This window comes from Aptenodytes patagonicus, chromosome 7, assembly GCF_965638725.1.
Source record: "Aptenodytes patagonicus chromosome 7, bAptPat1.pri.cur, whole genome shotgun sequence".
Taxonomy (NCBI): domain Eukaryota; kingdom Metazoa; phylum Chordata; class Aves; order Sphenisciformes; family Spheniscidae; genus Aptenodytes; species Aptenodytes patagonicus.
The window spans coordinates 55339183-55407751 of NC_134955.1; the positions used below are offsets into that span (position 1 = coordinate 55339183).

Below are 68569 nucleotides of genomic sequence, written 5' to 3' on the forward strand. Positions count from 1 at the left end.
ATTAATTTGTAATTAATACGATCTCTTAAAAAACTCTTCTCTTTCTTATTGGTTTACATGAAAATTAATTGTGCCATTGTCTGTTGAAATCTGAACAGATGGTACTGTAACACTTACAAACAATCCTGCCATATACCACAAATGCCTTTAGCTCTAGGATGTTACGATTAACTTGAGTGGTCTAGATGAGCTTCCCATCCCACGCCAGTGGCATTGGTTGTTAGGGTTTTAAACATTACATGAAGAGAAGATACCCTATATTTTTTTGGACTTCTTGTCGTGGTTTAAACCCAGTGAGCACAACACAGCCACTTGCTCACCCTCCCCCCCCACCACCCTGTGCGATGGGGGAGACAATTGGAAGAGCAAAAGTAAGAAAACTTGTGGGTTGAGATAAGCATAGTTTAATACTTGAAATAATAAGATAATAATAACAACAACAACAATAATAAATTGTAATGGAAAGTAAAACAACAAGAGAGAGGGAGAGGAACAAAACCCAGGAAGGAAGAAAAAACAAGAGGTGATGCAACCTCTCACCACCCGCCGACTGATGCCCAGCCAGTCCCTGAGCAGCAATTGCTGCCCCCCCAGCCACTCCCCTCCAGCTTATATACTGAGCATGACGTCATATGGTACGGAATATCCCTTTGGCCAGTTTGGGTCAGCTGTCCTGGCTGTGTCCCCTCCCAGCTTCTTGTGCACCTCCTCACTGGCAGACTATGGGAAGCTGAAAAGTCCTTGACTTAGTATAAACACTGCTTAGCAACAACTAAAACATCAGTGTGTTATCACATCATTCTCATGCTAAATCCAAAGCACAGCACTATACCAGCTACCAGGAGGAAAATGAACTCTATCCCAGCCGAAACCAGGTCAATTCTGTAGGGTCCTGAACTCTTTTTTTTCTTAGTGTCTGAGAAGGTGATATATTCACGTTAATTGAAATGATGACTGTGTGCAGCTGAGTCACATGATGTAGAAGTTGAAGGTTGTGAATTCATTTGGTTTATTATTTCCAATGTGTTGCTTAATCTGTCATGAGGCAGGATGGATTTTCTATTAACTCATGCCAGTACTAGCACCGTCAGTATGTTCTGAATAGGCAGCAGGGCTGATGTTTCCTCTTTGGGCTTAAGTCCTAATGAGGCCCAATGATAATTGATAATTCATATCTGTAGACAAACATTTTGGAGCCTTTGTCCTACTCAGAAGCTCTCCATGATCTTCCCAAACCTTGTGGGTTCCCCATAGGGAGAGTATTACCATGATAAGACGTAAGGAAACTTCTGTAAACCAGAGGAGGCTACTTGATAACAACATTCAGCGTACCTGTGAATTTAACCAGAGAATACTTGTAAGGTGTGATCTGACAAGATGACATGTAGAGCTCTGGGGAAATGTGGATGTAAGCCACCAACCGTGCATTCAGTATTATAATCAGAAACTCAGGAGGAGAACAGGTCCTCAACAGAGGAGGACCTGAAGTGGCAGGAGCTGTAAGTGTTGTCTTCATTCACATTCTTGCTGGTACCTCAGGCAAGAGTAGAAGTTCTCCATGGAGAAAGTATAGTGGTTAGTTGCAATATATTGGTACAGAAGATTGAGGAAACAAATAAAGGGGGAGTGTGGGAGAAAGAAGAACAACAAAACCTAACCTAATATTATGTACACTTTAACAGCTATCCTAACTAAGAATAAGCATTTACAGAAGAGAGATAACAGCCATAAAGCTTGAAAGAGTTCAAGTACTGCAGGTTTGGGACACTGAGTCACAGATGAGGAGAGGAAAAGAAGTTACAGTCACAAGTATGGGGACATCCATAGTGTGTCAGTCCCTCTAAACAATGCTCGCCAAGCGTCTTCACTCAAACACCTCATTTGAAAGAGAGTCCAAATAGTAAAATGTATATGGACAAGAACGTGAGAGGATCTTGAGCTCGCACATATCAATCTGACATCAACCACAAGGTTTTGACTTGAAACAGTGACTGAAAATTACTGAGAATACCGTCTCTAAGTCAGAGTAGACTTACTTGTTAAGAGTAAGTAAATGTGACGTTCATTTTGTCAGAGGAATTTGCTGTATTATACATTTGCTTTTAGGACTGCAGCAATTGTGAAAGAAGATCCATTCTTATTCTTTTGCATGTGACATGAGCTGTATTCCTGAAACTCTCTCTTCCAACCTTTGCCTTAGCTGACCTGTCAGATAACTGAAGTTGCGAGATAGCCTTCCACAAAAAGTTTTGGTTTTCTTCTTCTTCGCTTACCATCATGTGCTTAATATGCAAAATAGATGTCTGGGGCTCCACTTCCCCTTTCAGCTAATGAGTACAGTAACTTTGAGACAGATGAAACAATACCACAGGAGAAGTGTTCTTTTTTCTTACCCTACTATAAAAACTGTTCTGAAATTAGCTAAATGTTACTTGCTGTTTACTTCAACCCCATACACACAAAACCATAGTAAATGTCTCCTGTTTATCTGTCAGAAAAGCCAGAATCCTTCCTTCCTCCTGAATGTTCCTTTTATATAATTAATGATAAGTAATATTCATAAGTATCACTCACTGTTGGAGCAGTATTTTATTCCTTGTAGGACGTTAGTGGTTTTCATTTAACAAAAGTAATTTTTAAAGTCTTTTTTTTTTTTTTCTTTGGGTGGAGGCAAAACTTGCCCAATAGTGCAAATCTATCAAAAAAAGTGCTGAGCACGTTCTGTACGCCAAGTCCCTTGATTTCAGTGTGTGCAAGTGCTCTTTTTTTGTCATGTAAACCTCTAAATTGTGGGGCTTTGAAAAAGGAAACGGGCCACTTGAATCGGTCATCAGGAAATGGCCTCAGAAAATCCTGAGGGTTTTTGTGGAAGAGAAACTGAAGACTGAAAAAATCAGGGCTTTAGAGCTTAGATTATTTCTTTACTAGTCCCAGGATATTCTATTGTAAAGGGATGTGGGAAGCCCCTCTGTTAATATCAGCTAATGTCTCTTCTAAGACTGGTCATGATACCTTACGTGAACTTAATCTGAAAAAAAAAGTTAAGACAACCTCAGTATATTTACCTGTTACCCAAGTAAGAGTCACCTTTGCTTGCACAGCACCTTTCAAGTATTTTCAGCAGAAACAAGGTGATATTAGTGTTATCATACGGGACAAATGTATCGGAAGGATTGTTGCAACAGGGTAAGGTAGAGCCCGGACATTAAAGCTTCTGATAAAAGTTTTGTGAATCCAGGAGGTTAAAAGGACACCTTTAGCTATTTGTATTTGTTGTGCAGGGGTGTGTGTGTGTGTTTATATCTGGGGGGGTCCCATGTTCCTTGGTCTCTTACAGTTGCCCTTGAGGATCAGGTCATTCCCTTCACATCTTCCCCAAGTTGTGGAGAACAGAACGTAAATGCCCCATGTAGTTTCTTCCAGTCGAAATTCCTATAATTTATTGGCAATATCAAGGGCCAAGGTGTTTTTTTCCTGGGGGCCTGTACGATGGTCTGACATCCCAACCTGGGGAGCAGAGACAAGGAGAAGGGCTTCCCGGGCCTGGAGCAGGCCCTGTTTTAGAGTCCATCCTGTTTGGCCTGGACACCAAACGGGTCACCCGCCATTTCTGGGCAGAGGCAGCGAGGCAGTTTCTGTCAGGTCAAGCAGCCATTTATAAACCACCATCCTTAAACCCCGTGTCAAGAAAGGCAAGATCACGCTCGGCTGTTTTTAACAGCCGCGGCGAAGACCTTCCTTGACCCGTCGCACTGCGGGGCTGGAGCTCCCCCTGCCATCACAAGGCAGAAGTGCAGGAAACGTGAGCGCCGGGGACCTCTTCCCTCAGGGGGGCCGGGGACCGCCTCCCTCAGGAGCGGGCCGTTACCGGGAGGGAGGAGCAGGGCGCGCGCTTCGGCTCACCCCGCTTCCAGGCTCAGCCCCGCCCCTCCCACCGGGCGGGGGGGGAGTGGCCATAGGCCACCCACCTCCCACCGGTGGGAGGGGCGGGGCTTGTCGCGCTGTGCCACCTCACGCATCTCCCGGCGCCTCTTGCGCCTGCGCGCCGCGTCCCGGAAGGCGGCCACGTCTGCCGGAAGATGGGGCTGCGCCGAGTCCGGCCCAGGGCCTCGCAGTGACCGTCGCCGCCCGGCGCCCCCTTCCCCTCTCACGACTCCCCTCGGGTCGGGGGATCTCCCGCGCTGGGAGGAGGTGAGGCCGGGCTGTGCTGAGGCCTCCGCCGCTCCTGAGGGCCGCCGGGTGGGGGCGGGGGGGCGGGTACAGGCAGCTGTGCTAAGGGTGGGCGGGGAGGGGGGGCAGCGGCCACCCTGAACGTCGCCCTCCCGCCTGGCCTCGCCTGCCTCTGCGCTTCCCCCTTCCCGCTGTGGGTGTGCTCGGCCAAGGGAACCTCCACAAGCCTGCCCTGGGGTGAAGGAGCCGTTCCCGGGAGCTGGGATAGAGGCACACGTCGCCTGTGTAGTCTTGCAGGCCCTTGGTGCAAGTGAAGGCATGCACCTGTCCCCGCTGTTGGTGTCACAGAAGGGACAGCAGGCTGCAAAGTTTGTTGGGGAGAAGTTCCACTGTCTGACCCAGATTATGAATCTGCAGGCCAAACATCTAAGGCTTTGTTGTTATCCGTTCCTGTAATAAGCATCTGGCCACTTTTCCTTCCCCAACTGAGTTTGGTTTTGTCAGGTGCAAGTAGACTTTTATTTTCTATTATTGTTGCAAATTGGCTAGCAGGCTGGATGCTCAGTAGCAGGTGTTGATGCCAGAAACAGATATGGTCTGATAGCTAAGCCTTGGTTTTGTCTGTTCTCCTTAGAAACTGATTTGGTTTATTTCCATTAGTTACCACAACAGTGAAATACCAAGCGAGTAGGAGAAAAGTATTAAAATAATTACAGCATGAATAGGTAGACACAACAGTTGTTTAGGTACCTGTACATCTTGTTTTATCAACACCAGTCTGATTTGTAATCATTCTATGTCTTTTGCAGCATATGGTCCTGAAATTTTAATTTTATAGAGTTTATCAAGAGACATCCATCATGTCTTGGCTTGCTGATCTTGCTGGAAAGGCAGAGGATCTACTCAACAGAGTTGATCAAGGAGCTGCATCGGCTCTGAGCAAAAAAGACACGGCAAGCAGTGCAGTTTATGATAATAAGAATTTGGACTCTGCCAATGAATATTCTGAACTGCGCCAGCATACTGGAGAACTGAAATATCAGACGTCATCCAAAGCAGCCTACATCTCCTCAGCAGCTGATAATATCAAACATCAAAAGGCCACAATCCTAGCAGGAACAGCAAATGTTAAACCAGCACGTAGGACATCTTCGGAGGTTGCTTCTCCAGTAGAAAGTGTTTCCACACCCAGAGCTGCCTCACATTTTGTGAGAAGAAAAAAGTCGGAACCTGATGATGAGTTGCTATTTGATTTTCTCAACAGTTCGGAGAAAGAGCCTAATGGAAGGATGGACTCTAAAAAAGAGAAGAGCAAGGCACCTGTTCTTCAAAATCACTCTCGGACTTCAAGCATTAGTTCTGTGTCTACCAGTACACAGAGTGCAAAAACTACTGAAGATAATTCCGTCAGGAGCCAAGGCAATGGTAGTTAAATAGTATTGAACTTAGAGATATTTAAAACCCAAGTATGTCTAGGGTAAGACTAGGTAATGGATGTACTGTCACTTCATGAAACATTTAGTGGTAGTAGTATGTCAAGTGTGTGGAGTACAGCAGGGTCTTTAACATTTTTTCATCACTGGGATAATCTTAGATACCATGCTGATTTGACAAGCTGCATAATTAATACCTAAATCTTTTGTGTTCTCGATCTACTTCATTGCTACTGCTCACCTTGACCTCCCTGAGCTATGACCTAACCTTGCATCAGCCCCCATACATCCCCACTTAGAAGCACAGGTGCTGCTGCATTTGATCACTTGGGGGCCCTTACCTGTTGTTGCCACATAGGAGAGTGTGTGACTTTCACCGGCTGGTAGATGGTGTTGGCTATTGCCCAATGCACCATGTGAGTTGATGTGAGGTTTTCTCTGTTCCACCATGGAAAAGGGGTAAGCTTGTCCTGCAGAGTGGGAAGTTGGATGTGGATAGACTGTTGTAGAGCTACAGGCATGAGAGAGCTGGATAGATAAAGCCTTCGGGTTTGCCAGAAGTTGTTCATTACTGCAGTCTAAATCCAGATGCCTGAAAGAGCCTCCAGTCAAAAGTTGGGGCTATTCTCAAGTCAATGCAAAGGGGAATGTGGCTGGGAAGTGTCAGGAACTTGTGTTCTCTGCCAGACTGTCCAATCTATACTGTCCTTGCTGTTGCTCTGCTACTTTGCTGTTGTTTAGTCTATAAAATCGAAGCAAATGGTGATATTACTTCTTAATAATGTAGTTAGAATATTATTTGTCCAGTACTTCGAGCGTATAAACCATTGTAAATGCCAGTTTTTTACTTACTACATTAAGTATGCTGAAAAATTTTAGACGTGAAAAGGGATCATTTCCAAAGATGTGAATATTTTTGTATTTCTGGGTCTGTAACCTTTCAATAAGGTTTACTACTACTAATAATAATAATTCAAATATGTTAGACCTGGCTATATGGCCTTGCTGATTGGTGCTTAAGGAACGTATTTGTTTTGCTCAGTGTGGCCTGTTGAATTTTCTTCTGAGGATTTTTGAGTGGAGTTTGCATTGTGGACCTGCCAAATGAGGAAGCACACAATTACAACATAGAGTTTGAGCACACTGGTCTCAAAGTTGATTGTATAGATACCTCTGTGTCATTTAAATGTTCTGTATAGCATCTGTTGAAGTAGCTTATGATACATTAGCTATAGACAAAAACAATTAACGTTATACTTCGTACATTGACATTGATATAATCTAATATGTCCTATAAATGGTTAATTTCTTGCTGTGTTAACTTCATTAATCTATTGAGTTTTCCAGACAAAGGAATGAGGATAAATTGTCTGATAATTTGGAAATTGTGTAAATGAATCAAAAGGAAGGAAATGACACTTCTTAGAACCGTTTAAATAGGAAAGGGGTTTGAGAAAATGTGGAAGAAATCTTGCTGTCACTGCTGCTACTTGTTGGTGTGTTGTTCAGAATTAATACTCTGCCCCAGCTCCCTGGACTCTGAGTGATAGGGGCTGTTGCAGTGGTAACAAGGAAAGTGGAGCAGGTTGGTTGATGATCACAAGGTGAAGTAAATAACGTTGTGACAGCTAAACTGCAGTCTTGCTTGGAATTAGTTGCAGTCTATCCCCCTGGATTTTCAGCAGTTACTCCTCTGGGACATACTAAATTCAGAAATAATATTTTTTGGATTGCCTGTTTGTTTGCTCATTGCGTGCTGTGTTGCTTTATCTTAACACTGCTGCAAAGCTTCCAACTATACATGCTGGAATCAAGACTGTTACAGTGGATGTATGAATTTCACAGCGTTAATCCAGGATGCTCTGTGTGTGTTTGTGTATGATGGGGAAAGGCTGTTCGTTCCTCCTTCCCTGCAAGGGACTGTTGTTCAGAATACTGCCGAGTTCCCGCACCGTTCTCACTGAGGTTCTAAGGTTTAAAAAAAAGAAAAATAAAAATCTGTATTTTGGTTTCTGTAATCTAGAGAATTACAGTTTGTATTGGCAGAAAGCTTTTAACAGTTTGACGGAGTATATCTACCTTATTTTTTCATTAGAGAAAGGAGAGATCATGCTTCTACTTCAAATCACTGCAACTTGATTTCTCATAGTAAAAGTGCTTTTGAAAAAATTTTTTGAGAATTACTAATGCAGATTTATCAGTAAGATGATGTTTTGACTGAAATTATTCTTAAAATGCTTTTTTGCATAAAGATAACTAAAATACGTAGCTATGTGGCTGAGATATATTTAGGTTTGATATCAAAATGACTAAGTGTAGTCATCTGAACAGATTTTTTTTTTTTTAAGTAAAATTTACATCCTCAAAATCTTAATGGAAAACCAGAATGAACTTGTTAAGAATTCCCCTAGTTAGTTGCTATGTATATTTAATCTCTTCTGTTACTCTCTCAGCTTCTGAAGACATCTCTGGGCAGCATAGTCATAAAAAAGTATTAATGTTTTGAAATCCTAAATTTGACATTAATAAGAAATTTTATAATTTCTATGTCTTGTCTTGCAGGATTAACAAAAACACTGCATGATGCGTGTATACTGTATAATAGTCCTATTTTGTGCAAGTCCCTTGGGAGAAGCAGCTCCATATTCCGTTTCAATATAAGCTTTTTTAAAATTTTATTTTATATTATGCATTTAACCACTGATGCAGAACATGGAATTGCTGTTTATATCAAGGCAACTTACAAATACATATATTAGTTCTAACTTGCATCTCTCTATACAGAAACTCCAGACAGTTCAGATTCTGGACTGGGAGCACAAGGGGATGGCGTGAAGGATTCATCAATAAGTGCAGTAACTAATCCTAGCCTTTCAGCTAATGATGATTCCAAATCACATGAGCTATCCAATCTTCGTCTGGAGAATCAGCTGCTGCGGAATGAAGTTCAATCTTTAAATCAAGAAATGGCTTCACTAATTCAGAGGTCCAAAGAAACACAAGAAGGTACTGTGGTTTGGAAACTCAACTGTAACATATTACTAAAATGCTAGTGAACTAGAAAACAATGCTATTTCTGTGTTAGTGTTTTGTATTTATAATAAAATCTTTCTAGTTAAATTTGCATGTATGAGTTACCAAGCAAAATGATTCTTGGTTTCAGAATAATGAGCTGGGAGAAACTAAAAGGCTTGTTCAACTACAAAGATAACACAAATGTTGATTAAAATGATGTGATCAAGTTAGTTCCAAAACTTACATCTTATTAAAAGAGTGTTAGCAGATGTTACTAGTATTAAAATACTTTTCCTGCATTTTAACGGCTATTGCAAAATACTTATTTTTAAATGAGTAAATTCCTTTAAATACTTCAAAATCTGACTGCTTTCTGGCTGTAGGCTATAATCTCTGATGTCTAGAAACTGACCGTAAAAATATAAAATTTAATATTTTTGTATGACTTCACTAGCTTTTTCAAAGCCAAATGAAATGACAAATACAAAAAATGTGAATATAAATTAAACACTTAAATGATAAAACCTTGAGCAAACTCCTGCTGTTAGGCATACAACTGAGGGACCGCATTTTTTTCAAAGTGACTGTATGAGCCAGAGAATTTTAATTTCCATTGAAGTTTAATATGTGATGTTTGATTAAAACCAGAAGGCTCTGTAAGTATTCAGGCGTTATTTCAACACTGGTGTATTTTTCTACTGGTTTTTAGGTTGAGCTTATTGTCACATTGAGTTGGACTAGATGCTTTATGCAGAGGTTTTCAAAGGCTTGCTCGCACAGGGATATTCAACAGTAGGCCGTTGCAAGGGGTGGGGCAGGTAAAATTTGTCATCTGCAGTGTGACACAGAATGAAATGCCTGTTTTGAGATCACCTGCAAAATTTTATGGGTCGTGTTCTCACAGCCAGTCTGGCATTTGTTACTTCTTCTTGGTGGCTCATAAAGGTTCAGTGTTACTTGAACTTCATTGTATTTAATTTCTTTCTTTAAGAAATGTGATGTGTGCATCCTGACCATTGACAAGACCTTGCAATACCTACTTTCGTGAACTTCAGAGAAACTTCTTATTTTGTAGAGTTGAATAAATCCCGGGAAAGGGTCGAGAAGTGGAATGTTGACCATTCAAAGAGTGACAGGATGGTTAGAGAACTTCGAGCTCGAGTTGATGATCTGACAGAAGCTGTTGGTGCCAAGGATTCACAGCTAGCTGTGCTGAAAGTACGGTTGCAAGAAGCTGATCAGCTCTTAAGTGCTCGGACAGAAGCTTTGGAAGCATTGCAGAGTGAAAAATCACGGTACTTTATAATTTCATACTTCGTAGTTCTGCAAATAGTAATAAGTTTGAAAATTCAAGGTAGATGATTGTCTCTTTAAGAATAGAAATGAATAAACTAATGGGGAAAGGGATTGTATCAAGATTTGAAATAGGATTAAAGTTTGCTCTAAGCCCGCTATATCATAGCTGGCAGTGGGAACAGGGCACATGAGTATTAAATAGGGGCAATTGTCACCTGATTATTGAAATCCATTTTGTATAAAGTATTTATGTTTGTGTCAGAGGCCTGAAGCTGAAGATCTCAAATATTTTTGTCTTGAAAAATACATTTGCTTATCCACAAATATGAAGACTTTTCTGACTATCTCAGTGCTGGGATAGGAATCGGCAATTGGATACTCCAGAATATAGATCAGGGAGGAGATGCGCGAGTCATTAACTCCAGGCCTCACACCTGTAGCCAGCCATATTCAATAATTTACTGGGTAAATTTTCAAAACTGGTCTGAAAACCAGGTAGTCATATTTCTACCTGAAAATCATACTAGATTTCTTCTTTTTCAATTAATATGTATATCGCTCTTTCAGGATAATACAAGACCACAGTGAAGGGAGCAGTTTGCAAAATCAAGCCCTTCAAACTCTTCAAGAGAGGCTGCGTGATGCAGACTCCGCACTCAAGCGAGAGCAAGAAAGTTACAAACAAATGCAGGTTAGACATGAAGAGTAAGGGAAAGTTTCAGACTCTACTTTTTGGATCAAATCTGTGAGGTTCCAACTGCTCTCTCTTCCCCTTGACTTCAGTTCCTGTTCAGGGTACTAAGTGCTTGGAAGGATGTGCTGTTTGCTGCACTAAGTATCCTTGTGATGCTAGTTTACTTTTTATATCTTATTTTGAAAGCTTCTTGATTAAAAGTTTTTGGGGATTAATGCTGATAATTTTTACTGGTTTTTTTCATGCTAACTTTAATATTAAAACGTTTTAAAACTAAATTAGTAATCAATTTAATTTTCCATGCTATGTTGTTACACAACAAATTGTTACACAATTTTAATATGTAATCTTAAGAATATTAAGCTGGATGATCGCTTCTATGGTAAAGATGTGAGTACATCATTGCTAGAGACTGCTGTCCACACTTAGCTTGGCCTTTGTTATGTATAATAGCAACTTTGAAAATCTTTATCAGCATCTGGGGTTTTTTTTGAAGTACATCAAAATATGGCAGACTACATTTGATAATATTTTTGAGAGAAAAACTTGCTTTTTGTTTACCAAATAAATGTAAATAGTAGGAAGATTGTTGCTCCCTCACTATTTCTGGTGCGGGAAAGAAATGCATATTTTTACTATATTATTTAGCACTTGCTTAAGCAAGCAGGATTTCTTTCCACATAGCACTAATGCATCTTTAAGTTGGAGGTGGTAGATATGAGGTGTTATGTCATGTGTAGTTGCTTTTAAACTTTCTTTTTTCATTTCTAGGTTAAAGTTGAGACTGTGTTTAAACACAAAGTATTGTTTCTTTATTGCTAATAGAATGAGTTTGCGGCTCGTCTAAGTAAAATGGAAGCAGAACGTCAGAACCTGGCAGAAGGGATAACTGTAGCAGAAAGAAAGTATTTAGATGAAAAGAGGCGAGCTGATGAGCTTCAGCAGCAAGTCAAAGTAACTAAAAACAACCTAGAATCTGCAAAACAGGAACTGACAGACTATAAACAGAAAGCTACTCGCATACTCCAAGTAAGCATTTCTGTAAAGAAATCCAATTTGATTTGTACACTTAACTTTTTTAAGGTGTTATGCTTCAAATAATCTAATTTGTGGGTTTTTTTCATGTGACCTGTAATATATTTTGGGGCATATCTATAATGATACCCATATAGAACAGCTACCAGTCTGCATTTTGTAAATTTAAGTTTACAGATTGAGTTAAGTAATTGAAATGGAAGTTCAGGTCCTGAACTTCAAGAAAAATCCAAGTGAACCATTGCGCTTATTGTGCAACATCTGTCAGTGTGTTCCGCATCTGAGTCCAATCTTAGGCAGATAGATAAATAGATGTGACCTACAGTTTGTTCCACACCCAGTATTCTTGAGTCAAGAATTCTCTTGCTCTATTCTGCTTGAGGCTGAAGCATAGCATATAATGGATACTTATGTGTAAACCAAAGAAAATATTTTTATACATTCTGAAAGGTTGCATGTGATTAGCATTATATAAACAATGGCAAAATTAGGTATTCTGTGCAGTTCTGTACTACTTAAGTTGTCAAAGATACCAAATCCAAATGTGGTCAATTTGAGCCTTGTTTATAAACGTTAGCAAAATGTTGAAGATAAAGGTGTCTGTTTAGAATGATTAATTTAGTCTGATATCCAAGGACAGGTTTTAAATCATCTTGATAAATACGAGAAGCATGAGATCAGAAGTCAATGTCAAGCTAACATTAGGTTGACTCTGAATAAAATGGTTCATCCTCTTTTCCAGAAGAGTTATTGCTGTATTTGGCGCTTATTTGGCTTTGTTGGCAGGAGAACGGATGGACTGAAAGGGGATCAGTTTTGTCTCTAGTTTCTGTTAGTGTTCGTCTTCTCTCTTACGGTAGCTGGAAAGCCAAAATTGTTATCCATGACATGTTTAACATTCCAGGCACTTCTAAACAGAAAAGCTGTACACTTCCTCAAATAACACAGGCTTTCAGTAAATCCAGTCTCATGGCATACAGGAAGTCAGAAAAATTATCAATAGGGAAACATTTTCATTTTAAAATGTGTAGGGTCATTACTAACTTGGCTAAAAGAACAGATAAAGCAGTTCTTTTACTGTATGTCTACATTTGAATTTTAGAGCAAAGTCATTTTGGCATGTTCTAGTTGAGCACTTGTTAAATACTGCAATAAATAATATATTGATTTATTATTTCAGTCTAAAGAAAAGTTGATAAACAGCTTAAAAGAAGGCTCTGGTATTGAAGGCCTGGATAGCAATACTGCAAGCACAATGGAACTAGAAGAACTGAGACATGAGCGAGACACTCAGAGAGAAGAAATACAAAAACTAATGGGGCAAATACAACAGATGAGAACAGAGCTGCAGGTAGCTATGATTATGTACACATGTATTTGTAGTTAACCATGCACAAAGGACTGTTTTCTTGTATACTTTAGGGCTGTTGCTTCTAGTGTTTATTTGACCTAGTATTAAAATAAGCCAGTTTTTGCTCAAGGTGAGACAAGTGCTTATTGATACCCAATTTCTTTCCATGTTCTCTTTCACCGCTTCAGGTCATGTGGGAGGAATACTATAGATACCACTTCTCTCTTCCCTCACTACTGTGTGCTCCTTTTGAGGGAAGCATTTTTTTCCAGACAAGCATGGTGATTTCTGTAGAGATCACCTATATCCTTTTCTGCAAGGGCTACTAATCCTTGAAGCAACTGTAATCCGAGTTGTCTGCTGGCATAATTGGCTCAACCCAGCAGTTGCACACAAGCCTACTTTACGCAGTTTTGGCCTGTAGACAGTAGAAGGGAAAAAGTGGAGGCTTTTCATGTTCACAAAACGCATTTATTTTATTACTATATTAGTAAAAATATTCTGTATAAAATGACCAAATGTCATTTATTCAATACAGCTTCACCTTCATTTTTCTTTGAAGCAATATTGCAGATACAACTTTTTTTTTTCTGTTACCTAGGACAGATTGTAGTATTGTTTGACTGTTAGTGAAATGGTAACATTTCTATTCATTTCAGGATATGGAGACTCAGCAGGTAAGTGAAGCTGAGTCAGTGAGAGAGCAGCTTCAAGACCTACAAGAGCAAATAGCAGCACACAAAATGGCCAAGCAAGAGGCAGAAGCTGAACTAGAACGGCAAAAACAGGTAAGGAATTCTTGAAAGCTGATTGGTCTTTTTAGGCCTCATGTGGTGTCATCAGTAAAGCATTTGGCTTAATAAGAGAGTAGCTTAAACAGTATTTGTGTTATTTTTTGCCTAGTATTCCAGAGAAATCCCAAAAAGCTTAATGAATGTCACTAGGCCAAACAAAGCGCAACCAGTACTAAGCAGTGCACAGGGCCTTCTGGATACTGCTGATAAATGGAGATCTTGCTGATGTATTAAAGAATAAACGTGACCCTAGGGAGTGCACAAAATTGATCATGATCTTTAATTTTATTCAGCAGGGGAACAATCAAACAATAGGGATATAGTAACACTTGTAACCGTTGTTTATGTCAAGAAACTCAAATACTAAAAATGGTTACTGTGGAACTTCCTGTGCTCAATTACTACATAAGATTTAGCTTGTAAAACAATGTTATTGTAGTACCAATTCATAGATTTTTTTTTTTAATCCACTTGTTACTCAGTTCTGAATCTAAATTTTGTTACTTCCAAACTGCTTTATAAGACAAATTGCTGATAAAATTATATTAATGAATGTTGTCAGATTGTGTCATCTTTTTAAGCAAACTCCCCCTTGATTTAAGCAGTTTTGTGCTAAAAAGAGGGGAAAAAAAGGCAAACTTGTATTTCATGTGAACAAACTTACTATTCAGTAGAAATCAGGTAAATGCTTTGCACCCTATGAAAAAATTTCTCTTTAAGAAAAGGCTCATGTAAAGAGAATTAATAATGAGGAAAGCAGGAGAGTACACTGTATCTGCTAGGAACAATTTATCTTATAGGATTATCTGTCCTTCCAGAAATTACATTTTAATGAGATGCTAGCAGCTTAAACTAATTAAAAGGCAGAAGTTGAGGTCTGCTCTTGATGGATAGCTGATGTTTATTATACCAAAGCAGATGGTAGATTGTATTCTGTTACTCCTGCCCTTCTGAGGGGTATATTTTAAGTCAATACTACACACAGAAAAAGTGAGGTGAATTTAAAAAAAAGAAAAGCCATTATCAGTTATTACAGAAACTGATGTATTCCTTTTGATGACACACATTTACATGTGCTTTTGAAGTAATTGTGTGCATTGATACTTAATACAATTATGGTCTGTTCTATCTGGGAATTCCTTTAACTATTGCCATAAGGTTTCTGAGACTGAAGATGGAAAATAAGTAGAGGCGTTACTTCTTGTACATCCAATGGTTTGAAGGGAGAATAGGATTATCTGTTTTCTGTAGCAACTGGCAGCGGAAGTGATACAGTGATTTGAAGGCTGTCTTAATTTAAAAGATAAGCATGACAGGTCTTTAAGTCAGAGTTAAAATAGCCGCTAAATCATGGTAATAACAAAACTTACGGTTAGATTTGCTGTTCAGTAAGTTGTCCCTTACTAATATCCCTTCCCCTTTCGCATCTGTTATGTTAATTTATCCTAAACTTTAAAGGAAGATCTGTGTCACACAGGACTATAGATAGATATGCCAAGGGTTTTGAAACACTTTTAAAAAATGGTATCTCGGATTGATGGGTTTATTTTAAGAATACAGATTCCCTCCCTGAAGTATTTCCTAATTGTTTAAGTTACATTATTGACGTCGTTTCAAGATAGCAATATGATAAATGGTGAGAGTATAAGGAAGATAAATTATGGTCCCATTGAATTGTGTGACTCTTAGTAAACTAGTCTGGATTAATATTTATACTATGTCAGTCTTCACAAAAGGATTTGATAAGTCTTGTAGGTTGTGTCTTCATACTCAGCTCTTCCCGCCCCCCCTCCCCCCATCCTAGCCAGACACTTAACTAAGATTAAATTTCAGTTTATATTTGGTTGCAGCATATTGCCTTCTTGTGTTCTACTGTGAAACTCTAGATAAGAGAATGTCTCTCAAAATACATATATGTATAAAATCTTTTATTTGTGATTGTGATACATTTTATAGGAACTCCATTATACTGAAGAAGAATTGTATCGAACAAAGAACACTTTGCAATGCAGAATAAAAGACAGAGAGGAAGAAATTCAGAAGCTCAGAAATCAGGTACTGTGTGTCTATAGAAAATAGTTTTATCACCTTCAGTTATGAAAACAGTGATGAGAACTATCAATTTGATTAAACTGTACAAAAGAAACGTAAAGGCTTTACTAATGAGTTAGTATACTTGTTTTCAATACAGAGTAGTTTTGAGTGGAGGGAGTACAAGAAAGGAACCATGAAGTAGTAAATAGCCTGGTTTATAATTGCATGTGCTTTTGTCTTCGGGGGGGGGGGGGGGGGGGGGGTGGTGGAAATGAACCTGTGTCCCAACTAGACCTGATGGGGTGGTGCTGGATCACCGTTCTTTTTGAAAACTAAAAAAAGTCATTGGCACTTGATTAGGTCATCATGATTTCTGCAAAGATCCTTTTAACTGGGCATAAGAACATAAGTAACATCCTACAGACTCAGTGATCCATCTAGCCTACTGTTCTATCTTGGACAGTGGCGATGGGGCCAGCATGCGAGCCTGGCCGCTTTCTTGACTCCCTTGTACTCGCTCAGCATCAGCAGTTGAATTAGGGTCGTTAGTGTTTAAGTCCCTACTAAGTCCCACCAGTATGTTTATGGACCTATTTTCCTTGAATCAGTCTAATTCCTTTTGGAACCTTCTGATACTTGTCAGCCCCCCCCAGTCTCCTTGGGCAGCATGAAGGTATAGGCCTCATTTTGTGTAAATCATCTTAGCATAATGAAAAGTAGTCTATATGTAGAGAAATTGATAGTCTAGAGTCAACAATGGTCAGCTGTACAGTTAGAGTGTCAGAGGATTTGGAAATTGTTGTGATACAAATTTCTTGAGCCTGTTGGCGGATGATTCTTCTGGTAATACTGGCTTCAGGACTACCTGCACCTGCCCTGGTGCATTGCATCTAATTTGTATTTTTGATATCTCACTGCCTCTGGTTCCTGTTGATTCTGTTTTTTCATCACTGAAGCTACATCTTTGATGCTACAAGTGGCTGAGGTCCAAGGCTGTAGTGAATAGACGAGCTACTCGTCTATTAGCACATACGGCTAATCTGGAGATTCCCATTTGCTTTAAATATTTTCTGCAAATTGAATTACATGATCCATGTCTTCATTTGCTGTCCTTGCAGTTTCTATTTGCTAGTACACTCATGTTTTCTGCCTCAGTGCTCCTCAATTCTTCTGCAACATAACCTGCATTTTCACCATTTTCATTCAAGCTTTCCTGTAGAATGGCATCAGATTCTCCCCATTTGTACTGAGTTTTTTCTTCCTTGCTTGAAAACATTTTACGTACTCACTTGTTTTGTGAAATAGCAAGTATGACAGCCAGACTGGATTATCTTGCTATTGTCACGCCTACCATTTAAACTCAACTCTGAGGCATAGCATTGATTTTTGTGATCAAACTTATGATTATACAGAAATGTTCATATGATTAGAGGTGGAAAACACAGGAATACATTTTTACATAGCTTCTTCTGTCATGTAAAATCTTGTTTTAGCAACCGTCGAAATTAAGTTTCTTCTTTATTGTGCTCATTGGTGATCATTTTGATAGTATTATCCTGTAAAAATTCTGCAATGGGGTAACTTGGTTCTTGGAGGGCTTAGATTTTGAGAGTTTTGTAATGTGTCAGTTGGTCAGACTTTGAACTTACTCTGATTTTTTTCTTTGTTTTTTAGCTCACAAACAAGGCTCTAAGTAGTAGTAGTCAGACAGAATTAGAAAATCGGCTTCATCAGCTGACAGAAACACTAATTCAGAAGCAAACCATGTTAGAGAGCCTGAGCACAGAGAAAAACTCCCTTGTCTATCAACTGGAACGACTTGAGCAACAGCTGAAGGCTATCCAAGGCACTAGTACTAATGGACCTTCCATTAATATGGCAGGCATTGATGGTGCTGAAGGTAAATAAGGAAATATAATACTTAAAACTCTGTCCTTTCTGCAGTTCAGGCTTTTATATTTCCTAATGCCTTTCCCCGAAAGTCTGAGTTTATAAGGAAAAATAAATGCTGAAAATATGCAGCTTATGCCAGAGACTTTGTCAACAACAGCCAGTATCATAAAAAATAGTTAAGTAGAAGCTCCTTTTTTTGTGTAAATTACTTTAAGTAAACTTAATAAAGCAAAATTCATCTTTAATTCTCAATACTATGGCACTATTGGAACAATCATATTTACAAATCCTGTCACAGGTGCAACTAAATCTGTCTTTTGGGGTTTAAACTGAATGTCAGAAGCAGGATATAAGTCTTCTTTTGTAAAAAGGATTTGGGAGGTGAGAAAGAACGGGATACTTCCTTTTGAGAGTTGATCAGAATTCTGGTTGAAATCAATTTCCTCCTTGCTTTCTGTTTTTCTTGAAGAGCAGCTTAAAATATGGTGGTTCTGCTGAGATTGGTTTGTCTGTACTGTGTAGCGATCAACCTGTATCTCTAGGAGAATCTCAGCAGTTGATCCATGGTTTTGAGATGTTACTTTTCAAAGTCAAAGTTTGTAATTTTGTATATATGGTAAGTAACTTTAAAAGCAATGGACAATTACTAAGAGGTGTAAAACGACAATCCAGACTTTTGTTTCTCTGCTTATGAAAGACTTTTAAAGAAATAAGGCAGGAGAACTAGCAAATTTGAAATATGTTTCCTTTTGGCTTGTTTTTAAGTAACTGCAGTAAGCTTAAGTTTAGTTGCACAAAGGTAACATTATCTGAGAATCTTTTTTTTTTTAATGAAGTTGATACATAGTAAAAATGTAAATAAAGTAGAAATTTTTGGAATATACAAGTTAGTATCAGAAATGCTATCAAAGTTTTACTGTATGAGAAATAAAAGCAAATAGAGAAACTGTGACAGTATCAAACCCATCATTTTATACACCTAATAATAGAATTATTACATGATAGAATTGAATATCAAGATGTCCATCTAGTCAACTAAAAAAAAAATTTTAAAAATGTGCTAAGTTGAAGAAACATTTGACTTGATTGTAAGTTTCTCAAGAATCCTGCCCTCAAAACACACTCCTCTGCCCCCAGCAAAACAGCACCAACAAATCACATTAATAACTATTTTTAATAATTAATCACATATTATTAATCACATACTATATATCTTTGTTATCCACTATCGATTTGTTTTACTTAAACAATTTAACTGGCTTTAGACTAATGAGATTTTTTGCTTTTTTCCCTTCATATAGGTGCTCGTATGCGTAACGTTCCTGTCCTGTTTAGTGACATGGATACTAACATGGCAGGAATGTATGGGAGAGTTCGCAAAGCTGCCAGTAGTATAGATCAGTTTAGGTAAGAGTGTCCTAAGGGAATACATTTTGTAATTGCTGGAATCCTTTTGCAGTTTTCAAGTGGCACATCTTCTGTTTTGAATTGCTTCTATGAAGGTAGAAATAAAAAATAATGAAGCTAAAGCATGGTATAAATATACTAAATATTGACCTAGTTCACTTATGCTTTCCTGTGATATTAATACCCTTGGTCTTTTGCAAATTATAGTCAATTATTTAAACAACGCTTTTGTAGATTTTGATACAAGAGAATCACTAAACTATGTACAAAAAAACCTAACCTTTTTCGTTACTATCTTCTACCTTTTTCACTTTCAGAGGTTTTGACTGTGTCTGTGATAAACACTGTAAGAGTGTATTAGTGGGAGAGTATCATATGTATTCTTTTACTCCTGTTTAGGCATCCTGACCCAGTGCAGCTGTTTACCTTGAAAAATAATCTGTTCAAGGAATTAATAAACAAAAATCATTCGGATCCAGCAAAAGATTTGCTTTGATCCCTTTTCTGAGCAGTTAGGTTAATCAAAAGTATTCACAACAAAGGTCTGCTCCAAAATTTGAATCAAATACCAATAGAAAACAAAATTAGGTAATACTTCCTAGTGCTTTGAAAGCAAGATACCTTGATAGAAAGTCCTTTGTGCTTCCATGGTACTTCAGTTTCATTGTGAAGAATATCAGGATTTCCATGATTGGGACCTATTATACGGGATGTTTTAATACTAAACTTCATTTGGCAGTATCATACTCACTTCAGTATGCACGTGGTTTTTTTAACTGACGTTACTGAGCACACATCTAATGCAGTATGCTTTGTAGCACTGTAGCAGTAAACCTGGAAAACCCATGTCTTTTTAATCTAATGAAATGTAAGAATGGTAGCGATCTATCAGTTTTTTCAGAGGAATCCAAGGTTTTAGTTGCTTAAATCTTTTTGAAAGATTCATGACAGCTCCTCAAGTAACAAAATTTGACAAATATATGGCATATTTGTGAGTTTTAAAATACCTGTAACAACTCTTGAGTCTTAGCTCTTTTTCACAAACTCTGAGCCTAGCATGTAACAGAAAAACTTAGGAAAATATGTTTTATGGTCTGCATTCTGAATTTTCTCACTCCATTTAATGTCTTGGAATACATGAAGTAAAATTCAAGTCAAACAAAGCCATGTGTATAACATCAGCTGATGTTCATGAGTTTGTGGTGACTGGAATGAGAGGAACAGGAATTTATTGCTCAGTGCTAACTTGCGCATTTTGTTTTTCTCTTGTGTAGCATTCGGCTGGGAATCTTTCTAAGGCGGTATCCCATAGCAAGAGTCTTTGTAATCATTTACATGGTGAGTAACCTTTCTTTAAAGTAAGGAATTTAATGCAAGATTTCTATAACCAGTTTATATAATACTTCTTAAATTGCAAGATGTTTGGTGTTCAAAAGGCTTTAACAACTCAATGTATTTTTTTGTAAAGCAGACTAAATAGTTCTTACGTAACAGCATTTTGGAGTCATGTTGCTTGGCAGTTTTCAGTTTTTCCCAGGAATTCTTAGTATAGCAGTCTTAAAGACATTTATGTAACTACCATTTAAAAGACTGTAAAAGCAGAGGTTTAGTACTAAAATACAGAATAATAGTGACCTGTTGCCAGGGTTAACCCACCACACCTGCATGCACTATGTTTAGGAAAATGACATCTGTTAGAGCTTTTTTAATATTTGGCACTTCACTTTTTGTTCAGTGACTAATAATCACACTTCTCTAGTTAGCTGAAGAAGTAGCAAGAAAAGTTTTTCTTGCTAGACTTAAACAGTAGACAGTTGCTCATCCATACCAGGTGAGATTGTCAGATTTGCAATTGATAAAAATTAAATTCTTCCGTTTTCCACTGGAGGGCAGATGTCCGTCAGTTTAAGTGACCTGTGGTGAGGTATGTGTGCAGTCTACCCTGCTTGAAAATACTCCACTAGTTGAGCCTTTGAGTCTTTGAAATGAAAAAAAAAAAAAAAAATGTTTCTTGAGAAGGCATAATGATTCTTCTTCTGAGAACAGCTGTCACTATTTCAGGATATAAAGCAGACAGACACACGTGAATAAAGGAAATGACAGTTTCCCCCTGCAGTTGCTCCTTCCAGCCTATTAGGTACTGGAAGGAACAGGGCTGTTTAATTCTTAACCTCTCTTTCATCTTGTTCATGACTTAGACTTACCAATATACGAATAAAATGCTTTGTACCAAAACACTGAAGACTTCTACCACCTAAGCTGCTATCTGAAGAGAAACTCAGTGATGGTTGCATAGGAGCTATATGTTGGGCAGTCAGTGGCAGTTACCCTTTTTCAGCTTGAGCCTTGACTATGACTATTGTAACTTGATTTTTTTAAATTTTTTTTAAAGGAAATGTGGCTTATGTGTTCTGTCAATTATCTCCCTCGTTGCACCCCCAGCAACTTCTATTCTAATTGGATAGTTTCAGCCAAATTTGAATGAGAATTAACATTCCTAAAAAGTTCATAAATATGCCTCAAATCAGTGCCTGTGGTAAGGGAAGCAGAACTCAGCTGTTTTACAAAGTCTGGTATCAGCTAGTTGGCACAGGAGTAGTGGCTTACCAGTCACTTGAGGCAGATCAGATAATGTACTGGCTGGGGGCTGGATATCAGAGAAAACAGCTGGAGTTACCGGGGCCTGGAAGGAAAGAAAAGCCAGAGGACATAAGTCTGTAGGAAACCAGGCTGCTTTAGTTTTGCTGTTTGTGTAAAATCTTTAGTTTTCTGCAGATGGCTTCTTCAGAATCTGACTCAGCATTTCATTGTGCAAATAAGAATTCTTTTTTTTAGGAGTATCTGAATAATATGAAAAATATTTAATCAAAATATTTCTACAAAACTAGGTTTTATTAGTGCTCATTGAGAGCTCTCATATTTACTGCTGCTGTGAATGATGATTGTCAGTGCTGATAAGTTAATTCTTTCTTTTCTTTTTCCAGGCATTGCTTCATCTCTGGGTCATGATTGTTCTACTTACCTACACCCCAGAAATGCATCATGACAGTCCCAGTGGCAGATAGACTGAGGCAGGACCATATGCTGTGCTAATGTAATTCGCAGTGTCTAAAGACACTGGCAGTGTCTTTAGAACAATCAGTCCTGAAATATCAGCAAACTTTTCCTCATGGTTTTTAGGAAGAATGAAAATCATCATGCCTGATTTATCACTACTTTTCAAATAGATGTATAATACTATGTTGCTTTTTCAGTTTACCTAAAGGAGCGTCACTTTCCTGGAGAAATAAAGCTATTAAGTTAAGCTATGGTTAACCTTTACATTTTACGTAGACCTTCTGGGGGTTAGTGTAAAAGGTAAGGGTTGCAGCTACAGAGAAATGCAAGGATTTCTGAAATTACAGATATATATGATACAAACTATTTTAGATCATACTGGATGTGGGCTATGGTCAGGTAATAAACTGTACTTAGCAATTTAAATAAACTTTATTCTTTCTGGTTTCTTTCAGTCTGCTTTTGGACTTCTGTTTTAACTTTGTAAATAATAGGCTTTTCCTTAACATGTTAAACTGAACAAAGGACAATGGATTGGTGCAATATCTTGTTGTAAATAAGTTTAAAAATAAAATATTATGCATTCTTCTTAGCTTTGTACTTCTAGTGCAATAGATGTATCTTCCCTACCAGCTGAATAGTGACACCACCTATTTAAAGGCTGGTATTCTAGCTTTATTAGAGAAAGAGAGAGATGGTTTTGAGAAAGAAGGTTCAAACTTTTTAGAAATAATGGTGTTTCTTTTTGCACTTGAAATGTATATATTTTAACTGCATTTTCTTATACCTCTCTCATTACTACGTGTCTTAATCAGATCTTATATTCATCGAAATATTTATTTTCTAAAGCTTTGGGTACTTAATTAAAACTATTTCTATATAAAATCTATCAAAACATCAAAAATTGCTCATGTCTAAACACTTACCAAATATACTAATAAACAAACCTCATCAAATATTGGTCGTAAACCCCATAATACCAAACCAAACCTACTGTAATAGATCTATCGTTAGACCGTGGCATTCTGTAATTATGAATTCTCGATACGTAATAATACAAGGTCACTTCCTTTCCGTAAGAAATTTCTTGTTTTCTTGTGTGGTGCTCAAAGCTGAGTAATGAAAAGATGTCTACAAGGAATTTGTCACTCCTGCTCTTAAGAATACAGTCCAGTTTTCATGCGACTTGAACACACTAAGCATTAGTCCTGTGAATGAAGTCTGTCATGCTAACTACTATGGAAATGTTACAGTAGACAAATGGCTGTATTGCTGCTCTGATTCACATCTTGCAGAGAAAACTGAAATATTTTGGTGAACTAAGTAATAAAAGAGAGCATTTACTGGAAGCTGTGTCCCTGCCCTCTGTCACATTTGCTGCACTTTGCCTAATTCCTGTTGCCTGTTTTCTTTTCAATTCTGATATTAAAGCCACTTTTGAACCCTGGGGAGAGCTGATTGCTATAGAAGCAGATCAGGTAAGGTCCTTTGTACAACCTTTTTCTGTACACATGCATTTTTTTCATTTAAAACCTCCAAACCACTGAATCTTTGGATATTCCAGTATACTGTGAAAATCTGGGGGGAACATCCTTAGTGGTACAAATCCCTTACAGCTTTGCTGACACCACACCAACTGCACATCTATTCTTGCTTCCTTTCTCCCTATGTTTTTCTCTTTTTCTGTCCTTTTTGATATTTCTTTTTTTGTAGAGATCACCTCTTGGAATCCACAGATTGTTGGGGGTTTTTTTTGGTGTAACTTACTAAAGCCACTACAGTGCTTCTAGAACTATTTATCATAAATTAGTATTCTTTTCTTCAGTTCTTCCAGATTTTATGCTAGAAATTTTACAGGGGTAAGCACCGAAAGATTCGTGCTGACTTTTGCCTTTGAACTAGGCTCTTGTATTCCAGTATCAGTTTGGGCTTAGCTAGTGTTGACCCCTGTGATGTCTTAAGAGTTGAGAATAATGTCTTTAGTGCAGGGCACTGGAGTAGCATCAGCCTTGTGTTCTTGACCTCTGTGTGTGCTGCTAAGATGTTTCTGGTTTTATTCCTTGTCCATGAAATGATGTATAACATACTTTGATTGTTGCAACTTCAGTTCCCATCTTTACCATCTACTAATTTTCCCTTTTTTTAATACTTGTAAAAGAAGGGCACAGCTGTTTGAGTACCTGATTATATCCTGATTTTAAAAAGGTGCAATGTTAACAACCAAACTGTGAATCGGTGTGTTTTCACCCAGTAAAAAAACCTGTAAGTAGGCAGCTTATAGTTCCAATTCCTTGCCAGGCAAAGGGCTGTTCAGTGTGGAGAGTAACATGGGATGAAGAAACTAAATGCTACTGTGCCACTAAAGGCTATACTACAGTTTATGTAAACACTTTTAAAGCTCTCTTTAAAGCATAGAAGAGTATGAAAAGCCTGTATTATGGTGTTAAACTGTTCAGAGCTATTTTGCCCCATGATTCATTTTAATAAGCTGCACATGATGCAGTGCAAGAACATGCAAGACCGTGTGATGGAGTCTGTCTGAATATAAATGTCAAATTTTGAGTTGAACGGTAAGATATACTTCCTGCCTCAGATTACCAATGTTGGGCTCTGATGTCATCTGTATAGATTTGCAAAGTGTGCCACAGCTATGGGTCAAAGGTGACATAAGGACACCATTTCAACAAGCAGCTCCTAATGGTGTCAGGAGGTTGCTTTACTGAACAGATGGCTTTGGAGCGAACAAGAAGCTTCTGTTAGCCTATATCTTAAGTGGCGGGAGGCTATTCCAAGTGCCAAGTCTGTTCTTGAGGGGTATTGTACTACTGGGCAGTTAAACTACCCCGACTTCAGAGACCAGCATAGCAATTTAGGGCTTTAAAAAATAATTTACAAATGCTGAGCCTATCTTTCCATGCTCTGTAGCCTAGCACCAGAAATAAATGGCCATAATAACTCGCAGCAAATAGGAATATCTGTCTCCCAGCTGCAGTATCTCACTGTCTTGAGAGCACAATAGGTTATTGTGTGGCTGAAGAAAAGTCCTTTTTCGTTTCCTTCCTGCTAGGACTGAACTGCTCCAGGTACCAAGCATACACCTTGAAAGAATAAAAAAGGTGAAAAATGAGGAAGAGAGGGTTGATAGGGGGTATCAGATTATTTATTTATATTCCCCCTCCCGATTTATGCTCAGTTTACGTGCTATGGTCAGAAGGACAGAGAGCATTGTGATGCCTTTCTGGAAGGGGGTGAGAGGAGATGTCCCCTCTGGGATGGCCGGCAGCGGGCTCGGGGGGAGCAGCTGCCAGACCGCAGGCGAGGGTGGGAGCTGCTCAGGCAGAGGAGGCTGCAGAGGGAGGTAGGATGAGTAGCAAGAGCAAGACTACTCTTTATCCGGTATTTTGCAGCCTAGAAAAGGCCTATTTCTTTCAGATGCTGCTCATCTTGGCACATGTTCAATTAGATAGATGTAGTCAGAGCCAGATTTGGGCTTCTGCGAAAGAGGACTTTGTGTGAATACTCACAAGCCCTCTCATGACAACAAACTCTTCTTTGCCACCTTGGTTTGCTGATACCTGATCTCTCTGCTTTATTTACTGTGCTAGGCCAGCCATATGTATACCAAGACCCTGTACGAAGGAAGTGACTTTGTTGCTTGATTGCAGATAACATTAGCAAGGGGAAAATCAGACTTGCACAGTAATTACTTCGCTAATATCTCATCAGTATAGATGAGATAGATGTTGCTTTACCACAGAGAATGGGTTTATTTGCTTCTCTTCTTTACTGACCGATTGCAGCCTGGTTGTAAGATTTGCCGTGAATGTGTTGCTAGGTATTCAGCCGTGAAACAGTAAGGCAATTTTTATGAGTAATACAGAGAATTCATTACAACTTAAATTGTTTTCCTCTGTATGTTACCGTCTTGCCTTACAGCTTGAGTTTAGAAAGCCTTGACCTGGAAACAGGTAGACAGATGTCAACAAACCAGAAATTATGAGATGAGTAGTAGCTCCCAAAATTATCTGCATTATTCTAACAGGCATCCCTGTGCATGCACTCATAAGTAATCCTCTTAGATACCTAGTTTCCTTTCAAATACGCACTCATGTATTTAATCTGTATCTTACGGTACCTGATGTTGGGCTGCTGGCAGAACTGGACCCCACCACTGAATTCCACACATAGTGGAATAATCTTCTGAGCTGTCCCTACCTAATGTTGCTTCCTGCCAGTATCGCTTGAATTAAATGCTCGTACATCAAGGAGTCAGTGCAAGCTGCTCAGAAAAGTATCCAATGCTACAGGCAGTTCAAGGAACTGGGGGAATCATGGACTGTTGAACAGACCCAAGGCGTAAGTGAATCAAGGTGAGGGAAAAGCTTGGGCTGGGAGCACAAAAACACTTTTCAAGTTGGAGGAAAAAAACAAGAGCTGCTGATTTATGATTAATAAACTCTGCTAATGATGTGGTTAAAAGTCTGATGGGTCAAATCTCATGTAAGAGACTTCTTGTGAGAAAATAAAAGATAACAGAAGAGAAGGAATGACCTTTTTGTGCCATGACTTGGACTTCTCCAATCAAGGAATCGGAAGCATGGATGGGTGTTTTATCTAAAATTGGCCCTTCCTGTGCTGGAATTTAACTCTTTTCAGACAGACGTTGCATGTGCAGCTTTTCATGTTTGCATGTTCAGTTCAAATCAGGCAAATTGTATTTTGAATCCACATTTGCTGAAGAGAAACTGGAGGACGACACAAATAAACAGGAGTCTGAGCTCTGTAGCAGCAAGTGGATGGGCTCCAGATGTTCTACAAAATCAAGCAGGTATGTTTGATAAAGGTCTTTGATAAGAAAATTATGTTCTTATTCGTTATAACTACCAAAGCTGTAATAAATCAATTGCAGCAAAATACCTGATACGATATAGGAAAGACCTAGGCTTGGAGGAATGGGATAGAGTGAATGTTGTTTTATTCACACAGAAAAGGGGTCTGTTTTGGCATTCATAGTGAAGAGGAACATTGTCAAAGACAGCACTTTCTCCAGTCTTGTGCTAATGTACTTGGTATGTTTTCTCAAAAGCTTATAAAGAAAACATCACCTTAACACTAGTGTCTCACAGCAACCTGGAATAGAGACAATTATTTATATGCAAATTCAAGCAATAATTAAGTCCTAAATTGCTCTATTAAAAAAAATTAAGAAGCTTCTCGAAAGCATTTGTGTTGATATCTTTAGTGGCAAGAAAACATAATGATTCACAATTAGTGTTTAATTTGTAATTAGAAAACATATTCTGATGGATGAGAGACGGGAAATGCCAGTTTTCTGCCCAAACAGGTAGGTGCTCGAGGAGATCCCTGCCCGTGAGCATGCCATCTCCATTGCAGCATCCCTGGCAAGCTGGGAGGGAGCCTTCCAGTTTCATTCCTGCTGCAACTGCTCGCAAGGTTGCACAGATGCAGCAGATGAAACAGCAGAAATTAGTATTTCCCCAGCTGTTCATGCTGATGTTCAAAGCTTCCCCGTACAATAAAGCCAGCTCAGCTTGGATTGCCTACCATTTTTGGTCAACTGGATGTGTGGGTCGAGACTTTGCTAAGCGGGATCTCCCAATTACGTATTTATGCACCTGAAGGAAGGAGTCTGAGTTTTGTTTTGGAAAGCCTTCATTCTTCTGGGCCCTTAGTGGCATATGACTTAGAACTTTACGGGACACTCAAGCTGTTCACATATGAACTTCCCCAGCCTTTACTTCAGAAAACCAATGAAGGTTTTGCTTTTGCAGAGCTGCATCCGTGCCCCCTTCTTCGGAGAGACACGCAGATGGTGGAAGGCACCTCGGTCTGCAAGCGTGTGGCCGTTGCCCCATGGAGACTGCTGCCAGACCCCAGGCAGCCAGTCTGGCATCGCAAACTCAAGTGACGCTGTCCTGCAGCCATGGGAGCAGGAACTGCTGCCTCATCCCAGGCAGTATGAGAGCAGGGACCAATATGCACCTGGTTCATTGGTGACATGTGTGGCCATAAAGCCTTACCTTAATGGGGAGGGTCTAGTTGCATGTGGTCTTTTTGGAGGATAGCAGTAGGGGAAGTTGTCCAAACTTCTGCTTCCAACCTGGAAACCAAAGCAGTGCTGCCTGTGGAGGAGATGGGGGTGATGACACCTCTGCTGCTGGACCCAGGGGCTGAACCCCACCAGGGCCGGGCACAGCTGGGGCCTGTTTACAGGCCAAAAATCCTGCCTCTGCCTGCAGAGATCAGGGAGGGAAACAAAGGCTGTCCGAGGACTAGGGGCCTGGGTTTGCAGCCAGAACAGACATTTCCATAGGCATAAAGCAGAGCTGTGTGATCACCTGCATCAGTTATACATGACTATTTATCATTAATCCAAGGTTATTGAAAGCATCGGTTTGAACTTCCTGCATCTGCTGCTTCCCAAGGGTTCACACAGAGATCAATTATGCAATGAAAGACTTTAATAAAAGCAAGCGGTGCAGCTGCCGCTTTGGTAGGGGCTGTGCACTCGCAGCCCGGGTTGGGCTGCAAACACAGCCAGTGATGAGGCCCATCGCTGCTGCATCCGGGCAAGCGTTGACCTGCCCTGGCTTTGCCCACCTCCGGCGCTGTGGAGGCAGTGGGGTGAGATGGTGCACCCACTCAGAAACATTCACCTCATCACATCTCATAGCTGTTACTGTATTTATATTTATTTTTTTAGTATAAAACCTGGAACACCTTGTGTTTTGGGGGGGAGAAGAGGTTGAATCAAATACCTACTCAGCTTATTCCCAAAATGGCTTGGTGTGTGAAGTTGCAATACAGTTTTATGAATCATTTTCCTAGCATAAATGTTATACCCAAAGCCTAGTCCTTGAACGATGAGTGGGGAGGAGCTGAAAGGAGCTCGGCTGTGACACGGGGGAAGTTTCTGGGAAGGTCAGGACCAGCTCACAACAGTGTTGTTTCCCAGCAGTTATTAGTTTCTTTGCCTCTGTTTCCACTTGGACAAACCAGGCAGTTTCAGGCATCTGGTGCTCCTCTGGCCTCTGGAATTATAGATAAAATATGTGCCTTTAACTCTTACCATTTTCCCCTCATTTTATTCACAAAAATTACCTTGCCTTTACCTGCAAGGCCACACAATGTTCCAGCCTCCTGCCTTACGACAGGAAGGCACAACACTTCATTTTTCATTGAAAATGGGTTTAGGTCAGCAGCAGTATGGAGGTATCCACTTCCATGTACATTTTTCCCCTCAGACTCTTTAAAGCAGAGCGACGGGAAGAGAAAACCCACCCGCCATCACACCTGCCAAACCAACCCCGGGGACCTGGCACCAACCTCAAGACCCACTGACCTCAAGTATGGAGCTGTTGAAACCCAAGGTGCTTCTGAGCAACACCCTCCTACACACGTCATCTGGTCATCCCTCAGGAAGGCTGCACTTTGCTTAGCATTTCAGATATCTCAAGGCATCTTCTGAGTGCCTAAGTAGGATTTTTTTGAGATTTTGGCATTATCATGTTAAGTTCAAGTTGATCTATTCCCTGCTGTAAGGGCTTATGTTTATGAAAAATTATTTCTCGATGCTTGACCGTGAAAAAGTTATGGCAAGTGTTGCCTTGATTTCAGCAACTAATGCCATGGTATTAAAAAAGAAATCTGGTGTCATGTAATTTCGCCTGAGCTGAGGTTAGGGTTCGGTATGCCGGTTTCTCCCCACTGAGCTGGTGTAATATTAGTTCAATGATTTCTTAAGGCCTGGAAACTGCAGCTTGTCACAGAATAAAGACAGATCTTGTTTGGTTTAAACTGTGACACACTTCTGACAAAACAAGACCCAAGTTTGTGTTTAGGACGAGGTGTCCTGAGGGGCAGCCGAGGCAGCAGCAGGCTGCATCCTCCAGTTGTGACCTCCGCTGCAGCTAAAGTTTCGTGGGTTACAGTGAAACCACAGTGATAAAACATCCCCAGTGGTGGACTTTCTTAAATATGGGTGTGCTGAGTCCTAGGGAAACATACTTAGTGGGGTAAACCGGACCCGCTGCTCCCTGCAGCCACTCCTGTCTGGAGCTGAAGGAGGAGCGGGGAGAAGCCTCGCCACGGTGGGCTGCTGTTGCAGAGGGGAGGAGGAGCCCATCCTCCGTGGGGCTGCGGGTCTCATCTTTTCCACCTAGTTAGGATCAGCCGGGTCTGGCTTTTAACAGTAGCATGCCTGCCTAAACTGCTGGTTGGTAAATGATATTTTTCTGTCTAGAATGAGGTAAATGCGTATTTTATCTAGCTAATTAATCTGAGGGATAGAGCTAACATGATTATTGTGTTCTCCTTTCCCTCACTCCTGTCAATATGGCCATGTGGCATTTGTATCTTGGAGCCTTTATTAAACTGGTTTATTTGTAAGCAATCAAACGAGGAATATTATAAGGACGCAGATGATTTTGTTCAGCCTGTCACGTTTATCCAGCACTAACAAGCTAGGAAATGGGACTGCCTTTTATTGTCTTCCTATCTCTGTAAACTTGCTTTTATTAAAAAAAAATAAAGCTCTTAAATAAGCAAAGAGGAATGGGCTTGGAAAATTCTGTGGACTCCAAGGTGCTTCTCTGTTTTTCCTCTGCAGGAACAAACACTACCCATTCCCCCTTTCCCACGCACCGAACCTTTTTATTAATATGTCAGGAAACATGACTCAATCTGCAGCTTTGTCAAGACACAGACTTAGGTGTTTGCATTACCAACTGCCACTGTTTGTTAAATTTTTTCCCCTTAGATATTGATAGTTTAGTGCCTTAGCACAGGCTGTTTCTTTGACTAATAAGATATAGCCAAAGTTGCCTTGGCATTAAAGCTTCTTTGGAAGGGCGATGAGTTATCAGGGAAGAAAATGCTGCATGTTATTGGAGGCTAAGAGAAAAGAGGTAGGAGAGTGTCTCACCTGTAGCTCTAGCGAAAGTCATCCATAAGTACCCATTTGTTCTGTATCCTGTGTCTCCAGTGATCATGCAACAAAATCCTCCCATGTCATCTTCAGTCAGAGCAGAAGCCAAGGTGTAACTCAGAATGGGTCACCGTTCGGTCCCATCCACAGACCGAGGCTGGGGTCAGGCCCCAGGGGTAGGTAGGGGCAGCTTGCCTGCATGTTACCTGCACCCTGCTTTTTTGGTTGCAAACTGCCTGCCCTCAGGTACAAATGCAGTACCGTGTGCCCTGGCCACTCACATAAGCCACAGCCTCATGCGGTTTTTTTCTAGTGGTTGTCTTCTTGAAATTTTATGGGTTTCAGTGTGTGTTTTCCAAAGGCTGAAGCCCAGGCACAGACCCCAGGTGCCTTGTGGTCATGAGCCATCAGCACCACCATGGCAAGCACTGCAAAACAGCGACGGTCTACCAGCCGGGAGCCTGGAAAAAGTGTTGTCTTCCAAGTTTCGAAGGTTTTAGGGCTTGCTCAGCACATTTTTTTTTTTCCACACAGGTTTAAATAACAACTGAAATTACTATTTAGTGCAGGACCTGTGATCTTTTTGAAATGACCGTTCTGGCTGCTCAAAGGTTTTAAATGTTCAGAGTGAGGTAAATTAATATTGTATTTTAATATCAGAAGGTGAAAAAGAATATAATGATATTAGACAGAGCTGGCTGCTTGCCCAGGGTGAGCAAAGTGACCTGGCCCAGCATGGGCTGGAGAGCTGAATGGTCATCTCTGGTTCTCATGCCAGCTGCAGCTTGTAAAGATTAAAATAATATAATATTTAAAAAAAAAAAAAAATCCCCTATACCACAGCTCTTTAAGATCATCTCTTTCACAAATGAACGTCTTAGTTGTACAGATATATGCTGATGTGAACATCAACAACCCCAACAGACATTGTGTTGATCTCCTGCTCCATCCCAAAGATTATTCTATGTAACAGTCATTTTATAAATCTAATAAAACCAGTGCACTTTTATTTACCAGTGCTGCATTAAAACAAGTTTGAATAACATAGCTGTTCAGATTTGATTCTTATTCTGCATAGTACAGATATCCTGTGTGAATGTCTGGAGTGTCTTAGCACCTTTTAATTGGAAAGAATAGTTCAGCCAAAATAATTCTTTCTAATTTTCTGACAAGATAACTTATTTTCCCAACATGAGCCATGGCACCCCCTGACCTCTGCTTTCTGGTACAATGCCTGCATGTAAAGCACGCATAAGCTAGTTAGCACACTGAGCAAGGGGGCATCTCCGCGATCAGTGCCCTGCTGTGCTCATCACTGAGCGGGGGTGTAAAGAGGAGATGGCCCAGCATTTCCCAGCTTTGGGTGGATGAGAGGCGAGAGCAGAGCCCCGCAGGGACCCCAGCCGGGAGGTGAGTGGCGGGACAGCCCTGCAGCCACCTGCCATCCCAAGCACTGCAAAGGGATGGGGTCCTGGTGTCCATTGCAACACTTGATCTAGCTGGATGCCTGTGATTATAAACCCAGAGGTTTAAAAGAAGGATGGTTCCAGGGCTGCTTACACCCCATCTTTGCTCTGTTTGAGCGTTATCCACTGACTGCCTTGGTGAGAGGACAGTTGGGTCTCCTCAGCCCCGTCACCGAAGTGTGGCACCAGACCCGGGAAGAACACTTACCCTTCACATCTTCTTCAACTCCAGCCCCTGCCTGTATGGCCTCTTAAAAGGAAATTATGTCTACATGTCAAATGCAAAGAAAGAACAACTTATTTCTGAAATGTCCATGCCTTTTCATTAAAATTATTCCCCTGAAGGGCTGGAAACCCCAGTACAGTAAAATACCACATTACAGGAGAAAGTGGGACTGACTCTGTCAGAAATTAATTCTTCCATTCATCCAGCCTCCAGTCATCGTCCACATGGGGTCGAGCAGGACAGAAAAACTTGGAAGAGAAGTCTGATCTTCTCTGAAAAAACAACAGCAATAGTCAGTTAAATAACTGAAGGAGTTACCTAGGGCACAGGAGAGGATGGTAATGTGTGCTGAAGGTCCTTAGGATCCTGTATGCTTCAGTCTGGATCAGTGGTCAAGAAGGAAGTTTAGAAGATTCAGTGGTGTGTATCTGTCCGGTCTACTCTACCAAGACAGTGTGGTGTGCCTGGTTGCAATACTAGTACAACGTGCTCCTCTGCTTGAAGAAGAAGCAGGTCAGCAGTGTTGAGGAAGCAACTAGGCCTGAGCAATAGGTTTTGAAGAGGGAGAATGATCTGGAGGCCAAAGTTGAGCCACATGCTCTGGACCTGGGAAGGCTAAGTTCATCCCTGGCTAACAGCATCACCTGTCTCTCACCTTTGCCTCAGCACACTGTAGACATTTGAGGACATGGACCGTCTCTTAAATCTGTTCAACAGACTTTATTTTAACTTTATTCCCTCATGATGCTGAAAGAAACCAGCAAACATCTTCTACCTGTCATAACTTTAATCATGTTCCTTACCTGGAAAATTAACTGTCTTCTGGAAAATTAACTGTCTTCTGTATTGCAGAACCTGCGATTTAACAGTACAAATGAGGCAGAGAAAGGACATGACTTTCTATGCTTTTAATAGGCACCTTGATGCAGAATTTCCCAGTAAAAGGTATTTTTCCCTGAATACTTGATTAGCATGAGATTATTACACACTTTCAAAGAGACCAGACTTTCTGTCGTGCTCTCTTTGAGGGGTGAGATGGTGGCAGCTGGTATTCTGGAGCACTGCTTTCCTGAGAAGCTGACTTCTAATATCCTTCTCAAGGACTGTCAAGCACATATTATTGCTGATTGCTACTATCTATTCTGGTTTCAAATTAATTCTAAAGTGCTCCATGTAATGCTGGCAGGTGGTTTGGCCTGAATAGCATGGCTTGCCCAAGCTAGTTTGGGGGGACCTACATGATTTTTTTAAAAGCTACTGCTCTGAGACATATTTAATAGTCCCATCTAATCCTGAATCTTGAATCCTTTAGCCCCAGCTGCTTAGCCTGAATCCTGCCTCTCCAAACCAACATCCTGGTCCCAGGTCCCTGCCTCCCCCTCATGTTCTCATCCAGAAATATGGGCAGGCTCAAAGCAAACACGAGGATATTCCTCTTTGCACAGTGCAGAGGTAAATTGCGGAACTCCTTTCCTCAGGATGTTAGGGATGCTGAAATCTTACACGGCTTCAAAATTTTATTAGACTCATTCTTAACCCATCAAGGACTCTTAAGCCAAAAAATGCCATTGCTGGTGCAGGAAGCCTCTGCACTGTTGATCACTGGAGGCACCATCACTATGTGGTTATCCTGGTCTTAGATATTTCCCCAAGCGCTTGGTTTGGACTGTTGGCTGGGGCTTTGGTTTTGCTCAGGGAGAGCACAAACACAGCTTGTGCTGCCCCAGGCTGTGCAGCCCAGTGCCCCGCAGCTGGTGCACACAGAGGGCATCCTCCTGCCTGGCCATGGTGTCTCCTGCCTGGCCGGTATTTGGGACAGGATAATGAGCTAGACAGACCTCCAGGTTGACTTAATATGGCTCCTCTTATACAACAAGGATGCTAGCATGGGCCCTGGCACTGCACGAAGTCCTGCTGAACAGGCAGCTGCTGGGTCACAGGGCAGAGCAGGGGGTGAAGGGCCCCGAGGTCTCAAGCAGCCACCTGCCCCACGTGTGTCTGACAGTTCTGCTGATGGGATATCCACTGCTACCACAGAGACACCAGTGGTGGCAAAAGCAGCCTTGTGCCAGCTGCTCATATTTTCATCTAAATAAATGAAATAGAAAGGAGTTATTCAGTCGATACCAACCACTCACCCTCTTTGAAAGCTGATCTTATGGCAATCGATTGCAGTGACAGGTAAATAGAGGGGCACGTCTGTGAGAGGAGGTTTGCACAGGCTTTCCCTTGATGCTAAGCTCCAGCAGTGGCTCTGACTGAACAGCAGTCGCATACAAGTCGCCACATGCCTTAATCCTCTAGCCATGATCTGCTGCAAAATGTACCACCCACACGATCGTACTGGCTGGATGACTCATGGCCTCCCCCCTCCTGGCTCACCAGGCAAACATGGGAATGCAGGGAGCCAAGCTCCCACCCCTGCTCAGTGGCAGGGGGGTGCTGCTGCTTTCTGCGGGGCTCTGAGCACTCACAGCTCCCCATGGTCACCAGGTTTGGCATCTCAGTGTGTATGGTAGTCTGGTTTCAGACCTTCGTAGTCGAGAAAAAATAGAGAATCACTCTTTGGTTACTTGGGAAGCAAACGGTGTGAGGGGAAGGGGTGTTTCCAGTCACACACTGTTGTGGAGCAGTGTGAAGGTGCAGATCAGCAGGGAACTGCAAGCCTGCATGTGAATGTTACATGGCTCGAGCCATGCGTGTGGAGAAAGCATCTTACACCTTACAAATCTGTGAGAGCAAGAGGAGAGCTGCGACTTGGAGAGGCACTGCAGCCTTTCCTGGCCATGTGATGATCACATTGTGCTTCCACGAGTTGGTGGGTGAAGAAGCTGGCAGCAGCAAATCACTGTTGGATGCAGTTCATGGTGCTGAAACCACTGGCAGGTTGTATCTGGAGGTGCCCACGCGAGCCCCGGCAGCAGGCGGTGAAGCAGCCCTGCCCCAGGATGGAGCTGCAGCAGGGTGTCCGGCATCCAGGTCTTGTAGGAAGAGGCCAGCATTCCTCAGGGACCTTCTGGTTTTGCAGGGATGTGAAGGAGCACCATAGGCCTGATGTGGGAACATGGAAATTCAAAGGGACACTCTCTTTCACAAATCTGCTGTTGCCTGGATTGAAAGTCTGCATAACATGGATGCCTGCAGGTCTGGGAACGTTTTGGAGCCAATCGTGGGGGCAGCTTCCCTCTGTGAGCTACTCCTCTCTCTTTTATGTCTGGCCTAAGTTGTGAAAAGCCCAAGTCCTTGAGTTCAAGCTCAACCCAGAGCGATTTCTGCCTCCGCTGCTGCGACATCTAACCTAATGGCTTGACAAAAAGGTGGAGCAGTTGGTGGTGAGCCGTGGTTGTAATGGCTTAAGTCACATGGTCACCTGTCCACACAGCAGCTTATAGCTGTGGCCCGGGACAAGCAGTTTACCACTTTACCACTGCATCAGCTCTGGAAAAGGCTTGGCCTGCAGGGCCGAGGCATCAAACAGCTCCGATCAGGCTGGAAGTTCCTCCACCCCAAAGCCAACAGACAGAAGACCAAAGAAACAATCCCCAAACTCAGAGCAGGGGTATGTCCCCTCACTGTGTGTCCCTGTGCTTTCACCATCATCTCTTCACAAGTCAAATCGAGAGGACAGTCTGCCCAGCAGCAGGTGGAACAGGTCGTGTAGATGCGCAAAGCTGAAGAGTCCTGGGCTGCCTGCCACTCACCGCTCTCTGCCAGGCTCCTGCCTCCCACTCTGCCTACAAGGCAGATGCAGCCTTGGAGCCATTTGGCAGGCTCCCACAGGGCTGCATCATTCATCATCCAGCAGCAGCAAGCTGCCCACTTTCGGCATGGCTCGTTGAACAAGCTGCCTTGTGGCCTTCTAGCATGAAAGGGTGCAGCACATCACTGCTAGCAGAAGTGATAAGTGCTTGCTCCCTTCCCTGTCTGCGATGCCCTGGTGTCAGGTATTACCATGCTGTCCTGCCCCCCACCACATGTATCCCATTAAGTACTTGCTTCTGGCAGACCTTAGGAAGCTGTTGCACAGCAGGGGAATGGAGGAGGTAGGAGGGTGTGGGTGAAGGGTACAGCCATCAGGCTGTGCTCTCAGGGGACCATAAAGCTAATGCATTGCTTTATATGGCTGGGGTTCATATATCCACTTTTGACCTTAAGAAGCAAGAACTGGAATGCTAAAGCAACGAAAAAAACTCACTGCCATAAGCATGAGCTCATTAGTAACTTACTGATAGTAGCTCGGTCACATTTGGGGCAGAGGGCAGTGACCCTAGCACGGCTTTGAAGGGACCGGAGTGACTGGCAGCTCATCCAAAACACTCAAATTCCCCACATTAACCAGCACTCTAGGTCTGCCATGTGTTGGGTACCACGCTCACCCAGCAAAGTCACCTCACCGAATTAACACAGCTGCAGAGATGAATAAAAATGTGGACCTTGACGTGCCCGTGTTGTACAAGAATTCAGTCAGGCCTTGGAAATCGCACTCCGGCTAATGTGCCAACAGCCTCTAGGAGGTCAGAGATCTGGATGTGAGCAGTTGTGACTGTGACTTAGCCCTTCCCTGGGTATTTAAAACTATTTTAAACAACTGTTCACTTCTTAGCTGCTGGAGCTTTCATAAGAAAAAAACCCAAATGAAATTCCACTTCTGTAGCCATGTCTCCAAGAAAAGAGGTGAGAGGCTCATTGCCCATGTTGTTGGGGAAAACAGGTAAAGACAATTTGTTAATTTGTGGTGTCCAACTAAAGTGCACAGATTGAGTATCAGCATTATTGCGCAGTGGAGGTTCCTGCTCATCTCCTCTGGACTGGTGGCTGTCTGGCTCCGCTCAGCATCAGGCATAACAAGTCCTGGCCACAGAGTCCAGAAATGGAGGCACCCAGAATCAAGGCTGATTTTTAAAAAACACGGATTTTAAGCTATATTAACCTGTCTGCACCAGATTCCCTAGCTGTCAAAAAGGAGTGTGGTACCTGCATGCAAATGATGTGGTGAATTCCTGCTGCTATTACATTTGAATAATGTAATGTTCGGAAAGTTTGGAAAAATGGCTTTTTTGATTTCAGGTTGTTTCTGTTAGGGGAGAGACTGAGAATGGAATTGTGCATTTCTCTGCTGTCCCACTGCTTTGCCAGTATACCCAGTGCCCTGTCCCCCACAACACCAGTGAGTCCTAACCACAGGACAGAGGTTTCTCACTGACAGTTCCCGGTCCCTTTCTAACAAGCCCTCTGCGCAGGGGTTCTCTTTCCTGCCCGATCCTGTAAAGGTCTCCTGCCTGATCTTGCTTTTCTCTTCTCCTGCAAGGACCAGGGCTCCTTTCTGGCTCGGGCACTGGGGTTTTCCTCCTGCATGCTCCCGGATGGGGAGGTGGAATGGGTTAATGCATGTCCCTGGGGCTGAGAGCTGAGAAATGCTCTCAGTTACAGCATTTTAGGTGTTGTCACTGGTTGCTGCACTATCGAAACTACCCAGCAGCATGCAGTATGCGCATCCTGTCTTTCTGAACCCTTGAACAAACTCAAAGGCAGTTGCATTGCTCATATCTGGATGGGGATGTAAAAGGGGGATGTGAGCTTTAAGGGTCTTTTGAATCCCATAGACCTGCTAAAACTCTCGGATAATCTTAGAATATTATCACCAATATATTCATACAATCAGCTAATATCTCTTCCAGTATGGACTGATTTTCCCCCCATTCTTGTATGTATGATTTCATCTCCAAATATGACATTTACCTGCTGTGGTGGGAAGGAGCTTATTCTGATGTTTTGACTGAGTCTAAAGTCAGGCATGTTCACTTTTACCCGTTGTTTCCAATAATGCAGTATTCCAATATTCAGACCTTTTCTCTAGCAGGCTTTTCACTTCTCCAGAGTTTGTTCCTGCAGCCTCACTTGTATTGTCAGGATGCACAGACATGGAAAATACAGACTCTGAGGTGGGAAAGAGCCATGTTTTCCTCTCCAGTCCTTTGAGCAACCTATTCCTTGCCTTTTGCTTAGGGTGACATTTGGTTTTAGCCTCCAGCTGATACTGTTTGCTACCCAGGCTCTTCTATTAGCTCTTGTAACTGGGACTCTCTAGATTTTTCCCACCGTGTCGTTAGTCATTTGATTTGGGAATCCTGAACATCACAAAAAAACCCTCAGACCTCCTGCATTTGCAGGAACTATGTTGCATTTCCAAGGAAGTGCTAAGCCCAGTTTGAAAGCTATGAACCTCTTTTTTGAGAATCTCTTGAATCTTCCCTTTCTCACTTGAATTCCCACCTTCCTTGGACAGGGTTTGAACCCATCTGGTTGGATCCTCTGGCTGCAGCACCCACATATACCGAATTCTGCTGGGAGCAATGTTAAAATGCACTTACTTCAATGGATAAGATATCAAGGTATTGACTGGAGGCATGAGTTGATGTCACTGTTAATTTATGCACCTCATTACCCTACTCAATCAGAGTGCTCTAACTCCACCGGGAAATGTTGCTGTAATTAAGCTACTGGAGCTTTTTGAGAAAAAGGAGTAGAAACAAAAGAAATTGAAGGGGAGCTCCTCTCAGCTTCTATAAAAAGCAGTAGTTACGTTTGACTTTTCTGCCAAGCCAGAAGAGCAGTGTTCAACACACGTCATTGATTGCTTGGAAGCAAACTACAGAGCCAGACCCAGAGTGGTCGTGTGAGTAAGTGCTGACTTCAGGGGGACAATACAGTGTGCAACAGCTGAGGTCTTGAAGTGTTCTCTCAAAGAGGGGACGCTGTGCCAGCAGGATGCTCTGGGCCACATCAGGTGCTGTGCCCATGCAGCCTCCCAGCACATGTCGCAGTGCTGCTTTCCCTGACGATCTCCTATCACAAAAGTGATATGCTAACTTGACAACCCATGCCCCATTGCTTTAACCTGGATATAGGTTAAATAAGTAAATTTAAAAATACTCAACCAGTTAATCAGGAGAGGGGAAGATGCATCCCTTCTCCTCCCTCCTAAGCTATTTCCTCTAACCTTCATTCATTTACTTGTTATTATATTAAAGTTCAGTTAGATAAACCCTGACTTGGATTTCTCAATAATCTTTGTTTGCGTGATACAGAGAGCAGCTGGAGATGGAGACCAGGAGGGAAAAAGCTGTTTTCCCTTCCTTATCAACATGAGATGGTCAGCATTAAAGAGCAGAAATAAAGAACTGGCCTGACAGAGCTGGCATAAGGGTCACACCTTGGCAGGGACATCACCCAGCCTGTAGCACTGGCCTGTAACCGATAATCTCCTGATACTATTACAGGCAGTGCCATTATGACTGTCAGCTTTAATTAAGCACACTCCCCTTTGCTGTGTCCTTCTAAACATTGCTTCAGGGCCACTGCTAATTCAGCATGCAGCCAAGTTTCATCAGGAGCGGTTTTTTGCCTTGCTGAAATCAGATTTTGATCAGCCACAGTGGGGTTCGCTCAGCATTTTTGTGCCTGCAGTGAGAAGACCCTTTGCAGTGTGGCAGGGGACCGCGATGGGAGTGCATCATCCACTTTCCACCTTCCCCCAGACTCTCAGCCCCTGCCGGTGCTGCTCCTGGGGCTCCTGGCTCTTGGGGCTCAGAGGCAGAGCCCCCTCCACTCCTCCAGGCAGAGGGGAGCCATGCAAAGGGGTGCTGGGCATTCTCCAGCAGCTGAGCTGTGGGGACACGGACACCCCAAAGCCCCTTCGCATAAAACTTTCAACAAAGCCTTCAGCATTTGGCATCTTTCAGCCTCTGCCTTCAGTTTATTGTGCAAACATGAATAAGCATTAGGACACCTCTATTCTGCAAGGACACCGAGCACTGTTACAGCACCGTGTTTTATTCATTATAAAGAATTGAATCCTATTACATTAAAAATTCAAATATTCAACTGTATTATATGGATATATAGGGGAAATATGTCTGTGTATCAATATATCCATTTATTCATAGACTCTGTAGGGTCCTAGATATAGGTACAAATAAAGCAAAATTAAGTTACTCACCCAGCTTCCTACAGTAAATTTGTTGCTGAGTCAGGAGAAGCACTGAGGAGATGTTACTATTCTCTGTTGGTTACATGGAGAAGCTTACAGCCTCCATCCAAGGGTCGGTTTATGTCTGCAAGTTATAACTGCCTTCCTGAGGTGGAGTTTTTCTAACACTTTAAGAAGTCCCTCATCAGCTGCTGAGAAAAAGCTGTTATGGGCTCTTTTTTATTCTTCCATGCAGTTCCTTTTAAAGTCATCAAATTACTTGTCCTGCTCTTCTTAGCGTGTGAGCTTATCTGACCTTTCCTAAGCTGAGCTTGGTCCTGCTTGAATGGATGCCTGGCCCCTGCTAGCCTAAAGAGCACAGATGGAAAGACAGACAGGGGCTGGCAGCAGAGCTGGGTGCAGGGTCTGCCCCCGCCCCCCACCTTCACCCCTCACCTCTCGCTGCAAGGAGCAGGAGCCAAGCTGTGCTCTGACAGACCCACTCCCCCGGCATGAGGTGCAGCTGGGGACACCTTGCCTCTCGGGCTCTGCGAGAGCCTGGGTGCGCTGGGCTGCCCAGGGAAACCCTGGGTGTGTTTTGTGCACATTTAACCCATACTCTTGGGATGGTTGAACAAGGTGTCGTCTGCTCTTCCAAAGCATCAAGGAGTCAGGCAGACAACGCTACTTACTTAAAAATTTAGCTTCCCACATCCTGAAGATTGGCCCCTTCCCTTCCCCATCCAGAGTGTGACTTTTTGTTTGTGCCAGAAAAACTCCTCCATCTCTGGCTCTGTTCAAAGTTACACTAGGAAATTTGCCCTCAGCACTGGCCTGAAAGAGCTGCTTCCTAGAGCAACATGCTCTGGTTGGAAGATTGCTGGACATTAGTGGCTATATTATCCCTTAGCTAACTCTTCCTAAAGAGCAATACTGGCAGTGATCTTATCTCACCTGGACACTCAAGTGCATATTTGTAGAAAATACCCAGAAGGTTGATGAAGGTCATCACTGTCCACAGCATTTAATTAAGGAAAAATGGCTATAAGGGCCGTAAACAATAACTGTCCATTACAGGGCTAATGGCTTCAACGAAGTTTCACACATCTGTGAAGGGGAATGGCAGGAAGAACATGGACTTTATAGGAAAACATGAGCTGGACTAGCAGTGTAGTCTTCTCTTAGTTGAGATCAGGCCTGGCCAACCTTTGAAGGACTAAGTACTGCATATATCTAAAGGTTATTTAAATGGTGCATTGACAACAGCTCCTTGTCCCTTGTAGTGTTCCTGGCATTCTGCCTGTTGAAGCTGGACAACTTTTTTCAGGGAAAACACCTTGCTGAAAAATGTATATCCAAATACACTGAAGCTAGTAAGAAAAGGGGAGGTGCATGAAGGACCCTCCAGTGCAATGTTGAATTTGGCAATTTAATAGGCTGTCCTTGGGGCAGCACAGATGGGATGGTATGTCGTTTGTCCTCCAAAGGCATCTCTAAGAAAGGATGGCATAGTTGCAGCCCAGTAGTCTGAGGATCCCCTTGCTTAGCCCACTTTTTTTTTAACGCCACTCACATTTAGCCAATAGAGTGGCTAAAAATTGGTGGATCTGAATGTAGAAATAGGGTCAATGGAGGCCCAGTTTGGATGGAGACCTCCTTCTGTTTCCCCAGCCACGAGACGAGGACTGAGGTATAAGCTCTTTGTTTCATGGGGAGCTTGTGCAAGCTGCCCAGTTGTGTGAAAGTGCAAAGGCCTAAGTACTGTTGCATTACACCACTGATGTGTGAGAACTTGTTCCATTTCAGAAAGTACCCAGGAGACAAATAGGTATTTCAAACTTTAAAGAAATTAGAAAGGACAATTTTAGAATAATAAATTTAAAATATGACTTGAATGTCTCATGGATACATCACGTGTAGCAAGAGCTCATTCTGTGTTGCTCAAGAAATACAGTTTCCTGCACTGCAGCAATCAGTACAGTGAGATAGTCTTGAAGATCAAGGAGTGACTTGGTTTTTAGTTCTGCATTTGTAGTCGTGACATTGTGGCTTGGGTGAAGTATCCAGGCAACAAGCCAGTCTTCATGATTAGCAGTATAATACCTGGCTAAACAAATATTTCACACACAGATCTAATGAGGCTAGTGCTAGGGAAAATGAGCATTAAAAATTTAATTAGGATATGTTTTTTGAAATGCATTATTCCTTATTGCTGCTGGTGTATCACCTGCAATGCCCAGCATGGTTCAGGGAAGGCTGTAGCCAGATATAGTTACAGAACATCTGCTGAAGAACAAAGTGTGCTCCGCAGAGCAGTCACACCACACTGGAGGGAGATTTGATGCAATAGCAATAGCCCTGCCTATACCCTCCCATGCAGCACATCTTGCATAAGAGTGTGGAGGTCAATGCAGTGTATCACAGGAGCTAAGGGCAGCTCTGATCATCTAAACTTCTCAGGGTCAAATAAATTTAATTGTGGGTAGCCCTATTTTAACCCTTCCTCTGAAAGGCACATGGAGGAAAACAGTTTGTCTCCTAGAGCATAGTTTTGGTGTTGGCACACCTCCAACCATGCCACCTACACCTGCATGTGAGCCAGGATGCACAAGCGTTCCCAGGCACTGGCTTGTTTAAAACATCAGCAGACCTTCCTCTCTGCTTGCTTGTCACCTGGGAAGGAGCTTCACATCCACACACTGCAAAACCACTGTTGTAATAGGCTTTGGTTGTGATAGATAATGTTTGATCAAACATGGGTTGGGATATGTGCGTCAAACTAGTTACTCATGAAGGTGATTTTTGCCCTAGTTTCTCAAAACAATTTTGTGTGTTTGCTTGACCATAAGTGTATGGTAACTATTGAATTTGAAAGGCTTGTTGGGCAAACATGCCCTGATAGAGCCGGTTCAAACTGCAAAATGTAGCTTAAATCAAGTGAATTTGCATTTGAAAACCAATAAAGTTGCTACGTGTTCTTTGCACTCCCCCAGTTAGTTTCACAGATACTCATAAAGCAAAAGATTTAATTAGATGGTCCTTTTTGTTAGTTGATATTTACTGTATATGCAATGAAAAAATAATGAAAGTGGATGTACACTGAAAAGACCCTGCTCCGAGTATCTTATTAGAAACAAAACAAAAGCAAAGCTACTAGGCTGAATTTATTACTGGTGTAGTTGTATTTAATTCCATGAGGTTATAACAACTCTGCACCTGAGCCACTGAACCTCAAAGCTCTTAATGCTTAAACTTTACAACAAAGGGAGTGATTGGGATGCAAGTTTCAGAAGCTCTTTCTACGGTTGTGTGGGTGATTTTGTATGAACAAAGGCTTTTGGTACAGTTTTCACATGTATGCTTCAGAAAGGTTGCTAACATGCCTGCCCAGCTCTCTGCTTTCCCCCCAAGAGGTGCATCCAGCTTTGTGATCAGAGGTGCAGATTCTGGATAAAAGAGACATCTTGCAATAAACACTATACGCAGGTTTCCTAATGAGGAGCACTGTTAGTTTTAGCTGGAATGTTTTAAACCAAGGAGACTTTTCCCAGATCTTTATCTATGAATGCTAAGGAGGGTTAGAAATCCCAGTCAAATCTGAATTTTGTGAGACTCTACCAAATGGCTTCAAAATCCTGGTGTGAAGCTTGAAGTCAGAGTGTGCCCAGAGCTGAGACCTGCCTCTCCACACCTGCTTCTCGTCCAGGGGAACGGCTGGCGTGCCTCTGCACAGAAACCACAGCAGCTCTCACAGGGACCCTTGTGACGTGGACGTGCTCAGGAGCCAGACTGTGGGTCCCAGGGGAGAGCAGGTTTGTTGTACTCACCTGCTTAAATTGGTCTTGTTACCTCCACAGAAGTAACATGCCTTGCTTTCACAGTAAACAAGCTGAAAGGTAAAGTATTACAAGCCATACAGGAAGGTGAAAGCCTACATCACGATCAGAAACAAGGTTACCAGAGGGTGGTGTGAACCAGCAGACTGCAGCACCAGATAGGGCTCAAGTCTTGGATTCCTGGTAGACATAAAATCAAGTTTCCTTTTTGCCTGTCACCCAGTGACCTTGAAGCATCTCAGCTGTAGGACCTGGAGGAATGACTCACCTAATCAGTGCTTCTTCCCAGAGTGATTTTCCATGGACATCTGTGCACTCACACCTGCCACAGTGTGGTAAAGAGCAGCAGACCCCTCTACCTCCTCTTCTTGTTCTTAAATCCAGCTCTTGCTGCCTTCCCAATACAAATGTCATACATGGAGTCTTCCTCTCTCTGCAAGAGCTTGTCTGAATTTACACACCCGCCCCATTCCTCCATGAGCAAATTCCTTCAAGCTCACATGACCTGCCTGCTAAACCCAACGTTTTTGTAACTGGCAATGTTTTCTAAGTCCTAACTTATTAATTGTACTTATATCCACTCCACCTCCCAGGTTCTAGGTTGCTGTTGATGCTCTAGAGGGCCCATATATGACAAACCAGTACTATAGATGATACACTTGGCATGAAGCCAGCTCAAGCCACCTCTTCTTGTCTCCTTCCCCTCCACACTGCACACACACTTCCATGTCATCAGTTCTCAGGGTTCCTTCAGTCACCTTTGGACCCAAATTGTTTCATGGTTTTGATCTTCTACAATTCACCCATATATACACATATTCGTATATTTGCTTTTGTCCCCCTTTAATTTTACCATACAGTACAATAAAACAAATAAAAGTGTGAAATCAACTTCCCTGTGTTAAATAACCTCTGTGGTGGTATTCCTGCAAAGAAATGTAACTCATCACCAAGTTATCTGGTGTCATACCATGCATGGGGGACAGCTTATTTTAAGGTATTAGACCTGAATGAGGCCTGGAGGTGGCTTCTGTTTGACTCTAAAGTGCTTGAGGAGCTCCTGCTCCTGATTTAGGCCACTGAGACTGGCACCTTTCTCTGAAGTGGTAAAATCCAAAACCGGCACTCTCAGGAGCCTGATTCAAAAGATCATGCCCATCCTCTGTGTCATAGCTTGAAGCAGCCACAGTCATGTTCACAAACTGAAGAGGGTCAGGCTCACTTCTGCCATCCCAGTGCCCTGAAGAGCAGGCTAAGAGTACATTCTCCCTTGCACTCATTCACTCAGGCTTCAATTGCATCAGTGACTGCTCAGGGAAAGGTGAGGCTGGAGTGTCCCTGGTCTCCTGTGGCCAAGAGACTCTCAAGGGGGTGGGAGTCATGGCTTTGAAGTCTGTCAAACTAAGAGAAGCATTAAAACACTGCTCTCCATTTTTTTGGAGGGGGAAGTGCTCTAAATACTGGTAGGAAAGAGGCACTGCACTACAACTACCTTGCTGGCTCCTGTTTTTAACATGAAATTGCGACACTTGCTCAGTCCTTTCCTGTGACAGATGCACTCAACCCCTTAACCAAACTAGCAGTAGTTTGGTACAGGTTCCAAAGGAGATAAAGGCCTGAGCCGTAGCTGGGCCAAGAAATCCTCTAGTTTAAATCTGTTCTCTAAAAACCCACAAAGGAGTAGAGTGACACAGTGAGCGTCAATGCATATGAGCTTGGAACACCGATCATGTGATTAACACATGAATAGCGGGTGGCTTTTCCAAGACTCATCTATCGAGGAACAAAGTAAGTTGCGGGTACAAAGAGTCTCATGCATACCTTTCCCATTGCATGTAATTTGACTACAAGCCAACCACTTTATTCCATAACTATGACAGCCTAAGTGAGCCTTCTTTGAGCTCTCCCTGTTAGGCAGTGTGGCTGCATGGCGGTCATCTCCCCTTGAGCTGGGACACCTCTCAAGGTTGCTCCTTGAGGCAGAGAGACCTTTTACCAACGGCAGATCTTTGGTAAGTGCTGATAGCATGCTGAATTATTGCTAATGAAATATAACTAATCCATATAGCTATTAAATATTAATTACTATAAACTTTGTATAGATAATTCCATTAGACATAAACCATTGTCCAAATCCAAGACTAAGATTGGACCTAGCTCCATCAGGAGTTTAGAAAGCAAGGGGGTCCACTCTGAACCTCGTGACTCAACGGGAGGATCTTCCTTACCCTTTTTGTCTCCAGTCTCTGTATGAATCATTCTAACTCAATTTTCCTTTGTATGCTTCTTCCATGCAGTAATTAATAACATGAACCTTGCCATCAAACTTATTGAACCTTGGCAAACCCCTGTTAAAGTTTGCCAAATTCCATCGAATACACTGAACTCTGTCAAATGTTTATTTTACCTCAATAAAACATATTGCTGCTTCTCTCTTTTGAGTGAGGTGCGTTCCACTCATTCATGATAAATTGGTGTAGTCAGCAGGATCCTAAATAAGGATTTGCAACATTTCCACAAGTAGGTAACTTCCTTGAGGACATGATGGAGGATCTGAGGCCCAGGCAGGTAGAGGGTCCTCCTTGTCCTGAGTCAGGTACCCAAGCTGACTCAGGGATGAGTCTCTTGACAAAACTTTACATCCCTGTCTTAGACACCTAACCCCCACCCCATACATTATCACAGCAGGAGCCTACCTTTATCTTCTGGGTTTCATTCTGGGGCCAGTGTATAACACAAAACACCAAGCTATGCACCTCACCTAAATCATGTCTACATACAGCTCTGAGCCTACGGACAGGGAACTGAGGTGCATTAGCAGGGGTAGACCCTCAGACTGTTTTGGCTTTTCCTGAATCATTTGTGTTAATAAAATAATGGGATTTCTATCACATGATATTAACATCGCACCTTTGCTAAGTCCTGAGAGGAGATCTAAGGAAGCTGTAGAGAAAGGGTTAATGGCACCACAGTCAAAAAAGAAGAAGGTGGTTGTGTTCTGGAGAGGTAATGATCCAGCAGAGGATGAAACATCCACTGTCATTTTCTGCTTCAAACTTCCTAGAAAGGTTGATTATAACCAGATGTTGAACACAACTGAAACATGTAACAAGGGGATTGGAGCCACAGAGCAGAATAAGGAAAGAAGAGCTTAAAGAATATTTAGATTAGCGAGATGTGTTCCAGCCTGCAGAACCAGATGAAATTAATCTGCAAGGCTTAAGGACCCATCCAAAGCCATTTCCGAGCTATTAGCAATTGCTTTTGAGTAGCTGGGGAATAAGAGGGACAGGAGAGGAATAACAGGGACGCACTTAGTACCTGCCTTGCAGGGAAAGCCAAGGAATTTAACCAATCTGCCTAACTTTAATTCTTGGAAAGATTGCCGGAACAAATTATTAAACCCTCAATTTATAATCAGCCACAGGTTAGTCAGTTGATATGAAACACACTGCAGGGATTTGTCAAGACTAAACTGTGTCAATTCGTTTCATTTTTTCCTCTTTGGTCTAGTGGTTAAAGGAAACGGACTTAATTCTAAGAAGAGTTTGGACACTTTCCTACAGAACACGCTCAGGTATGCACCAGGGAAACATGGTCTAGACTTCACTGTAAGAACAGGGCCCAGCTACCTGATAAACTGCAAGAGTAAAAGGTGGGCCAAAGCATTGTAAGACCCAGGGAATGTGTGCTCAGACCATGTCTCACCAGCATGTGAAAGAACAGTTTGGATGATGGGGAAGGGAGTGCAGTTATAAGATGTCTGAATAAAGCCAAGCTGTTAGAGCTTGCAAGACATTTGGAAGGCAGGCTTATAATTCAAAATGGTCTTGATGACTAAGAAAAGTGCTCTGAAATCCTCAAGATGAAATTGAGCAAGGAGAAGAGCAAAGTACTGCAAGCAGAAGAGAGAAATCAATGCACAACTACATAGAGATCCACAGAGAAGGTTCAAGCAAAATAGTAGCAACAAACAGGGTATGAGGGGATGTTGTGCAGCTATTGCAAAAAAAAAAAAAAAGAAAAAGAAATAGGTTTAAACTATCTATGAAAACACTTGGGCTGGAAATTAGAAGAATATCTGTATCAGAGGATGAAATTCTGAAACAGCCTTCTAATAGATGTGAATAGGTCAGGAAATCCTTACTGGGTTCAAGATGGAAATGAGCAATTTCTGGCAGGGACTTATTGGAGGTGGCTGCAAGAGCACTGGCCCAGGCTGGGTGACCCAGCAACTTCCTTGCTAATGTCTTTCATTTGCTTCTCTGTAAGACATAGTGGCGGTTACACTGCTCTTGTAAGGCTTTAGATGGAACTGCTGTCTTTAGCCTTGGGAACACCACTTTGTGGAAAACAGAAGAGACGGGAAAGACCCAGGACACAGCAACATGAATGAGAAGAAATTTGGAAAAAACATGAGTGTGAGGAGAGGCTTGGTTAATTTACAATGGAGAAGACTGGGGAGCAGCCTGGGGAAATGGGATAGCAATCTTACAGCTGCACAGGATAGCCACAGAGCAGGCAGTCGTCACCAGTTCTCTATATCCCATGCTGGACAACCTCATCTGAAGCAAACAAGATGGAAATCAGGAGGAAATTGTAGAAGTCAAGTTTCAAAATACAAGGACAGCTAAACATTCAGATGAGGTCCTTTGAGTGTAAGGTCCCACTGAGTGGAAGACTTCATGTGTCCATTAGTCACACAGCTGTCAAGGGTGGCTGGGGTACCTCCTCTGGCAGGAAGGTCTTGCAGTACTTAATGCACCCTGAAATCCCAGGCAGGTTCAGTGGTCTTTGAGAGATCCCTTCAGCCTGGTGCTTCTGTGAGTCAGTCTCGTTAAAATCAGGGTGAAGTTGTGTGATATGTACCTGAAACCATGATGGTGCCAGTAGGAGAGATCTCAGTGAACTTGGAGTGAATCTTTCACCTTCCTCTTATCCCCACAGCTGCATTGGGTGGTATTTTCTCAAAATCCGCTCACACACCAGAGGTGCACGGGCAGTAGAAATCCAATACGCTCTCAGTCCTTGTTGCAATAACATGGTACTTCTTTCACCATTTTCTTTCAGACATAGTTTGAAGAATTATTGTACTAGAAATCAGATTCAGAGACACATCAACCTTAGTCCTGCCCGGTACCCCAGGGTGTCTTTTTAGTTTGCAGTCCTGAAACAAATTCTTCTGGAAGGGTAATAATTGGCACTGAAATGAGAGGGAAAAAGGTGATGGGTGCGAGCAAGAGGGCACAGCAGGTGTGCCCGCGGTCAGAGTGCTCTGCCACTGCCCCCAATAAATTCCCACACAGAGGCTAAATCTTAGGGGGAGGATGAGGTACCCAGGATTTAACAGTAAATGAGTGTCAAGGGAAAACAACCGTTTTACTGTTTGCAAGACTGAAACCACAGTGGGTGTTAACACCAGACTTCAGAGTTTAATGATCTCTGTTCACTCTCCTAATAAATAATTTTCTTCAATTAGCCTGCCCTGTGAAATGGCTCTGACTTGTTGGACCCTTTGAATGGGCTGATGAATGTTCTCCTGCCTTAATGACTGCCCGTAACCTTGCTGCTCCCTCAACCAGTTGTTCATCACTGCCAGCTTTTTCCCCTTCCAGGAGGTTGTTTATCTGACAATCAGGGGCACTGCTACTGGAGCATTTCTAAAAAGATTATTCTGCTAATTATTCAGAGGTCATTAATTGGAAGGTGAAGCAGGCACCAGCTCTCCGCTTTAAGCTCCCCAATACTACAAGAATGTTCCTGTTGCACAAAAAGCATGTTTTTTTCTTCCGCAGCACTTAATCTTCTCGCAGCCTTCGAAGGAAGGTTTCAGCTCCAGCAGATGTGCTTTGTTTGTAAGAAATGGAAGTTTTCTCCCTTTTAGTCAAGGGTGTGTTCAATAACCACAGCAAGCTGAAGACATCTCTCCTGCCTTTTCCCACGACAGGCTGTGTCATGAGGGGGAAAAAGCAAAAGCAGCTGCCCAGCAGCTGCCCAGGAGATCCCAAATGGGCAAGTCAGCAGCATCCACAGGCAGACACTGCAACTACCCACGCAAATACAGGCAGGTTTTGCCTGAAAGACTTGTTTTTTTCTTCTTCCCTAATAACCTCAGGGGTCTGTAGAAATAGAGACAGACTAAAAATCACCTGCGGGTTGGGTAGATGGTTTTAAAGGGATCATGGACTCTGAACATGCCCCTCCGCTTGTGCTCTCACTCAGAGCTCACCAAGTCATGAGAAGAGGGTAAATCCCTGCAGTGCAGGGCTCTTCTGGAGCCGCTCTGCTTCCCTCACCGGTTTTGTTTTCCCAGGTGTATAGAGCTGCATCACAAGCAGCTGCAACTATATTGTTAAAGAGTTGATGAGGAAAGGCTGAAACAAGACCTCAAAGGAGGTGCACACAGATATGACAGAAGGTGTGTCCTGGTATTGGCTGGGGTAGAGTTAATTTTCTTCCTCATAGCTGTGAAGTGAAACAGTGAAATGGGTTGCAAACCAGATTTGCCAGGTGATAACTAAGCTGTTTTGGGTAGTCAAATGTCATGCCGATGGCAGGGAACTTCAGAGGAACCTCACAGAGCTGGTGAATGGATAGGAAGGTGGTAGATGAGCTTCAGTGCAGATAAAGCAGGTAATGCAGCTAGGGGAAAAATAACCTAAACCATGACAAGCACCTGAAATGATCAGTGGGATGGAGCATCTGAGAGAGGCTGGAGGAGAAACACAAAGGTTGGGACACTTCAGTTTAGAGAAAAGAAGGCTATGGGAGGATATGAGTGGGATTCACAAAATCATGAAGGTAGAGGATAGGGTCAATGCAGAGCTGATATTCCCCAAATCCTGTGACACTAGAAGTCAAGGATCTCTAGGTAACCAGTGGGAGACTACATTAAAACCAGTAAGGTAGCTCTCTGCACAGTGGGCTGTGAACCCTTGAGCTTGCTGCCATGGGAGCTGGCAGAGGCAGACAGGACCAGCAGAGTCAAAAGGGGACCGGGTAAATCCGGGGACAGCAGGACCAGAAACAGATATTGACAGGGCAAAAAGAGAAGGTAACGTTAGGGATGTGCCACCTGCCATCCCTAATCCATCAGCTGGGAATGTTAGGGGAGCATAAAAGGACTGCAGAGAGCAGCTGCTTTTCCTCAATAACATCTACTGCCACTGTGGTTTTGGGGTTGCTTTTAAATTACCAGGAGAGCAAGAGGTCAGCCTCCCTCTGTCAAAAACTCCACAGTCGAGACTCCTGCAGCTGGATCAGCACAACCCAAGTGCCAGGGCTGAGCCCCACGAGGCGAAAATCACCTCCCTTGTGCCAGGATAGAGGCAGGAGGCTTGGCCAGAGGAGCCCTTTGCTCAAGCAGTAGGACGTTCCTCAGGGACTTCTGTTCTTATGATAAAACTCTTTCCTTTTAAGGAACTGTTGAATTTTTGGTCCCCAAGCACAGCAGCCTGGGGAAAGTCCAGCCGAAGTAGCTGCAACAGTCTGATGCGAGTGTCCTGTTCACTACACACAGGTCTTCTGCTTATCACAATGGGAATCAACAAGTGGAGAGTCCTCAGGAAGAGATCTTCAGAGAGACAGAAAGATGTGGACATCTGCACAGGGGGGTGTGAAGTCTTCTCCAAACAAGGGATTTAGCCCTGTAGTGCTTTTGCTTAATACAGCTATTGGCTAATTTTATCCTCTGCTGAATTTACAAAGAAACTCAAAAGCAAAATCCCTTTGGTTAAAAAGCAATCCATCCTTTCTTCCTTATTTCGATACATAAATTACTTCAAATACATATTGCTGGATAAACTCAAATACATAATGCTGACTAAAGGAAACCTGTGTTTATTTAATAAGGGAAGAAGGAGTTGGCTACAAGAAATGAATTACAGAAGAGACAAGGACTCTTGGTAATAAATGCAGGAATACAGTAGACACTGTGGGTTTCCTGATGCTGTGAGCTGTCTTACCAAGGAAATACAGGTTTAGAAGTGCCAACAGGGGCTCCCCTGGAGTCTGTTTGTCCCCAGACTGGCTCTGGCAGCTCTGGTTGTAGAATTCAGTTTGCAGTGGGATTTTACTGAGAAAAGCTGCATGCCTGGCTTTACCTACTGGACATGGCTCAGGTGAAAACTGGCAAGTTTTATTCCAGCAGAGGTTTCAGTTCAAAGACAGCAAGGTTGAAAACACGGTTCCCACAAAAGGCAACATTAGAAAAGTGATTTGGGAAGATCTCCAGCACCCAGGTGTCACCCACCACGTTTCTGAGTCTCCTTTGGCTGCAGGAGCCCAGGGGTAAGCTAGAAGTTGGTGCCTGCAGAAGGCTGGCTTTCGCAGTGCACTGATGCTGCACGGGCTTGTGCAGTGGCAGCTGCTATAGAAGCATTTGGACCGCTCACATCGTCAGTGACAAAAACTTTGGAGTCAAGACCGCGTGGTGGGGCTGTTGGAGGGGACTGGAAAACCCAGGTTTTGTTAACTCCGCTGCTCACAGAACAATTTGTTCAATCAAAATGTGCTGCTGGCAGTGAGTCCCTTCTGGAGAGGCACCAAGGAAGGTGCGTGACAGTTGTCCTTATCAGCACATCTCTTGTTGTCTGGTCTGAGCCTGACAAGACCCATCGCTCTTTAAATCATGCTGTTTGTCACTAATTCCATTTCCAGCCCTGTAACTGCTAAATATCACTTCATGCACATATTTATTTGCTCCACTGTTACTACCAGGCCAATGACCATTAGTTACCCAAATGCCGTTTGCCCAGTCTCTGGACCACGGCCTTGCAAATTCATCAAAAACATCTGAAATTAAAGAATGTAAGTTAAAAAATACTCAACCTCAATAATAGAAAGAAAAAAGCAAGTTATGGCTCCCTGAGGGCTCACAGAGTGCTCTGGCTTAGGCGTTTGCAATTCCCGTGTTTGTTAATGGAAGACAAGGGTGGGGATTGCAAACATACTGCCTCTGACGTGGGAGAAAGGCTGTGCCACAGGAGCAGGTGTTTCGTGGCGAAAGCCAGGCCTGCCAGAAGCTGAGTGCTTGGGGAAGGGTAGGATCAACTGCACTTTACATTTTCCAGATGCTTCAGTGAATGTTATTGTTTGTAACACTGAGAGGATTTGGAAAATAACTAGTTGTGTTTAAAAAAGGCCTAGAGAACATATCCAAAGTAAGAAGACAAGGAGCAGCATGCCGAGGAGTAAAAGGTTTCTATCTCATTTGTGTATCAGCTGTCTATTAACGATAGCTGTGCAGAGGGATACGGCTATAGTTCCCAAGCACACAGAAATTCCCTCTGCCCCTTATGCTCCACGTAAGCGGGAGATGAGATTATATCACGAGCACTAATTCACTCCCACAGCCCCAAAGACTGCTCTTCTCACCATCGAGCACCGCCGCTTTTTCAGCACCTTCCCTGCTGCCATTGACATTATTGATCCCTTTTGTAGGGCAGTGGGGAAGGTCGATCCCTCCCTCTGCACAGCAAAACCCCCTCACTCGCTTGGAGGGCCTGGATACAAAGGCATTATGGAGACTGGCTGCAGACAAATTCTTGGCACTGTGACTCACAGCCTGGAAAGAAAGATGTGACGGGGGAGCAGCTCTGATTGGTCCCTCAAACCACAGGCTGGAGGTTGGCCATGTCTCCCCAAAACATGAGAAGAGTGGGCTGGAGCCACCAGTGAAGTGCTGGGTGCACACTGTGTTCATTAGGAAAAGCTGGAGCTGTTTGAGGGACTCAGGAAAGGCACATACTGGCCACCAGCATCTCAGAGTTAATTTGGAAGAGCCTTTCCACCACTCCACAGGCGAGCCAGCCCTGTATGCAGAGTGGCATGCTCCCTGGGCACAGAGTGGGACCTACAAGGGACTTTCTTCCTGCTGTCTGGGTGAAGGGGGATGCTGGCAGTCCCTGGAGACCTACCGCCCTGGTTTGGAGGCTGCTGTGGTCCTGCCTCGCGACAGCCTCTGCCAACAGCCCCCACTGCATTTTATTCAGACGCCTTTCTCCATAGACAGGAGATGCCCCTCTGGACAGGAGGTTGCTGAGATTCTGAGACTCCTAGGAGGGCTTTTTGTACCAAGAGCTAAGCGTGGTCTGCAATGGGGATTCCTACCCGTTGAGCAAATCGTACTGTGCCCTGGCCAGTGGCACCCCGGGAGGCCCTGCCTGCCTCTGCAGCCCAGCTTTGAACACACTGGGGAAACCCAGAGAGCTGACCGCATGCAGCGCTGTGCACCTAAATGATACCACGGGGGTAACCAGTGCAGGCAGCAGCTCCAGCAGGGATGGTCATCCCTGCCACAGGCATCCCATGCCAAGCAGAGATAACAGAGAGACTAGCAGCCTTGGCATCACCTTTTTCCTCCCCAACCTTCAGAGAATCTGGCTGTGATGAGAAGCATCTCCAGCTCTTCACCTTTTCAAAGCAGCTGTGTTAATGTGAAGCAGTGCTACCATGCAGGTAGGGCATCCCGTTGCTCTCCCTTCAGCCAAACAGTATTTACACTTGCTCTGCAGCATCTGCCTCCAAACACCCTGGGCCACTGCTCTGCTGGGGGGGGACTTGGGCCCCTCGGCACCCTCCAGCCCTTGCAGATGGGCTCCCAAAGCGCATGTGCTTCAGTTCATCACTTCAGGGTTCACTCTTGCCCCAAGCAGCTGATTAGCAATTCTGCAGCAGCGAAACTGCGCTGCCGCATAAGCCAGGTTTAGATGGTGATCCCTTTAAACAGGAACGTTCTCTGTCAGAACAGCTTTCTTAAAACCTGAGATAGATGCTGCTACTTGCACTAAATTGTTTTTCTGTGTATTAGCTATTTAATGGCATTAGCATAATATACACTCCCATCTACAGAGGAAGCATTTATCTATGTGGTTTCACCAAAAAGTGGGTTTGATTAATTAAAAAAGGAGGATGGATGGGATTGCTGTAAGGATTTGAATGTAAATGCACTAGCAGATGCTTCCTGATCCTCCCAGCAGAGTATATCACTTTTAATAAACTCAGAACAGATGGCTGACTGTGGTGGCAAAGATGATATGTATCAAAGTGCTCTGTGCTCCCCTCCCAGCCAGCTCTGTCCTCAAGCCTCAAAATCCAGAGGGGCGGACCCTCACCTGCAGTCCTCTGGCAAAGCTCCCTCCACCTCAGAGATGCTGTGCTTACTCATTGCAGCTGAGGAGCCTTCCCAGGGGTGTGCAGGGTTTCTGCTTTATGAGTCCTGTGGAAATGTGATAGAGCCACCGAGCGCTTGCTGGAATGCAGAGCCCATAGTTAGATTAATTATGCTGCACAAGAAGTAGCAAGAGATAAAGTACAGCTAATTAAAAGTTTAGGTGTTCCTCTTCTTTATCCTCCATGGGAGCTGGGTCCTCCTGATTGCAAGCAGGAAAAGCTCCTCTTAGTTCAAAAAGGTGCTGGCTTGAGCCAAGCCTGCAGGACTGAAGTGACTCCTCCCTGAAACATTTGTTGTACCAAAATTGCCACTAAAACTGTTTATGTGTTTGCCTTATCTCTTGACCAAAACGCAGGATGAGGGATCCACTTAAAATAGGAAAATTATAGAAAATGAACTATCAACGCTTTCTTGGGTCTTTCATTCCCAGGTCCGAGAGCTCTTTCCAAATACATTGACGTATCACTGGGACTTTGTCTAAGGAGTAAACTGAGGCACAGAGCAGTTAAATGTGTTGCAGTGATCATGTGGGAAGGAAATAGCAAAGCTGAGCATAGAAACCATGTCCCCAAGCTTTTATCACAGGCTGAAATGTTTCCTCAATTTAAGCATGTCCGTTACCTGACTCATTGCCAGCTTAATTAGTGCTGGTTTGATCCAAACTATGCAATGAGTCATCTGACTCCTTCACGCCTATTTGCTGCCCGATGCTGCTGCCGCCTGGTCTCATTGCTGGCAGTAATTGTAGGAGCTGCTGGCTGGCAGGTGAACAGTGGCAAAGTCTGTGTGACTACTGGAAAGGAAAAACGAGCTGTATGATTCACTAGAAAATAGAAGGCAATTTTCTGACAATGGGGCGATGAGTTAAGTAGATCTTTCCACGGACTATCACTAGGAAGAGAGAATATTTGTCTTGAGGGACTGCATAGCTCTGGTGTTGCTAGCAGCTATTTCAAAGGCCATAGAGGGAATTAGGTTAGCAGACTGACTTCTAGGTATCTTTAAGATCTGCAGCTCAAGTAATGTAACCAGAGGCAAATGCAGACCTAATTCCATAAAATGAGTTAGGTCTTATGAACAGTGCTGGAGGTGGGGAACGTCTGGGATCTAGTGAGCAAAATTTCTGACGTGAAATCCTCATGAAGGGCTGGCACTAGGAAGCTGTGTTCTTTGTTCATGGTAAGAAATCTGGCCTTGGTGCAGCCTAGCAGGAAGACATAGGGGGATGAAATACTAAGCAGAAAACAAAGATCTGTGGTGAGACTGCTATTGAAACACCCCATTTTTAGCCAAAGCACAACAGAAAAACATGTGGATACTCAGCAGAAGGGATGGCAGACTGGCAGCAGAGTCCAGGGGAGCTTCCTGGAGAGGGTGATAAATCTGGAGCTCAAAAAATTCTGATCTCGGTCCCTGTTTACATTACAGACCTCCTACAAAGGCTTGGATGAGCCATGCTGGGTCTTTGCACCCACCTTTCTATAGGTTAGAGAGGATATCTATAGCAGGCAAGCATGTAAAGCTGAATATCCCAAGTTGCACATTAAAGCAGATGCAACTTGTCCGGTGGTGCTGAGGGTGGTGTGGGGACACAGTGTTCAGGGTAAGTGCAGGATGCAATTAAGCCCTTTGGAATTAAAATCAAGGAACGGGGTCAGGGGTTTTAAAGAAAAGTGGATGGATAGTAGAGAGGAGGCAAATAAAATGTCAGGTAGGATATTCTGGAGAGGAGAAAAGAAAACATAGATAATGGGCATTATTGAACGAAACAGATAGTTTTGGATGGTCTTGCCCAGCATCTCAGTGTGCGTGGATGACATGGTCCCTAGCCAGCATGATCCCTGGGTATTGCACAACCTCCCAGAGCGGTGAGGATAGCCATCATCCAGTCCTTCCTATTGCCCACTTCAATAGACACCTCCTACAAAACTCTGTGCCCTCTCGTTTCTTGTTCAAAAGTAAAATACTATTGTATATTGGAGGTATGAAATTAAGATAACTGCAGTGTGATTGATACTGGGGGGTTTAAAAATACTTCACAAAACTTAGTCTCTGCCGGTAAAATGGAGGCTTTGCTGCTGGATGAATGCCTGTCTTGGGAAGTTCTTTATTTTAAGCATCCATTTATCACTGTAGCAGGGACCATTGGCTGCAAGCATTCAGTGACTGCAAAATGAACTTTCCCATGAGTACAAACTCATCTTTCAGCTCTAATGATCAAAAGAAAAGTTTCAAACTAACCCATACAAGACAAACGGCAGTGTCATCCTGGGATGTTAATAGGAATAGAAACACCATGCAAGGTTACCCCGGTAATATGGAGGAGCCCTGTATTTTCTTGAAGAAGCACCTAATATGTATCTAAGGGTTTCAGAGCAAAGCCCGTTGCTCCTGCCAAAGCAAAGGGCCTCTTTCTGGGTCATTCCAAAGTCCACGTGAATCCTATTGAAATCAGGAGTGGATGTGAGGGTTATGCTTTAACAAAAAAGGAAGTTAAGTAGGACATCAAGCTTCTAGTTATTCACCTGATGATCTGTCAATACTAGTAAACATATTCCAAGATCATTTCTGGTGGTAAGGGGATACTTCTAATATGGAAGATGAAAATGAAAATATCAACACACCTCAAAAATGGGGAAGCACCTTCTCTTGGTGGATGGGGCAAAGTGAGGCACAGGATGGGTGTCAGCCTCTGGGCTGGGTAAACCAAGCAGCTGGCATAGCTGAGCCAAGACTCCTGCTCACTTTTACTCACTGCCACCATTGCCTTGTTTTGTGGTGGTTTTATTTTACCCCTGAGGGTCTGACTTGTCTAATTAGCTCTTTTGTTACATAGGAGTGATACATAAAGAATTCCTTTTCTCATCTCTGACTTAATAGAGGGTAACAGCTTCATTAGACAATTGAGTGCTCTTCCAATCAAACAGCAATACGTTGTCCCCTGGGAGCTTTCCTTAACCACAGAATACAAGCAGCTGCTCTAATTGCGCTGTGCTTGAGGCCCACTGCAAGGGTAACCAGGGCCGCCACTTTTCCTGATAGCATCTTCGGAGCAGAGCAGGAGGGAGTTCTGTGTTCAGTTCCCCTATTACAGTGTGAATTTCCAGTGGGCCCCTCTGCTTACCTGCCTCTTCCAATTAATGAAGCTGCTCTCAGAATATGAAAAATTCATTTCTTTGCTTAAGTCAAGGAATAAACCCCAGCAGGTTGATGATTTGAAGCACTCAGATGTAAAATTTTAAAATAAAATAAAATTAAAAAAAAATGGAGAGCTTGTGATACCCAGGAGTGTGTGAACAGATGTGGGAAGGTCAGGGCTGAACACCTGATTCCTTTTTGTGGCTATAGTACAGTGTGTACCTGCTGTTTATAAAGGGTTAAGAAATCATCAATAGATGCAATAAGCATGTTAAAAATATGAGCAGCCTGTGATCCAGATGGCTATAAACATACCAGTTGATGGTGGCAGAGATGGTCTTCAGCACCGTCTCATGGTTTAACCCCAGCTGGCAACTCAGGTGGTGTGAGAAGCAGAAAAGGCCTTGACTCTGTGTCAGCACTGCTCAGCAGTAACTAAAACATCCCTGTGTTATCAACACTGTATTCAGCACAAATCCAAAACATAGCCCCATACTAGCCACTATGAAGAAAATTAACTCTATCCCAGCCAAAACCAGCACATTCTCCACCCATTATTCCATACCATTTATGTCATGCTCAGGTCCCACACTATCCAACACATCCTCATTATCCACCACGCTGCTTCCCATCCTTTGATACAATACACAGATATCATTCCCTTAGTCTATGGACCACCCCGTGAAATGTCTGTAAAATGTCCACAAATGTCCACAAAATGTCCATGAGTTCATTTAGTCCATGGCTTTGGGCTCCATCTGTTATGGTGGTCACTCAGGACAGGAGAGGTGGTGTGTTGCGCGGAGTTACTGGGCACCAAAGCCAGCTCAGGTCGGGTCACTGCTGCACTTGCACTGCTTCTTGTAAGGCTTCTCCTCCATCGGTTCAGGTGGTTCCTGCTACAGTAATTCCTATAACATGCAACTCAAGTCCCGGGTTACAACAATTTAAAGGTATTATTTCCATTACAATCTCCACCCCTGGTCCCTTTGGACCAGACCATCGGGTTTAACATTACAATTAACTCCTCCCTTGCCCCTGCTCTGGCTTGGACTTATCCACAGACTGCAATCCCTTAAGGTTGTACCTGCTCCAAGTGGAGCCTTATCTATGAGCCACGGTCTCTTCAGGGCTATACCTGCTGCGGCATAGACTTATCCACAGCCACAGCTGCTTTGAGGTGCACCTGTTCCAGCCCATGGGGAATTATGTTATCCATGGCCCACAATGCCTTCAGAGATATACCTGCTCCAGCGTGGCCTTACCCACAGCCACAGTCCCTTCAGAAGTAAACCTGCTCCAACATGGCCTCACCCATGGCTGCAGTCCCTGCAGGGGTGTACCTGCTCTGTCGTGGGCTTATCCATGACCACACGCTTTGAGGTGCTCCAGCATGACCTCATGCACAGCCACAGATGCCTCGAGGAGTACCTTCTCCAGCATGGACTTATCCTTGAGCCACAGTCCCTTTGGAGGTATACCTGCTGCAGCACAGACATAACCATGGCCACAGACGCTTCGAGATGCACCTGCTCTGGTGTGGACTTATTCACAGTCACAAACACTTCGGGGTGTCCTGCTCCCGCATGGACTCATCCACAGGTCACATTCCCTTCGACTCAAGTTCATGCTGGAGTTCCAGCCTGTCCAGTACAGCAGCACAGAAGCAGCAGCGATGCCCTGGCCATCTGCCAGCCCAGGCGCATGGCCATTGCTGTTATCAAAATGTTCCCAGGCACAGCAGAGTCAGATGATAAGCAGTACAGCAAGCAGCAAAAGCAAAAAGAAGCCACGAACGAGCACTAGACTCTAATACACAGTGAGGCAAGCAAGCCCCATGGCAAGCACAGGAGCCTGCCGATTAACAGCTAAACAGCAATAACAGCTATAAATTCCATCTAGCACATTCCAGTCAAACCTGTCATTATCTCGAACCCTTTGAGCCCCACATTGGGTGCCAAAAAGGACTATTGTGGTTTAACCCCAGCCGGCAACTAAGCACCACACAGCCACTTGCTCACTGCTCCCCCGGTGGGATGGGGAGAGAATAGGAAGAGTAAAAGTGAGAAAACTCATGGGTTGAGACAAAGACAGTTTAATAGGTAAAGAAAAAGCCACGCACACAAGCAAAGCAAAACAAGGAATTAATTCACTACTTCCCATCAGCAGGCAGGTGTTCAGCCATCTCCAGGAAAGCAGGGCTCCATCATGTGTAATGGCTACTTGGGAAGACAAACACCATTACTCCGAATGTCCCCCCCTTCCTCCTTCTTCCCCCAGCTTCATATGCTGAGCATGACGTCATATGGTATGGAATATCCCTTTGGTCAGTTGGGGTCAGCTGTCCCAGCTGTGTCCCCTCCCAACTTCTTGTGCACCCCCAGCCTGCTCGCTGGTGGGGTGGTGTGAGAAGCAGAAAAGGCCTTGACTCTGTGTCAGCACTGCTCAGCAGTAATGAAAACATTCCTGTGTTATCAACACTGTTTCCAGCACAAATCCAAAACATAGCCCCATACTAGCTACTATGAAGAAAATTAACTCTATCCCAGCCAAAACCAGCACAAGCACAGTTATAAATAGAGCTGATCAAAATATGGAAAAGTGTTTCTGCAAAATATTTCAATGAACCAAAGTTGTTTTCAGTTAAAGGGTTTGAAATATGTGTTTTTATATTTAAAAAAAAAGTTTAGCAAAAATATCCCATTTCACTTCTGCTTTCATTTGTTAAAAATATGATCAAAATAGATATTGACAATTTGAATTGATCAAAACCCCTGTAAAATGGACTGCCAGTCAATTTTCAAGGAGGGAGCTGAGTTGCTCTCTGAGGCACTGTCCCTGCAGAGAGTTTCTACACAAATGATTTGGGGCATCTTTATCATTGTTAGGCTTGCACCTGTTTCTCCATGTTTCACAATAAATTCAAACCAAGTCAGATCTGCATCTACATATACTGTTGTTCCTATTGCTCTGATTTCTAAAATATCAGTTTTAAGTCTGTAGCATCACCTGTTGGATATTTCATAGCTTCAAAGCCAGACAGGCATATGGTTTTGTCAAACTGAATCTATTGAAGTGGACAACGAACACCGTCCCCATGTCTGGTAGCAGTGGGAAGAGAAAGTGGCCAAAATGTACATCGACAGCCGTGTTAAGCCAAAATAAATCTCTGAAATCATGGAAGAGTTCCCAGGCAGATGTGCTGATTTGTTATGGTTCCTTTCATGGAGGAGGAGGTTCCTGTTAGGGTTTTGCAGGAGAACTTGATCTGCAGCAGATCCCATTTGTGTATGGACAGGAGTGAAAGTGAATAATGGTATGTCTGCGACAGTGCAGGGGCTGAAGAAGGATGCTCAGGTCCTTCACATGGGCTTCCTGCTTTCACATCTGCAAGAGCTGGAGAAAGCTGTAGCTGTCATAAAATGTAGCTTAGGTTTATGTTATTGCAGCAGGACCCATAACACACAAAGAAAACAGGGGGAGGCGGGAAATTTCCTTTCTCATGAAAACTGCTGAGAGATTCCCCCCTTCCACTCAAGGATGAAACTGATGGCAGAAGGGCCTACCTCAAAAAGGACACCTGGGAAGAGCATGATCTTCCAGCTCCCAAGTGAACATAGTAGCAGTATTTGTCAGCAAGAAAGCTTATTTGTTGACAACTGATACACATAATCCCTTGTGCTAGATCCCACAGAGGCAGCTGTGTGGAGACGTGGCCCTCTGAGGCTCTGCTCCTCCAGAGGGTTTCTGCACAGGTGATCCCAAGCCCATGGACAATCTGGGATTGACCTAGGCAAGCAACAAACATCCTTCTCAACAGCTGGTGTGGCTGAGGCAGCAGTGGGGACCACCCCTTTAGCAGCACTTGCAACCAGCTTGAGGCAAATGGGCTCTTCGACCAGAACTGTTTTATACACAGCAGTTCTGCAGGTCTTTGACTGACCTCTGCCATGTGTAAACCCTAGTCACACAGAAACCTGCTTCAAGCCAGAAACAATTTCATTTCTTCATGAAATACCACTTTAGATGAGTTGTGTTTCTTAGCTGGCTGTTTGCCTTGCGTTATTGGACCTCTAAGACCACAGGGAACAACTGTATGTCTTGGCACCAAGTAAAGCAAGTTGAAAAGGAGCAGGCGGTTCCTGAAAGCCAAGCAGCTCACACATCCTTGCAGGGAGGGCCAGAAGTACTTGCCTCGAGAGGTCAGCTCTTGCAGCAATTGAGAAGAGCACCGATACGTGGCTCTCCCTGTCCTGGCACAAGGCAGAAGTCAAGGTCGCACTGAAGCTGCTGAGGATAGAGGTGATGTGAAGCCAGTATAGGCAACAAGAGAGTCATTCCTGATGCCTGACAATCCCTTTCAAAGCAATAGTAGGTCTCCCACTTTGATCCACCTATGAAGTGTTGCTCTGAGGTTTTGGAAACATTATAAATGATTCTGGCTTTCCAATATAAATAAGGGTGTTTCCAGTATCTATACCTACAATGAGTTTGCTCCTGTACCATTCAAATTCAAACTCCCATAAACGTGACTGCATGAAGATCAAGTCCTGAAGCCCCCTTCCCAAGACCCTCCCAAAGGAAGAAGGGCCAGGCCACACTCCCGAGACCCATAGGCGGGCTGTCTGGTGCTTGCATCCTTCCACAGAAGAGTACAGGAAATCTGGAGTAAGGATCTAATTAGAAGTTTTGCAACCATTGCCAAAAGTTGGGTCAAGTAGTCTGCTCACAAGTGAGGAATTATCAGGCTTAATAAGCAGTGGCTGACACGGCCAGCATTTCCCCTCAGAGTGACCCAGGAGAGCTGACCCTTCTCAGCCACCACGAGATGCAACTTCAGTAATTAGGAGCCTGCTTCTACTCAGGTTTTGTCTGGGCAAAGGAGACTTTCTAGAGCCTTGCACTCTCCAAGTTTTTTATATTATTGCAGGTTTAGGTCTACAAAAATCCCCAGCTGAGCAAAGCAAACCTGATCAGTCTTTGGTGGCTCTAAATTGATATTCAGAGGGAATAAGGTGTTGAGTGTGCCACTAGACATGCAGAATTCAACCTGATTTCCCGTCTTTATTTTTGGTGATGAATAACATTGACTGATACATTTTTGGGGGGTTTTTTAAGACTTCCTCTAAACAGCAGTTGTTCCCCCTTGTAGCTGACAGCCCCACTATTACCTTTACCCCTTGCCTGAGTACACTTAAATGATATCATTGCCTCTGGGAAATGTGTCCCAAACTCAGGGAAGGAAGCCAGGTCTAGGACTCAAACTAAAACTCACAGTAAAGGGTAAGAGTCTTTCTATTGACCTGAGTATGTTTGGGTTCAGGCTCTTAATGAACACTTTGTTTAGAAATGCAAATAACAAATTTGTTCCTTACACTTCCAGTTTCTCACTGCGTGAATCTATGGCAAGCAAAACAGCTGCAAGGTTCCCCTCAGTACAGAAAGTCACGTACTCACTACAGCTTTAAATACAAAGTGAATGAAGTACTCATTTATCTTCTCTGCCTGGGGGAAACCCTTCCATTTCTGCTCCCCTGGGGTTACACATGACAGCAATTGCCTCTTACCTGGCATGAAACATGTACAAGGATTTCACCATGCTTGTGGTTATCTAGCTGCCTCCATAAAACAAAAAGCTGTTGAGAGCCAGCAGACATTGTTTCAGTAAAAAAACCAAGAAACAGAGAAAGAAGCATGGTCATTTTCTTCCTTTTTTTTAATGCCCAGTGAAGTAGAAAGGTGGTTTGTCCTGAAACATTCCCATAAGCAGTTAGCAGTAGAGTCTGAACTCAGCTGAGTACAAATGGAGAAGACATCTCTGCAAGGTCAGTGGCAGAATCCCAAACCTCTCCCTCCATGCAGAGCGAACCGGGGTCGGCAGAGAGCTTCCTTGGGATCCCCCAACTTTTCTTTGGGCTCATCCTGCAACGTGGAGGAACCTGTCTGGACCATTTTGTCTGCAGAGCATGTGGATGGGGCAAGCTCACCAAAGGCCTCGCTGCATTTGAAGGTGCCTTATACTGCTGTCCCTTGCTCTGCAGAAGGTAATTGCTGCTCCCCAAGGACAGGCACTGCAGCCCCTGCTCTCCTGGGAAGAAAAAGCATTGGTCAGGAAAGAAACCTGAGCTCCTGTGGGGTGAGGAAAAGCCCAGTAACAGTAATTTAAGATTCTGTGGCTGTTCCTCAAGCTGCTCTGTGCTGATGCTCTCAGGCAATTTAATACCTGAAAGGCTACCTCCTCCTGTTCTCTGCTTAGTATAGAAGAAAAAGGTTTGCTTTGTCTGTGAAAAGAACATTCATTAACTGGCATTAACATGCAATTCAGTGTTAGAAAACTGCCTTATCAACAGAACATCTGAGGTAAGAGCCGTCTGTACTGCAAAGGCTGCCCACAGCTCTGCTCAGGCTGTGCAGAGAATAGCCTGACCCAAACCAGGGTGTGGAGAATAGCCTGACCCAAACGAGGGCAAATGGATGGAGGGAAGGGACCGAAGTGCCAACTGAGACCAACGAAGCCACAGTGGGAGTCTTTTTCCTTGCCTCATCCAGGCTGAGTCAGATTGCCTAATACAGGCTGAGACCACTCTCTACTACTGACTTACTGCTGGAGCATGTCTAAGACCTCCAGCCATCCTCCCTATCCTCTCCACGATGTCTTCTGTATGAGGGAATAAATACATCTTGAAGGATACTGACTCCTGAGACATCTGTGTATGGTCATTGCTAAAATGAAAAACAGGTATTTCAGGTATCCCCAGAAAGTTTCTGGGACACTAAGTGAAGACTAAAAAAGTCCTAGTGAGAGCAGGATATACCTGGATCTCTTTGCATTATGCTATAGGTAATTATATGCTATAGGTAATTAGGCTGTAGGACTCACTGGCTAGTAGCCAGGTTTAAAGGAGCCACGTGAGTACCAGATGATTTGGATTGTTTCTCTTGGAAAGGAGATGAGTAAGGGAGAAATGTAAATATCCATGAAAGCCTCACTGGACTAGGGAAGAAAGAACTTTTGTTTTTCCCAGCTTTTAGCATCAGGATAAGAGGCAATTTAAAAACAACAGATGAAATATTTTTGTGGTGTTTAAGTGAGCTGTGGCGCTTACTGCCATAAGAAGTCCTCAGGCTGAGAAGGTACCAAGTTTGAGGAGAGACTGTTCAGAAGGACAAGAAAACTAGCTACTTCTAATTAGCACTAAAACATTGTGGAGCACTGTTAAACGTCAGGGCTGATGCCCAGTTTTTGGGAGGTTTGGAAGCTGGGATTCAGCCTGGCACAAGGGCAGGGAGAGGCCCTGTCCACACCCCAGCCCCTGCCCCTGCTTCTGGGGGAGGCCCCAGGGTCTCTGGCTGGATCCTGGCTCCCTGCTCCAACCCAGAATGGCAATTGCTGTGTCCTTACGCTCCGTGTCTCCAGGTGGGTGGTTCCAGTGATGTGTTATTGCCACTGTTTGGAGAATAATATTCTTGGGGGACAGCAGTGCCCTGGAGTTCCTCAAGTCTGGCTTTTGTGGTTGGCACTTTTGGGGACAGAAGGGTGTAGAGGAAGCAGATGCTTAGATTGTCACCCCTTTCCTCCCTCCTTCTGCAGCTGTGGCAGGGAAGCAGGCTGTGTTCAGTCTTCTTTTCATCTCTTCAAGTGCATTATTTCCAGTGTGAGCCAAGGAGATCAGAGAAAGCATCTAGAATGGAAAGTGCTTATGTGTTTCACCATTCTAAACCCTGCCATTAGAAAAAATGTCCTTTTAATTGTAATTGTTTTTTAATTAGGGATTTTGTCACTTCATCTCCACGAATTGGGAAAGTTAGCACAAGTGCATCTAACGTACATCTCAAAAAAGACCCCTACCATGCTCACAGCATTTGATCAGTATGCATACTCTGGCCGTATGGGCATCCCAGGAGACCCACGTACCCCTGTGCCTCACTTGGCGTTCACTGAGCAACTGGCCTGGAGCAGATGGACGGCTTGGGACACTTCAGGAATGAAGGAGCAGGTGTTTAAAGGCAGAAGTTGAGGCATAAGGTTAATCTCTACAAAATATACCAGGCAGGCATTTAATGTACAGAATCTGGGATGATGCTGATGCTGACTGAGGGTCCATGCGTTAGCTATGAGCTGCTGGCAGTATGGAGGTAGTCTGGTGAACTTACAGACCCCAAGAAGAGGAGTGCTGGTCCAAAGACCTGAGCCAGCCTTGTCATTATTTTTTTTCTTAACTCTCATGAACCCTCTTAGTGTCTGCAGGGCAATAAATAGGACTATGTGTCTCTCACTTTGGAGGTAAGTAAACAATATCAATGATGTTCTCATGAACTTGTTTTAGACCATTCTAGAACTTAGAGAATTTTTTTGTCTTACTAAATACGTGCCTTAGCATGACACAGACTTTGTTGTCCCAAGTCAAACAAAACCGTAGCCATGGGAATAATCAGTAATTTCCTGAGGACGCTGTTTGAGATAACTCTGCCTGGGGAGAACCTCCATCTCCACATCTTTTCCTACTGATTCAGTGGGGCTCACAGGAATCAGTGAGGGTTTTCTGTAAATGCTAGGTGAACTGACCAAGGCATCGGAGGGGTATGACATTTGCCAGATCGGTGTTTGAATAACATTTAGAAAAATTATATTGAGATCCAAGCTATTCATGAGGGTGCCCAGATGGTATTCTGCGATTGCTGCAGAGACGTCTCTTCTCCCAACAGAGAACATATTCCATCTGCCCCAGTGAGAGCTGTGCATACCAGGCAAGGATGGAAATGGATAGGCAGAGCAGTAGCTACTGTCAGGATTGGGCACAATGTTGGGCTTTTTTATGGGGTGTAAGTAAACCTTTGAACAGGAAAATCAATTAATTTCAGGTTGGTGCAAGCACAGTCTAGACTAAGAAAACCAAAGCAAGTCAACATCAATTTGCCTCTGACCTGAAAAAGAAGAGAGAAGACTGCCTTTTAACAGCGTAAATGGATATTTACAACAGCAGTCTGAGCTTTGAAGCTCATTTCTATTTACAGGCAGACAAGCAAGGCTTGTACGAGGGAACTGAGAGGCGAGCGTGATTGACTAACATGTGGGAAAGAAGAAAAGGTGTGATGTGGGAGTTTTAATAGACCTTGCTACTAATTTGGCAGTGTGCTTGCATTCAGGTTTTCAGTCAAACAGTTATCAATTGATTTCATATGCAAGAAAGTAATTGTTGCCTGTTTTTTGCTTAGTGGTCTTTTTGGTTAAGGTGTGGGTAATAGCTGTGCCTTGGCTTCAAGCCTTTTTGATGTCTTCATGAAAATGACACTTTTCCTCTTTCTGTGCCTCAGTTCCCAGATCTGTAAAATCACAGCAGCCTGAAATGCAGTGTCAGTGTTTCCAAGCACAGGAGAGGGGTGAATTCTTAACCCAGTTTCAGCCAAGAAATTAGAGAACAAAGCTCTCAAAGTAGCTCAGAGCTATACCCCAGATCCGTTGGTTTTAGCTCCTAAATTCTGAAATTAAAAAAAAAAATTGACTCTTATGTGTTGATTGAGAATAGCACTTAAGCCACATGATCTCTTGAGTAAATGACCTCATGCACAGGAAGATGTTCATGTATCAGTATGGCTTTCAGGCTGGCCCTCTTGTTCGCTCAGCTCAGAGCATG

At 43.1% G+C, this 68569-nt stretch overlaps 1 protein-coding gene across 1 annotated transcript; it reads left to right on the top strand.

Annotated features, from left to right (window-relative positions):
• Positions 1-4065: 4065 nt before the first annotated feature.
• Positions 4066-22771, top strand: GOLGA5 (golgin A5). The gene is made up of 13 exons (XM_076345325.1): positions 4066-4191; positions 4980-5595; positions 8388-8609; positions 9694-9913; positions 10482-10605; positions 11434-11637; positions 12824-12994; positions 13654-13782; positions 15745-15843; positions 17497-17722; positions 19017-19122; positions 20397-20460; positions 22107-22771. Exons 2-13 carry the CDS (start codon positions 5031-5033, stop codon positions 22185-22187), a joined length of 2211 nt encoding a protein of 736 aa, XP_076201440.1. The 5' UTR covers positions 4066-4191; positions 4980-5030; the 3' UTR covers positions 22188-22771.
• The last annotated feature ends 45798 nt before the right edge of the window (positions 22772-68569 follow it).

Bases quoted from the DNA above. Each gene is read 5' to 3' on its own strand.
- GOLGA5 (XM_076345325.1), top strand. From the start codon at position 5,031: ATGTCTTGGCTTGCTGATCTTGCTGGAAAGGCAGAGGATCTACTCAAC. The intron at 8,610-9,693 runs GTACTGTGGTTT...CTTATTTTGTAG, and splicing joins GTCCAAAGAAACACAAGAAG to AGTTGAATAAATCCCGGGAA. The intron at 13,783-15,744 runs GTAAGGAATTCT...TACATTTTATAG, and splicing joins AACTAGAACGGCAAAAACAG to GAACTCCATTATACTGAAGA.